General features: G+C 36.1%; 1 protein-coding gene across 1 annotated transcript; it reads right to left on the bottom strand.

Annotated features, from left to right (window-relative positions):
- Positions 1-11,741: 11,741 nt before the first annotated feature.
- Positions 11,742-65,754, bottom strand: LOC149570703 (cytochrome B5-like protein). The gene is made up of 5 exons (XM_089817946.1): positions 65,554-65,754; positions 65,423-65,469; positions 12,536-12,613; positions 12,245-12,336; positions 11,742-12,106 (listed from the first exon to the last, which is right to left on the bottom strand). The coding sequence occupies exons 1-5, from the start codon at positions 65,621-65,623 to the stop codon at positions 12,040-12,042; spliced, it is 354 nt and encodes a 117-aa protein (XP_089674072.1). The 5' UTR covers positions 65,624-65,754; the 3' UTR covers positions 11,742-12,039.
- Between the last annotated feature and the right edge of the window lie 6,335 nt (positions 65,755-72,089).

Below are 72,089 nucleotides of genomic sequence, written 5' to 3'. Positions count from 1 at the left end.
AGTTACCTAGCAATCTCTCGGGACCCCGGCCCCCTAGTGATCCCTATGCGGCCACTAGTATCTTCTCGTACTGACAAGGCATACTATGGATACAAGGTCACAACCAAGCGTTCTCTCTACCCCCATCCTAGTCTGTACTAGCACTCGAGGCATGGGCGAGAACATACAAAGACTCTTATTAGGTTCAGTTTATTCTCATTTAGTGTAGTGTTTTCATTTATTAAACAACTTACAATGGGTTACCCTAGCAACCACTTAGGGCCCTGGCCCCCACTGCAAGCCACTTTCCAATATTACATATAGATAACCTACCCTAGGCTCATAAAATCACAAATCAAATAATCATATAAAATCACCTTAGTCCTATACAAGTGACTGGAAAGCATCAAAAGATAATTCACAATAACACATCAGTTCTCCACGAGAAATTGGAAAGAATTCCAAAATAACTTATTGAAGACTCAAAAAATGGTTAAGTCAAGTAGGTCATACATTCACCTCAGTGTCACACAAGAACACTGGAAAGCAATAACAATCAATAGATCAACACACATCATAGAGCATACTAGACACATTACCATGGTTGAGTATAAAAGATCGAGATCAAAACGTCATCATGACATCACAAACACAGAACTCTCGAGCCTCTGGTAACATCCTAAGACTAGTCAAAGCTAGGTCAAACCCCAAAACCCGAAAGTATAGACAGCACAGAAAACACAAAGTAGTCTTATAGTTTGGTTTGGTTTAGAATCATATCGTTGAGTTAATGTAAGGTTTCAGTTTCCAGTTAATGTTTGTTTTTAGTAAATAATTTCCTTAGTTCACCCTTACGATTAACCCATTCTAATATTTGGAGTAAAAAGCACAATTACTCTTATCTTTAATGTTCCCAATTAAATATTATCAATGATAAAATATTTATCTCCAGAAAATTATTTTAATAATATTTGACCCTTAATAAAACCACCACCATTTTATTACTAATCAAATTTATTAAATAATTATATATATACATTTTAAAAGAAATAACTTTAAATGATATTAATTTATACGTCATTATTAACTATTATCTTATTCAAACTAAAATTAATTTAATTTAATTAAAAATTATTTATAACTAATTAAAAATAAACTATATTAAATTTATTAATTAAAATGAATTAGCTTATATATATATATATATATATATATATATATATATATATATATATATATATATATATATATATATATATATAAAATATTTATATTTATATTTATATTAAAATAAACTTAATAATAAAATTTATTAATTACAATTAATAATAATAATAATAATTTAAAAAAAACAAATATGCATTTATTTCAAGGCCCGCTAGCCTTTTAGTACGTAGTGCCCTACTGTCGCAGGGCCTACGACCATAGTGGTACAGCATACCACTATTGTCACAGTACCTGCGATGGTAGAGGTACATTGCTTTTAAGTAGTGAGTGGGTAGGGGTGGTAAAATAAAACCCCCCCCCCCTATATATATATATATATATATAATAAAAATTCCAAGAATAGTCTGATAGGAAAAATATGGCCAACCGGTCGAATTTTCTAATTTAAATTTTCAATTTTAATACAACACCTTTCCTTGTTTAATTTTCACTTTTTAAATCTATTGAAAGAAAGATTATATTGATCATTTAAACCTTTCCATGCACAAAGGATTTAACAAATGTATTGGAAACTCATAATAGGAAACATTCATCACAAGAATTATTCAGAAATCATTCAACAGACACGATGAAGATAGGAAAGAACGAGCATATTAAATTGAGTGAATAATCATAAGCATCTACCTAGACATTGATGCTATTCGCTACACCCAAGATGATTGTAGAGAAATTCCTCCTCTCAAAACCTTCTCTCTTCTGAAATTCCTTCCTCTTCCAAAATTTGTGGTCTCTTCCCAAAACTTTCGTCCTTTGAAAATGAACCCTCAATTGGTGATAAGGAGTTCTCTCCCCAAATCAAGGCACTAATTGTGCATTCACCCAAGAGGACTCCTTGCTCACCAGACTTTAACTCATTATTAACTTTTCTTAATCTTTTCCATTCACGTTTATTGAATTATTAAAATTACTTTATTTAATTTTTTACTTGACTTCTCTTTTAATTAATTTATTAAATTTAATCTCATCCACACATCATGCAATCATAAAAATTTTAATAAATTAATTTCTTTTTCCACTTCTATAATTATTTTTGAACGTTTAATTGATAAAATATTTATTAACTTAAACAATAATATTATTTAGCATTTATTTAAAAATGAACTCTAAATATATTACTATTAAATTAAATACATATTATCACATTCTAAAATTTAAACTTATAATTTTTATCTTTATATTTAATTAATTATCCAAATTAATTAAATATTAAAATACCATAATAAATTTCTATTTAATTAAATCATTTAATTTCACTTAATTAATAGAAAAACACCTAAAGACCTCTGGGACGAAATATGCAAACCCATCATAGGAAAACACATACAAGATCAAACTAAAGGGTTATAATCACAAATTAATATCATTTGACGCATTCCAAAGGTACTTGACTTAAATACTTGTCCTAATTTTCTAAGACAAATGGCTTAAAGGTTTAGCATTTGGACTTAAGAATTTATCTCCCCTCTCTTACCATTGAGATAATGCAATAGGGTACGCTCATCCTAGCAATTTAGGGAAATTGATACCCGGTACCTGCAACTTGGATAAAATCCACGCATGTACAAACACAATATTCTTAGCTAAACAGGCAATGGAAGAAATTGGTGATTCATGTAGATCTCGACTAGCAGGTGACCACAACTCCCTTCCTTAGCCACATCAGAAATGCCATACATAAAAAAAACATACATGCACACCATACACATGCAGTATGAGGTAAGTATCCATAAGAAGACACGTAATAATCCATCTAACTAATCATCATCAATAACTGAAAACACTATAATAATCATCATGCATACATGAAGTATAGAGTACCAAGTAATTCTCATCATATAACAACTGAATCTGAAACAATATCTGATAATCTCTAAACAATGCTATTAATAATCAAGCATATAACTGGCCTAAAAGAGTTTGGCAATCATAGAAAAATGTAAACTAGGGGCAGGCACTACAAAATGTTGCTTCATATCTAGTGATTTCTAAAATATGAAGCAATCAACGGAAATGGTTAGTCAATTTATAATTGTTAATGGAGTAATTATAGTACCTCCCATAACTTAATAGTTCCAGCTTTAACTTGTCTTTTGAATGAAGTAGCCCCATTCCAAATTTATGTTCTTTTTTTCCTAATTTTTAATATTTATTTCTAAGTAATGGTTATAAAAAAATTAAATGTCAAGACTATCGAGATGGTCTAGTCCCTTGCTACCTCAGGAACAACAAATTGTCACTTTAGTTAGCTTTGGACAGCTGTTCATCCATTTTTTATTATTTAGCAAGTAATTGTTTTGCTAACTAATTGGCTAGGCTAGAGACAAATATTTGTTAAATAATTGACCACTTTTGGAAACAACTAGAAACTGACTTGGTTAGGGTTGTTAAGTTGTTTTAATCTCGACCATTGATTAAGAATCAATCTTAGCCGTTGGTTTCCCAATGGGAGTAGTATAAAAGGAGGTCAGGGGAGCATTTGGAAGAACAAGAAAGAAGTTTGGAGAAACATTTGCAGTGCTAGGAAATGAGTTTGTAAGTTTGCAATGTTAGCAAATAGTCTTGCAGTGTTAGCAAGGGCACAGTGTTAGCATGGGAATAGCAGTGGAGAATATCAGTGGGAGAAATTAGAAGGTTGTTGAAGTTCTACCAGTGAGAGGCAAGAAGTTTTGTATCTCTTGATTTGTTGAAGTTTAATATAATTCCTCATCTGTAGAACTAGTTTTTCCTTGGGGATTTTTCCATGGACAATTTGTCTGAAAATATTGTGTTGATTGTGTTGCGCTTTTCTTTCCATATTTTATAAGTGAAGTTGCAGTTGTGTTATTTTTCAATATTAGCTAGGAATTTTTTTTCAACAGTTTAATAATCATTTACAATAGGAGATTAATAATCAGTGACTACAATTGTTAATTTTCACATGGTATTAGAGCATTGTTAAGGGTAGAAGAGTTTTTCCCTAGGAAAGAAATTTTGATCTCTTTAAATTTATTATTTCTTTAATCCCTTGAGATGGCTTCAGGTGGTTTGAGAGATCAGGACAGATTGGATGGTGCCTCAAATTTTGGTGTCTGGAAGGCTTGACTTTCTTTATTGTTGGAAGAGAATGGTATCAAAGATTATGTTATCACTGCTTTAGTTGTACCTACAGATGCTACACAACTTGCAACATATAAGAAGGACAATGCCAAGGCGAGGAGGATTATCCTTGATGGTGTCAAGGATCATATTGTTCCACATATCTCAGAGCTAGCTACAATAAAGAAGATGTGGAACACCATTTTGAATCTGTACCAAAATGCTACCACCAATAGGAAGTTGATTCTTAGAGAGAAGCTAAAGAATACTCGGATGAACTAGGGAGAAGACATCACAAGTTACCTCACCAGGCTCAGACTTGTCAAGGACGAGTTAGCAACTATTGGAGATAGCCCTAGTGATGACGAGCTAGTGAGAATAGCCCTAAATGGATTTACTAAACAATTTAGTGTCTTTATTCAAGTTGTCAATGGATGAGATACTTTACCAAGTTGGGATCGACTATGGACTAATTTCACTCAGGAGGATTTTAGACTAAGTCTTGTCAATGGGGCCAACAAGAGTCAGAAAAATGAGGTCGAAAAAGAGAACATTGCCCTAGTGGGTAAAGGGAAAGCAAAGAAGGGATCTAGCAAAGGATCAAATTCAGAAAGCGAAAAGAAGAAGGACCTTTCTAAGGTCAAGTGCTTTGGATGTCACGAGTTTTGCCACTATGTCAGTGATTTCCTAGAGAGGAAGAAGGGTAAGAAGCAGGTGGCAACTTTAGCAAGTGTGGAAGAACTCTCCAATAGAATGAAAGATGAGTTTGCACTCATAGCTTGTATGGTTAGCTCAACCTCATAGTGTGTTTGGTATATAGATAGTGGGGCATCATTTCATATGACAGGAGTTAGAGAGTACTTCTCTAGTTACAAGGAGGAGGACACCAGCATCTAGATTTCTATGGGAAACTTGTCCAAACTCAACCCAGTTGGGAAAGGGACTGTTCAATTTCAGAGGGAGAATTAAAAGATAATTCCACTTCATGATGTGTTGCATGTGTCAGGCTTAGGTATGAATTTGATTTATGTATCTTTTCTTCAAGATAGGGGGTATAATGTACTCTTTAGAGGGACAAATGTGTTGATTAAGCACAAGGAATGGAAATCACCCATAACTATTGGAGTTAGGAGTGGTCACCTTTATAGATTGCAGTTTGATACTCCTAAGTTACTCACGAGCAGCAGTAATACTAGAGATCTTGGAGAGTTATGGCGTAGGAGGATGGGCCATATTCATCATGGAGCACTTAGATTGCTTCGTGAGAAAGTGACATGTGTTCCAAAGGTGAGCACAGAGCATGATGATGTATGTAAGGGATGTGTGTTGGGGAAGTTTGCGAAAGAATCTTTTCCAAGGAGTGACACCAGATCTAAGGGTGTTCTTCATCTAGTACATTCAGATGTTTGTGGACCAATGTCGATGAAATCTCTCAGAGGATGTGAGTACTATGTTACTTTTATTGATGATTTCTCTAGAAAGACCTAGATATACTTCTTGAAGACTAAGGATGAGATCTTCAGTCAATTCCAAGAGTTCAAGGCTCTTGTGGAGAATTCGACAGGAAAGAAGATAAAGGTTCTTCAGTCAAACAATGGAGGCGAGTACAAAGGAAATGTCTTCTAGGAGTTCTGTACCAGAGAAAGAATCAAGAGAGAATGGATTATTCCTTACAATCCATAGCAAAATGGAGTTGCTGAGAGGAAGAATCATTCTATATCGAAGGCAGCAAAAGTTATGCTACATGAGTAGGACATGCCCCGTTACTTATGGGTAGAGGCATGTAATACAACAGTCTACATTCAGAATAGAGTTCCACACAAGGTGCTAGGGAAGATGACACAGAGGAGGCTTTCATAGGGAAGAAGCCAAATGTTGGTCACTTCAGGATATTCAAGAGTTTGGTATATTGTCATATTCCTAGAGATACACGTATAAAATTAGATCAAACTGCAGAGAGGGGGTACTTTGTTGGGTACAATGAGACCTCAAAGGCATATAGGATTTTCATTCCAAGGACTAAAAGAATTATTGTCAGATGTGATGTCAAGTTTATGGAGGACAAGGCATTTAGGAGATCCAGAGATTTGCAAGTAGATGATCAGAGTGAACAGCCAATAGAAGCTCCAAGACCAAGTCAAGGGCAGCAGAGCTCAAGTATAGTTACCAGTGGAGTGTAGACTCAAGTAGTGAAGATTCACAGAGTATGGAGCAATAGGTGCAACAAGAAATGCATCTAGAGGACTTAGAGGTTGACATTTCATTCTCTACAGTTGGTAGTAGGAACCATGAGGTTCCAGATACACAAAGGGATACTCAGGAGTTTGTGGGAGCTCCTAGGAAGAGTATGAGACAGTAGAGACAACCAACCAAGTTCAATGGCTATGTGGCATTAGTTAGTTAATTGGTAGATAGTGAGCCTTCTAGCTATCAGGAAGCTACAGAACAGCAGGTATGGTGAGATGCTATGGTTGAGGAATATTCCTCAATAATGCAGAATGATGTGTGGGAGGTAGTGCCTAGACCAACAGATAGGGTAGTAGTTGGATCACACTGGATCTATAAGATAAAGCGCGGTGCAGATGGTAGCATCAAAAAATACAAGACAAGGTTCGTGGCAAAGGGGTTCTCTCAGAAGGAGGGCATAGACTATGAGGAGACATTTTCTCTAGTTGCCAGGTATACTTCTATACGAGCTGTAATCTCACTTGCAACACAGATGGGATGCCAGATCCATCAAATGGATGTCAAAACAGCATTCCTTAATGGTGAGTTGAAGGAGGAGGTATACATAGAACAACTAGAAGGCTTTGTAGCACATAGCAAAGAGACCCACGTGTGCAAATTGAAGAAAGCATTGTACAGACTCAAGCAAGCTCCTAGAGCGTGGTATGAGCGCATTGATACATACTTGCAGAAAATGAGCTTTGTGAAGAGTGAAGCAGATGCTAACCTCTACTACTTGATGGTTGGGGGTGAGATTCTCATTCTTGTTCTTTATGTGGACGACCCGTTTCTTACAAGTTCACTAGAGCTTGACCTGTTTCTTACAAGTTCACTAGAGCTCATAGTGGAATACAAGAGGAACCTTGCAGAAGAGTTCGAGATGAAGGATTTGGGACTTATGCACTACTTTCTAGACATGGAACTGTGGCAAACAGATGGGGAGATTTTCCTTGGTCAAGGGAAATACTGCATTGAAATCTTGAAGAAATTTGGGATGAAGGATCGCAAAGCCATGTCTACACCCATGATTAGAAATTGGAGGAAGGTAGATACATCCAGGGAGAAGGATGTAGATCCCACTTTATACAAATAGTTGATTGGTTCGCTTATGTATTTGGTCAACACTAGGCCAGATATAGCATTTGCATTTAACTCTCTTAGTCAGTTCATGGCTGAACCAAAGAGAATGCATTACACAGCGGCTAAGCATGTATTGCGTTACTTGCATGGTACAGTTGAGTATGAGATCAGATATGTTCGATGTGAAGGTATCAGGTTGATAGGCTATACTGACGCAGATTGGGGAGGAAGTACAATGGACAAAAGGAGCACTTTAGGGTGTTGTTTCAGCTTGGGATCAAGAGTTGTTTCTTGGTTTAGCAGGAAGCAGAAGTCGGTGGCTTTGAGTTTAATACAAACAGAATACATAGCAGCTAGCATGGCGACATGGGAAGCTATATGGCTTCGAAAGTTGTTAGCAGCTTTGTTTTGTCAGAAGGTTGAGACTACTGTGATACATTGTGATAATCAGAGTTGCATCAAGTTGTCTGAGAATCTAGTGTTTCATGTTAGGTCTAAACATATAGATATCAGATATCACTTCATCAAAGATTGTGTACAACTAGGAGTTGTTCAGTTACAATACATACCTACAGAGGAGCAAGTAGCAGACATTCTAAGGCATTGGGGAAGGCAAAATTTATCTTCTTTCGAGATAAGTTAGGTGTCATGCAAAACAGCTTCCTTGCTAAGAGGGAGTGTTAGTTTAGTTAGCTTTGGACAATTGTTCATCCATTTGTTATTATTTAGCAAGTAATTGTTTTGCTAACTAATTAGTTAGGTTAGAGACAAATATTTGTTAAATAATTGACCACTTTTGGAAACAACTAGAAATCGACTTGGTTAGGGTTGTTAAGTTGTTTTAATCTCGATCGTTGGTTTCCCAACAGGAGTAGTATAAAGGAGGTCGAGGGGGCATTTGGAAGAACAAGAAAGAAGTTTGGAGAAACATTTGCAGTGCTAGCAAATGAGTTTGTAAGTTTGCAATGTTAGCAAACAGTCTTGCAGTGTTAGCAAGGGCACAATGTTAGCGTGGGAATAGCAGTGGGAGAAATTAGGAGGTTGTCGAAGTTTTGCCAATGAGAGGCAAGGAATTTTGTATCTCTTGATTTGTTGAAGTTTAATATAATTCCTCATCTATAAAACTGGTTTTCCCTTAGGGGTTTTTCCAAAGACAATTTGTCCGAAAATATTATGTTGATTGTGTTGCGCTTTTCTTTCCATATTTTATAAGTGAAGTTGCAATTGTGTTATTTTTTAGTATTAGCTGGAAATTTGTTTTCAACAGTTTAATAATCATTTACGATAGGAGATTAATAATCAGTGACTGCAATAGTTAATTTTCACACAAATTATTCCAAGCAGAAAGCTCAATGCCCCTAGATCTAGGGATGTTTTGTTGAAAATGTGTTTGGTTATCATCGATGTCAAATATTATGGTATGCAGGTGTTTGCTCTATTTGCTCAAACACTGTGGTCTAGAGGTATTTGTTGAAGACATGGTTAGATACATATGTTTGTCCAAAAGAAGGGATTTAGTTTGAAAGGTCGTGCGATGGACAAGTTTGCATTGTGGAGACCATATGCTGAAAATATATGTTTGGTTGTTATTGTTTTGTTGCCATCAATGTCAAACATTTCGGACAAAGGTGTCTACTCCATTTGCTCAACCCCTAGGTTCTGGAGGTATTTGTTGAAGACATGTTCAAGTATATGTTCATCCAAAAGAAGGAAGTTGGTTCGAAAGGTCATGCAATGGACAAGTATGAATTGTGGAGATCATATGGGAATGATGGTCACTAGTACTTCAATAGGTCCATAACATATATATGTATATATATGTATATATATATGTGTGTGTGTGTGTGTATATATATATATATATATATATAGTTGAAGACAACAATTGTGTTTGCAAAAGGTTTCCACTCCAAAAATTATGGTTGAAGATGTGCAAATGTGATTTTTATTGTATTTAGGTATCGTTCTTGGTTGTGGCATTTCCTTTTGATCCAGAAATAGTTCCTATTGATTTGGAAACAAACCCTATTGCTTTGGATCCAAAAATAGTATTACCAAGTGATGTGATTATGTAGTTTGAGTATTGCATTTAATGTTTATCTCTTATTTGCATGGGTTCACGTATGTGTGACCTATGTTTTGGTCTGAATGCTTTTAACATTGGACATTATTGTAAGTTGTTGTTGACATGGTCAACTTGTAATTTATTTATAATTTGCTTTTGGGCATGGCCGACCTTGTAATTCCAATGACCTATCATGTATATAAGCACAATGTGTGAGTTGGCAAAATATATAAGTGGAGTTTCAGGGGATAAAAATTCAATTTAGGAAGTTACTATTGTGTGACTGTGGCAGAGAAGACAGGAAAGGTGTTTTATTGTATTTGACAAATTGGAAGAATTTCTCTTTGTCTATTTTGGAGAGTTGAATGTACCTTGCCCCTCGGACAGTGTGCCTTAGGTACACCACTTCTTTTCTATATCTTGCTACCTTAGCTGTGAGCCTTTGTTTGCAAGTCTAGAACAGTGAACTCTTGTTTGTATTTAGTGTTGTATTGGCAATGAGTCTTTGGTTGCAAGTCCAAAGCAATGAATTCCTACTACCTTTAAAAATAGATTATGGATTCAGTGATTATCTCTCTAAACAAGTGCTCACCATAGTTTCTCTCAATTTGAATTTCTCACATAAGTCTTGATGTTAATGCATTCTTATTTCAATTTCTTATTTACTTAATATGTTGTGTGATAGATAACATTGATAGTTGATTACTTAAATAAGATTTTTAGGTTACACTCATTTAACCACCTCCCCTCTCCCCTCTCCTCTCCTTTGCTTCCGGTGTATTCAATAGTTTTCCCTGATTCTTTTTATTTATTTTTGGCAAATTAGAGACAGGTTGGCGACATCCCCACGGGGAGGGGGGTTTAAGGCTCGGAGACGCTTCCTTAGTTCAACATTAAAAATAACATCTTTTTTCACTCAAGAAAAGAATCTACATCATACCTCAAATAAATATTTGAAAGATGCACAACATTAAAGGGGAAAGTCGGATAGCAGACTCCATGTCCAACTCTTCAAACCCCACAAATTGAAGGGATTATTGGCTTAACACATATATGCTCCCTCATGTTATTCAAACTATTCTGAATTGTTTCTATGATACCCACACATTTAGGAACAAATGCACAGTTATCATTCAGCCTATCTTGGGCAACTCTGGTCACCTCCCATTTACAAACAAAATGGCAAATCCTGATAGTAGCCCTAAATTATACGAACAAAGAGTTGACTAATACATTTTTTAATAATTAAAACGATCAGAAGAAAAGCACCCTCAAACCATCTAGTAGTTAGATACTTGATATACATACAATCTAATCCAATTGCTCACCAATTATTATCACATATAATTGAACTAGCAGTTGTCATTGTAATTCAGAACTTTGCAAGGGGTGTTCATAAAAATAGTGTAGGAACATTTTAAAAGTTGGAGCGAGATTATGAGGAGCTCAATAGTGTTTAATCGATATTATCCAATCAATGTGTGCTAGCTAATTGTCTTCTAGTATAAACAGCACTCCAATGTATATTAAATGGTTATCTAAGTGTTGGTCAGATAGAAGCATCCGCATCATAACCAAAAAATACATGTGTAATATTAAAAATAGTCCATAAAGTGCAAATTTGGAATAAAACAGAAAAACGAGAATAGAGAATCTTAAATTGGAAAAATGTGGAAAAATAAAGCAAAGCAAAGTGATGGCAAATCAACCTGCTTATGGTGTGTTTTGAACATCAACTTCAAAACTACAGATTATGGAGAATGCTCGTGAGGATAAATCATTAATAAATTAAAAATATAGATTAATCACCTTTTGGACACAAAACAAGGACAGATAAGGGATGATTATATGGTTTTTAAGCCTGTACCTAGCCAACACCCCAGATGTTGTAACTCTTCCCCAAACTTATCCACTCTCGCCCCCTCAAGTTTCAACCTTATGATTCTGTGAACAAAGCCATGTTGTGACTAGTTTTGAATAATCTAGGACTAGGTATACGAAAGGTTAGAAAATTGCACATTCCCCCTTCTTTCTTGATATTTGTCATTTCTTTTTTTATTTTTCTTTCTTTCTTTGTCACGTTCTAAACTTTCTTATTTGAAAAATAATGCATCTTTCTATTGAATTTATAATAAAAAGAAAATTTATCATATCCACCAAAGTTACCAAAGTAAGTAGGACTCAGATGTTTGGTAAAGAACATTATCATCATCCCAGACATTAATAATAGTTATTCAGTCATCTCATTCGAACACTTGCATCAAGCATATAGTTCTACTACCTCCACGAGAAATAAAATTAGTCGCGTTGATCTCTTACAATGCATGATTTTCCCTCTTTTTTAAAATTGAAATGGCTAGAACGATGAGGCAATTTTTTGTTTTGTCCTACTGCTTCAAATCTCCAATGTAAAATTCATCAACCATGTCAAACACCCTTGTAGCATGTTGTGGGCTGCAGGATAGAAGCAGCAATAAGCTAATAAGTTAATAATATCAATCCAAAGTAGCATGATAGACTAACCATGTTTTAAACTATCCAGACTACAAACAAATTTCAAACATGCTGATTAATTTCTAGAGCTATAATTACCCATAGAAGCCTACGGTAGAGTCATCGCCAGCATGAGCTAGAATTGAATCTCCACCTGGATGCTCCTCTACATAGGAAGTAACATCATATACCTGCACTTTGTAGATTTCGGCTCAAGACCAACCAATGAAAAGTAAATACTCGTACAACTAAGTATCTTCTGTGGTTGGCCATCAGAATTATTGTTGTAACCTAAAGTCTCAACTGCTAGAGCATCAGAATTATCACTGTGGTAAATCTCAAACACTCCAGAACAAAGCTTAAGACAACAAAAAATGACACGGAACAAACCTTGTCCTTTATAATTATCCAACAATCAGTCCTCGTCTTGTGCCAAGCAACTTCAGATTTTTTATACACTTTCTGAGTCTGTCAAGACGAAAATGAAATACTGTAAGAAGAAAAATGTGTCTCACAATACTAGGCCCAACCACTAATTGAATTTTTGCCAATTAAGCAGCTAAAGATGAGCCGAAAAGTATTGCAAATTTAGTTGAAACAAATTCAAACTAGGAGGCGACTCTCACCTTAAATGGTTAGTCAATACAGATTTTCAAAAGATAAAAATGTCAAGGCTTCTACTGCTGTCAAATAAATCCTCTACAGAGTCATTTACTTCGATGTAAAAAAACACATATCAAATTGAATTTTATGCTGATGTACAACAGTTTATACAAGCCCATCTTTAACAGATAAAGTGTCCTGCAGAAAAGGCACCTATAAATTCTCAGCTCTAATTATGTCTTGGTATCGTGCAAGTAAAATTATTAACAAAAAACTGAAGTTGAAAGTTTTTTTCTTTTTATACTTGTACGGATCTCTTTTAGGCTAAAATTTAATTAAATGCCTGGGAAACCTTTAAACTTTACTGTGAATTTGAGATGAACAATACAATCTTGTAAAAGAAATCAATTTATAGAGTCAACTCATAGCTGTCAACAAATAGTATAGAGTCAAACATTTTATTTTGAACTTTTGGAACAGAAAAAATATAGAACAATAGAAATTTAAAATATTTCATCAAATTAAAAGAGGAAGGCCTTAAGGAACAAATATACAGCTTTTCAATATCCAAAAGTTTTCTCTGCAGTTTAGTCATATAACTGCTTTTGCATCTTATGATCACATCTGGCAACTGATAGCTCATAGATACATACACCATTTGTCTAAAAAGAAAACATTGTGCAAGTGAACACAAATACTGAATTGAAAATAAGACGAATATTGCCCAGAAAGAGTGAGACCAATGATACAATTTATTTACAAGATATATTCTATTAAAAAAATTAAACAATTGCTACAAAATTTGAGTAAATTATAATTAATTAACATTAAATATTATGATCATAGATAGTCCCTATAGAATACAAAATATCCTAAATGTATTTGAACCACTGAGACAAGACTCGACACAGACTCGGGTGACCTGACTTGGAACTCAGGACTCTGCAAAAACTCAGAAAGGCTCAGCAAAGTGAAAAACCCAGCAAATTTGAGAATTATTAAGTATTTAAAACTTGTTTCGTGCACCCTTTATTAAATAAGCCTTAAAGACGCAAAAACATCATTGAATAGAAGCTAATTTGATCACAAACATAAGTATGCGTTGATCACATAAGTATAAAGTTAAACTATAAACACAAATTGTAGCTGAAGAAACTAGCAAACTTAGATATATGAATATTGTCAAATGTATACAAAATTCATGGAATATGAAATCCATGACATCAAATGTAACAAACATATGTCAAAACAAAATCTACAAGTCTATGGCTCGAAGGAGCCTACATCCCTCCTATGAAGGCATCTAAGGTAGGTCCTAGATGATTCAACAGCCATTATCTATGCATGTGACTCCATACCACACTCACCAACATCAGCCATGCCTATGTTTGTTTGTGTTTTTTCCTCCTCATCACTAAAGATGGGATCTATAACCTTAGTGATCCACTCAAATTGTGGACTGACCTCCCCTAGCGTAATCAAGGTGGAGTCACAATCCAAAACCTGTCTCTCTAAGATGGAGGTTGTAACGAACAAAGAAAAGATCATTCAACCTCTCCACAGGTAGTCTACTAAATCTCTCAGAGTGTATGTGCTCAAACACACTCTAGTTGTGCTCACAACCAAAAGCAATTCATGGTTGGCTCAAAATGCATAAGGCTTGGTATTTTTGGACCAAACAATTGCTACCATCTATCTCAAATAAGAAAAAGAATAAAAATTTGTCTCATTTCCAATTTTAAGAGTGGAGGTAAAAAATCAAATTATGTGCTTAAAACAATCACTTTTTTTTGTTTTTAAGTGAATTTATGATGTCGCACGCTTGTCGAATTTACGCATTTGAACTCGTTCAGACTAGACCAAGTCTGCAAGTCCCAATTTCTGGCAAGTCTTGCCCACGACTCCGACAAGCCCAAGTCCAAGCCCTTGAGACTCAATAGGGTCACCCCAATCGAACCTCACTAGTGTTAGCATGAATGTTGATGGTATTCCTTTGGGGGAGTATCCTACACATTGGAGAGCCTTGACATGTTGCATTCATGACTGTGTTTGTCATTGATGTCAGCATAACAGTATTCTGTGAAGACTAGCAAAGTAGCAAATAGAGATCATAGTCATACAGACAGTGTCTTGATTATCAAGAGATGTGCGGTTAAGGACATGTTCCATACTCTCCTAATAGCGAGGTCAAGTGCATGTAATCTAAGTCGAAGATATGCGGAAGTTATATGTTATTTACAGAGATCGGTGCAGGGACAGAGTGCCTAGAAAGCAGTTTCTGATGATCTTATTATATCTTCTAACAAAGATATAATCTAGTGATGCACAGTTAGACAATAACAGAAGATAGTCTGATGATAACGTTCGTGAGGGCGAAAGTCTTGGAGTCACACATGTGAAACATGTATAGACTATGAGCCGATGGTGCTATATGGTTACGAAATAATTAATTATCTTATTGTGGTCCTATTATAATTAATTGGGAAAGCCTCAAGGTCAACTCAAAGAATTGTTTTAAGGACTTGGTATAAAGGAAAGTATTTTCCTTGTTTGTAAGTGTATGGAGTATGCAAAGTGATCAAAGAAGTGCGAATAAGAGAAGAGTATTTGGTAAATGCAAGTAAGCGACCCAAGGGATTATTGGATGCGAAGTTTGTGATCTGGTATTGAGATCAAAAGGAGCAGAGGTCTAGTTGACAGGACAAAGAAAGGAGCAATACAATACAATTCTATTATTCTACAAGGAATAATACAGAGATCATTTGGACAGTAGGTTCATTGCTCTTGCCCTTAAAGCCGTTTGAACAGTGGGTCCATCTGCGTTCCACAACTCCTAAGAAGGTTGGAATCTCTTAACAGGGATTCAAAGTCTCCTAACAGGGATTGATATGTACTGAATGTATTTCATAGACTTCTAATAGGGTCTATCCTCTAACAAGGAATATTGATATTAGTACATCATCTTGTGGGTACCATCCCCACCGGAGTTTTCCCTTTGATCAAGGGTTTCCCTTGTTAACATATCTGTTGTTATTGTGCATGGGTATCTTGTTGTGGTTTCTAATTATATTGCTCATACAATTAAGATTTTATAAAGTTGATTAATTGTGATAATAGTTGATAACTGATTCAGCCCCCCACCCCTCTCAGTTATATTGGTGCACTATATATTCTAACAATTGGTATCAGAGCTTCAGGTCCTTGAAGGGAAAGCTTAACAACTTTGGGAGATCATGGTGAGTCTTTTTAGAAAGCATAGTCCTAAGTTTGATGGGGTCAACTATGACAATTGGAAGGATAAGATGAAGGCTCATATGCTATGTATGGGTCCAAGATATTGGCTATTGACAAAAAGTAACAAAACAATTGTGGAAGAAGAAAAGCTTCAACAATGCAGTAAAGCAGAAAGAGATCTGTTTATGTGTAACATGAGAGCCAGAGAAGCCTTACTATTAGCTCTTCCAGAGAATGAATACAGTCAGGTAAAGAATCTATTAACATCTTATGAGGTTTGGAAATCTTTAGAATCTACTTTTGAAGGTGATAAACATACAAGAAGGATAAGATTGCAGAATTGGATATGCATATTTCAAGATGCTAAAATGATGGAAGATGAATTTGTAAGAAGCTATGTTGGTAGGATATCCGAAATTGTTGCAGGAATTAAATCATATGGTGGAACCAAGGAAGAAGATGAGATTGTATAGAGAATTTTGAAAACTTTGACACCACCATTCAAGCAAGTAGAACAGATGATTGAACTTTTAATACCCTGTACTAAGAAGTTCTCCAAGGAAACTTTGCTTGGAAGATTGGAATCAGTAGAAGCAGGATTGAGACAATCAGGAGAATTGACAAGAGTGGAGACAACTTTCAGTGCCTTGGGTGTTCATCCATCCCTAAATAGAAGTGCAAGCACTCAGAGATTTCGCTAGCAGTAGTAGAACCAGATCCGATGAAGATAAGGAGGTATATCCCTTCTTGTAAGGAGAGAACCAAATGGTAAGAATATTTTCAAATGTTGGACTCGTACTGAATTTGGTTATTATGCATCTAAATATCCTAAAAGAGAGAAAAAGTATAAGGGAAAGTTTAAGCCAAAGTCAAGTCATTAAGATATGCTTTTAGTCCCAAAAACAAGGCATAAAGATATGCTTTTAGTCCCAAACAGCTTGCAAAGTGATTCGGGAAATTTGTAAATTTCAGTTGAGCTATATGTGCTGACATTCTCAAAATGGTCCAAGGGACTTCCAAGTGTTGTTTTGATTTCACGCGTCTGATAAGTTCAATCATGTAATCTAGAAGATAAAATCTATGCAACTATGCATGCCTATGCGGATCTACTCCATTTACAAGACAAGATCACTTGCCATCAATATGACATGCTTTCTATTCATTAAATTGTATTTTTCATTCTCTCTCTATAGGACAATGTGGTCGCTATCAAACAAAGAGAGTTACTACATAGATTAATCGAAGTAATCAAACTTTCTGAAAACTACATGAATGTGTTGCAACGTTAAATGCTCGCTGCTCATTTGATGTTGACCATGTTCTTGTGCATAAGTGGAATTTGTATAAAGATGATCATTTTCTGGACAAGTACATGGCTGTAACAATTTTCTTTGTTGAAACAAGGGAAGACCTAGAAATTGTTTATATGCTAATGAAGATGAGGAATCTGATGAAAAAGTTCAGAGTGGAAGTGATAATGAACTAAGATTCGTAGCTATAAAGGAAGATGATCTTGACATAGAAATTAGAGAAGAGAAAGTTCTAGTTTCCCAAGTTGAAAAGAAATTTGATTGGATAATAGACAATGGATGTTCGCATCACATGACTAGTGATATGAACAAGTTTGTTAAATTTAGGAATCATGATGGAGGTATTGTTAGGGTTGGTAACAATGCAGCCTGTCACATTACAGGGATAGAATCTATTACTCTTGATGGAAAGATCAACGCTGATGATGTTTACTTTGTTGATGGTTTAAAGCATAACTTGTTAAGTGTTGGACAATGGTAGATAAAGGTTATCAATTGCAATTCACTGAAAAACCTTGCATTATCAAAGACAAAAATGGCAAGTTGATTGGAACAAGTAGAAGATCCAGAGGTAATGTATTTCAGTTGAATCTCATTGAGATGACATATTTGGTTGCTAAAGTGGATAACAGTTGGTTATGCCATAGAAGATTTTGTCATATAAACTTTGATAACATTATGAAGGTTAGTAGCACATTTGCAGTTAGAGATCTGGCAAAGATAATTAAGCCTACTCATGTTGTGTACAAAGAATGTATAATGGCTAAGCAAAAGGAGGTATCATTTCCCAGTAAGAAGTTCACTACTACAGAGAAGTTGAAGATTGTTCACACAAATTTGAGTGGCCCTACCACAACAAAAGGATTCTATGGAGAAAGGTATTTTATGATTTTTGTTAATGATTTCACCAGAATGATGTGGGTAGCATTTCTTAAAGAGAATTTTGAAGTATTTGAGAAGTTTAAGATAGTTAAGAATAGAGTTGAAAATGAATCTGGTGTTGAGATAAAATGTTTGAGATCGAATAGAGGAGGAGAATTCACCTCTAGCGAGGTTAACATGTTTTGTGAAGATAATGGAATTAAGAGACATTTATTTTCACCTAAGACTCCTGAGCATAATGGAATAGCAGAAAGAAGAAACCTATTAGTATCAGAAGCAGCAAAAGCAATGTTGTTTGAAAATTGTGTATCCAAGACATTTTGGAGAGAAGTAGTCAATACAGCAATATACACCATGAACAGAGAACAGATCAGAAAAGGTATGAACAAGACACCTTATGAATTATGGTTTGGTCATACACCTTCAGTAAAGTATTTCAGAATCTTTGGAAGCAAATGTTACATAAAAAGAGATGATGACATTGGTAAGTTTGATCCAAGAAGTGATGAAAGTATGTTTCTTGGTTATTCATTGAAAAGTAAAGCTTACATATGTTTTAATCATAGAACCAAGACAATAGTTGAAAGCGCAAATGTAAAAGTTGACCAAAAGTTTGGAATTAAGGAAAAGACAATGGATTACAATTCTGATGAAGAAATTGAAATTGTTAGAGAAAATGTTGAAGTTTTTTCTTTGAGACTAACAATGATCTGCAGAATGATGAGCAAATTGTTGAGCAAAGAGGAGAACAGAGATTTGAACCAAGAGAAGAGATAAGAGTTGAGTTAGCAACTTCTACCTCTAACAGGAACTTGACAAAGAATCACCCCCAAAAGAAAATAATTGGAAGCAAAGACAAAGGAGTGATGACAAGGAACAAAGTTAATGAGGAAATATGTTTGATTTCTCAAGTTGAACATAAGAGCACAGATGAAACATGTAAATATAATCATTGGATTCAAGCAATGAAGGAAGAATTAGATCAGATTGTGAAGAATGAGACATGGGAATTAGTTCCTAGACCTAATGACAAGAATGTTATAGGAACCAAATGGGCATTTAGAAACAAGATGAATGAGCAAGGGAAAGTTGTAAGGAACAAAGCTAGACTTGTGTGCGAAGGATATTCACGGCAAAAAGGAACAGACTATGAGGAGACATGTGCCCCTGTAGCCAAAATGGAAGTAGTAAGAATGTTCTTGGCTTATGCAACAAATAAGAAATTCAAAGTGTATCAGATGGATGTCAAATCAGCCTTCATAAATGAGAACTTGAAGAAGAGGTATACATTGAGCAGCCTGAAGGCTTCCCTTTGACAGAAGAAAAAGACATGGTATGCAGGTTGAAGAAAGCTTTGTATGGTCTAAAGCAAGCTCCTAGAACTTGGTATGCAAAGTTGGACAAGTATTTGGCAAAACTTGGATTTGTTAAAGGTACGGCAGATAATAACTTGTATTTGAAAGAAATTGAGAATGGTTTGCTAATAATTGTAATATTTGTTGATGACATAATTTTTTTAAGTAATGATGATGCAAGTGATAAATTTGCTGAAGAAATGAAGAATGAGTTTGAAATGAGTATAATAGAAGAGATGAAGTTCTTTCTATGTTTGTAGATTGTGCACAATAGTAATGGCATTTTCATTTCACAAGCTAAGTATTTGAAAGACTTGTTGAAGAGATTTGGCTTGGAAAGTTGTAAGCTTGTTGGTACACCAATGATAACTGGTCACAAGTTATCTAGCAAAGATGAAACAACTACAATTGAACAAAAGAAGTACAGATCCATGATTGGAGGTTTGCAATATCTTACTCGCTCTAGACTAGATATAGCAAATGCAGTTGGGATTGTAGCAAGATTTCAAATTGATCCTAAGGAGTATCATTATTCAACAGTAAAGAGGATATTCAAATATTTGAAAGGAACATCTAATTATGGGATATGGTATGATAGATCAAGCGATTTCACTCTATGTACTCATACTGATGTGGATTGGGCAGGCAGTATGGATGACAGAAAAAGTACTAGTGGTGGAGCATTGGTTTCTTGGAGGAAGATTGGTTTCTTAGTTAAGTAAGAAACAAGATTGTATTTCGCAAAGTACAGCTGAGGTAGAGTATGGAGCATCAACAAATAATTGCAATCAAGTCATATAGATAAAGAAAATGCTTAAGGATATTGGGATAGAATTCTATGAACCTGTTGTCATATATTGTGATAATACAAGTACAGTATGTCTAAGAATCCTATATTGCATTCTAAGACTAAGCATATATCTATTAAATATCACGTTTTGAGAGAGAAGGTTGTAGAGAAAGAGATCAGATTGGAGTATGTCAGTACTAAAAAAGCACAGATTGCAGATATCTTTACAAAGCCCTTACCTAAAGATACATTTGAGTACTTGAGAGGTATGCTTGGGGTTATGCCCCTACCTACTTCAAAGTAGATGATGCAGAGATTGCATCAGTCTAATGGTATAGAGCACTACTGTTTGACTAGACTAAATGTTGATGCTTCATGTATTGGGGAGTCTTTGTGATGAGCAGAGTCATCAAGGACTCTTGGTAATTGGTCTTGCAATAGTGTCTTTGGACACTTGAGCTAGTTGAAGACTTGGAGCAAAGAATTGACATAAGCCTTTGTCATTGATGTCAATGGGGGAAATATGTACATGAAATACAAAACATCTCTACTTTATTAGGGAGATTTAGAAAGATTCATGTAAGGAGAAGGAATATCTCTATGGGAGAGATATTCAGTATGAAGATTCTTGATGTATGGGGGAGAAGATGAGAGTTGTTTAGAGTGTGAACAACTAATGCTAATCCTGAAGATGCAAAAAAGAGCATTGTTCCAGAGGATCTCCAATTTGATTGATTTGAAAAGATGAGAACAGCAACAACAGAGTATTGTTTGGTATTCTTGGAAACTAGACGTTTTTCGTCTATGTTGCCATCAATGCCAAAGGGGGAGATTGTTAGCATGAATACTGATGGTATTCCTTTAGGAGAGTATCCTAAGCATTGGAAAGCATTGACATGTTACATTCATGACTGTGTTTGTCATTGATGTCAACATAGCAGTATTCTGTGAAGACTGACAAAGTAGCAGATAGAGATCATACTCGTATGGATAGTGTCTTGATTATTTGGAGACGCATGGATAAGGACATGTTCCACACTGTGTCCTGATAGCTAGGTCAAGTGCACGTAATTTAAGTCGAAGATATACGGAAGTTGTGTTATTTATAGAGATCAGTGCACACAGAGAGTGCCTAGAAAGCAATTTCTGATGATCTTATTATATCTTCTAATAGAGATATAATCTGGTGATGTGCAGTTAGACAGTAACAGAAAACAGTTTGATGATGACATTCGTAAGTGTGCAAGTCCTGGAGTCACACGTGTGAGAAGTTGTATAGACTGTGAGCTGATAGTGCTATATGGTTACGAAATAATTAAATATCTTATTGTGGTCCTATTATAATTAATTGGGAAAGTCCCAAGGCAGACTCAAGGAATGTTTTAAGGACTTGGTATAAGGGAAAGTATTTTCCTTGTTTGTAAGTGTATGGAGTATGCAAAGTGATCAAAGTAGTGCGAATAAGAACAAAGCATTTGGTAAATGCGAGTAAGCAGTCCAAGGGATTATTGGATGCAAAGTTTGCGATCTACTATTAAGATAAGGAGCAGAGGTCTGGCTGACAAGACAAAGAAGAGGAAGGAGCAGTACAGTACAATTCTATTATTATGCAAGGAATAATACAAAGATCATTTGGATAATGGGTTCATTGGTCTTGCCCTTGAAGTTGTTTGGACAGTGGGTCCATCTGCCTTCCACAACTCCTAACAGGAATTCAAAGTCTCCTAATAGAGACTGATATGTACTGAATGTATTTCACAAAATCCTAACAGAGTCTATCCTCTAACAAGGAATATTCATATTAATACATCATCTTGTGGGTACCATCCCCACTGGAGTTTTCCCTCTGATCAAGGGTTTCCCTAGTTAACATATCCGGTGCTACTATGCATGAGTATCTTGTTGTGGTTTCTGATTATATTGATCATACAAGTAAGATTTTATAAGGTTGATTAATAGTGATAATAGTTGATAATTGATTTTCCCCCCAGCTATATTGGTGGACTATATATTCTAAAAGGATCATGTCTTTTCACTAACAACACCTCTTTTGCAAAGGATGCATCCCCTCATACTTCAAGAACTGCCTTGTTGTAATGCTAATTGCTACCAATTTATTATTTTTGTTTAGGAATAGCTGCCCCACTAGTATTTTGTTAATATTGATCCATCATTTTAAGTTTAGTGTCCACTCGCCTTTTATTTTCCTTCAGCCAAGTTAAAGGGAGCAATTGGAGTTAGTGTTGTCATTTGCCAAGAACTGCAATTATGCAAGAGGCATGACAAGGAGCCTTCTCCAAACAACTTGTGTGTCGGCCCTTTTTTACTGCTCTATTGTGGCCTTCTAGCAAGGTTTTCCATCTTCCTCAAGTACTTCATTTTTTGTTTGTTATGTAGGATTCCTAGGGCAATGGATGCCAAATATTTATCACATGAATGTGATAACATTATTCGAGTTTCCCCATATAGAGGGGCAGTTTCAAACCATTGCCTACTCAATGCATGTTTTAAATCTGCATTCAAGACTTTTTCAATCAAGGGTTGGGCTGCAATTTATTCTCAAATCTTAAACATGGCAGGGGCATGATGTCATGTCCCCTCTTTCACGCTTGTTCTTTTGGTGCCTGGTTAATCTTTCTCCACATCCACATAGATTAACGACATTAACAGTAAGGATGCCTGTTAGTCACAAGGGAAGATTTGTCCTAAGTTGGTAATTTAATATCTTAAAAGTACTTTAACAAAGTTACTTTATGTTTTATTAAAACATTCACTTTATAAAGTGACTAGTGACTAGAAGAAGAAATTGGTGTTTTATCCCATGTCTCTTATTCCAACACTCTTCCCTCACTTTGAGGTTATAAATAAGAGGCTCAGTCTTGGGAAAGACACAACGAATGAATATAAACTACTTCAAATCCTAATGGTCACTTACTTTGTGACTGGATTCCTTCTAAGGACAAAATCCCTTTTAGAAGGTTGGTGAAGCTAGATGCAAACCTAACTATCACACATCAAAGTTGCAGTATTGGGTGCGAATTTGAGATCTTAAGTGCATAAAGAAGTTGGAGATAAATAGTAAGCGGGTTGGCTAATACACAACATACCAGCAGTGATCCAGGTTGAGCATCAAGAAGATAAGTTAGTCACAATATCCAAGGTAAAACTTAAAACATGAAATAGCCGCCTTGACTTCCAGTTCAAATACATATGTTTGTAATGTTGTATCGTGGAGTATAGTTTTGAAGAGAAACGGCAAAAAGGATTATCGGACAAGTAGAGTCATCAGTGGGAGCCACATCTGAACTCATCTTAGGACGTGGTATCTCAAAAATCGGCACACATCACAGTGGAATATCTACAAGCCGCCGTCATCCAACTAGTAGGTTAGGGTTATTATTGGTGGAAATGAGATCCTACACATCCACAGTCCCAGCAGCGGCTACAGGTAACGAAAGTCTGTGGAAGTTTGAGGCAGTCGGAACTGATAACTGTGGCAGCCGATAACTGATTCATTGTATTAAATGAGTGATGGTGGATATGGGTTTCAAATACATCACAGTCGGCTTCCAACAAAGCGCTTCATCTTGAAAATCAGGTTTGTAATCCCACAAAATTACTATGTAACTTCACCTTCAATATGTGATCTTCCTATTATATGCAGTGACAAATCATATTATGCATAAGAAAATTTAAATGTTGGAGTCTATTGTCATTAAATATTATTGTATTGTTCTCGTTGGATGACAAGTTTCATTTATTATCATAATTAGTTTACAGCGGATTTTGGTTAAAATAACTGGACAATAGTACTGTGATAGTTTGTTTGATAAAGTGGTTTATTGACAACTGTTTGTCATAATTCCTGTAAGTTTAAAACTCGTTCTTCTTTATCAAATTAGACAAAAGAACATTACAATGGTATCAGAGCCACAAGACCTGCCATCTTTTGGGGAAAAACAGAATATTTACAAACTGATCTTTACCCAAAAATGACAATCAGGGATGAGTAAAAGACAGTATAAATTCAGTCATCTAAAGCCGGAACAAGCAAATTCTTCAGAACATATCGAGGTTGAAGATAGTTATCCAATGGATGAAGAATTAATTTCTGGAACAGGTGAACAAACTAAACAAACCAAACAGGTTGATTATTTTGGACAGGCTGAACAAGTAAACCCAAGATCATGGCCTCATAACTTCATACGAGGTTTTCAGCTCCAAGCTGATTACTCGTTTTGACAAGGATATTGAAGTTTATTACAAGGATTTGGCTCAGTTACGACAGAGTGGGTCCTTGGATAACTTCATTGATGAGTTTCAGCGGATATCAGTGATGGTATCAGATATGACAGAACAGCGTAAGGTGATGTTGTTCAAAGAAGGGTTACAAGAAAGATTTAGGGGTTTGGTTAAGGTCCTTAAACCAAACACCTTGGATGATGCGATTAAGATCGCCCATGATTTGGATTCACCTTCTTTGCTACTACAGCCTTCGAAGAAACCCTATAGAGGGTCTACATCATCCCAAGAGAACAAAAACCAGCAAAAACCAAATCCTCCCAAATTGGATTTTGAGACACGTAATGAACTTAGGAGGAAGAAATTGGGTTTCACTTGTAGGGAACCTTGGACTCCTAATCACAGATGCCTTGGTAAGGGCAAGATTCACTATGTTGAGGTTCTTTCAAAGGATGAAGGAGAGCAGCAGGAAGGTAGTGATGTTGAGGACAGCGAGGAGGAAGAGGTTGAGGAGCAGCCCTTTAAAGATAAAAAGAAGAAAGCCGCTATCGAACAGCCTCCTGTTATAGCCACCCTTTCTAGTGATCCAGCATGTCATCCTTTCAGAGTGAATGGTGTTGTTAGAGGACAACGCATTGTTTTCCTTTTAGATACAAGAGCAATCAATAATTTCATCAGCACACGGATGGTATCTAAGAGAGGATTGCAAATAGTTGGCATACTCGAGTTCGAAGTGAAGGTAGCAGGTGGGGAAGTTTTGAGTTGCATAGAGAAAGTATCCAGTCTTCAAATATAGTTTGATGATTACCTTTTAGAGACTGATTTTTATGTTGTTGATTTGGATGGGTTGGACATCATTCTAGGTAGACAGTGGTTAAGGACTCTCCGCAGGTACATGTTTGATCACGAGACAATGCAGTTGGAATTCTTATAGGATGATCAGTTGATAGTCCTAAAGGCCATACCAAATAGTGGACCCAAGTTGATAACAGCTCACAGGATGGAAGTCATTTTGAGGCACAATGATAACGAGTGGGTGACACAGTGTTTCATCTCTTGTAAGGAAACACAGAATACAGGACAGCAATACCATTGTGACATCCAAACGGTGCTTGACAAGCACAGGAGGGTATTTGAAGATTTACCCCCAGGTATTCCACCAGATAGAAGGTTTGAGTATATCATTGAGCTTGAGGAGGGCGCTAAACCCGTCATTACCACTCCTTATTGTCACCCCAGGCATTACAAGGAAGAGATAGAGAAGACGATTAAGGAACTACTAGATATGGGACATATCAGGCCCAGTTCTAGCCCTTTTCTCTTCAGTGTTGTTGGTTAAGAAGGATGGCACCCTTCGGATGTGTATTGACTACTACGCCCTTAATAAGAGAACCATAAAAACAAGTATCTGATTCCTCGTATTGATGAGTTACCGAATGAGCTTCATGGAGTTGTTTATTTGTCAAAGATAGATCTTCGATCAGGATACCATCAGGTACGAGTCCGAGAGGAGGATGTGCATAACACAACTTTCAAATGCCACTACGGACACTGAGTTTTTGGTGATGGCATTTGGGCTCACTAATGCACTAGCGACTTTTCAGTCATGCATGAACCACATCTTCAAAAAGCAACTACGAAAGAGTGATGGTTTTCTTTGATGACATATTGATCTTTAGTGGGACTTGGGAGGAACATTTGCAGCATCTAGATGAGATCCTTAGCCTCATGGAAGAACACTCTTTATTCGCAAAGGAGTCTAAGTGCGCATTTAGATTAACTAAGATTGTCTATTTGGGTCACGTGATTGGTGCAGAGGGAGTTAAGGTACATTAGGAAAAGATACAAGAAATCCTTGATTGGCCACCACCAAAAGATGTATCTGAGTTATGGGCCTTCCTTGGCCTTTCTTCTAATTACAGGAATTCGCCAAAGGTTTTTCCCGAGTAGAAGCCCCCCTTACCGATCTGACACAAAAAGGGGCATTTAGATGGACAGAAGATTCAGAGGCAGTCTTTAATAGACTAAAACAGGTGATGAGCACGTGCCCAGTTTTGGCACTTCCTGATTTTTTTAGACCCTTTGTCTTGGAGTGTGATGCTTCAGGGAGCAAAATCAAGGTAGTTTTGATGTAGGACCGTCATCCCATAGCTTTTGAGAGCAAGAAACTTAGGGCAGCGAGCTATTATATTCTACATATGATAAAGAGATGCTAACCATAATGCACACCTTAGCCAAGTTTAGACAATACTTGGTGGGAAGTAAATAAATTTACAATGAAGATTGATCATAACAATTTACGTTACTTCTTGGAACAAAAGGAGCTGAACGAAAGATAGCAGAAATGGGGCAAGGTCCAAGCATATGATTTCGACATTGAATATGTCAAAGGGAAAAATAATGTAGTTGCTGATACACTTTCCCGAAGAACCCCAGTGATAGAATGTTGTATCATTTTTGAGATTTCAGCAAATTGGAGATCCCAGCTGTTAGTTGAGTATTCTAAAAATACTCACGCATGTCAGATTATGGATGGTATACTTCAGGACGATCAGTACAACATAATGAATGATATTATATATTATAAAAATAGAATCTACCTAGTACCAGAATCTAAACTTAAAAGGGATATTATGCACACTATACATGATGCATCTTCAATGGGTCATCCAAGTTTTCTCAAAACCTATAGGCAGATTCGAGAGAGATTTTCATGGAAGGGGCTAAAAGGCGATGTATTGCAGCATGTTAGAGAGTGCCAGACTTGTTAGCAAAATAAGTCAGAACAAGGCTTTCCAGCAAGTTTTCTTCAGCCTCTCCCTATTCAAGCTTAGAGGTGAGAGAGTATCTCCATGGATTTTATCAAAAGATTGTCGAGGGCCCAAGGCAAAGATTGCATTTTTGTGGTGGTAGACAGATTGACTAAGTTCGCGCACTTCTTTGCTATTGCGGAGGACTGGTCAGCCTCTCAGGTGGCCAAGTTGTTCTTTCGAGAGGTTTTTCATCTTCATGGATTACCCAGGACTATTGTGAGTGATAGGGACAAAAGGTTTCTCAACACCTTTTGGCGGGAGGTTTTCAAATTGATAAGTACAGAGTTGACTCCCAGTACTAGCTATCACCCACAGACAGATGGTCAAACCAAAATAGTAAATAAATGGGTAAAAGGGTATTTGAGAAACTACATTGCAAGTTAGCAAAGAGCTTGGGTTAAGTGGTTGTATTTGGGGGAGTATTGCTATAACTCCACATATCATATGTCTATTCGCATGACTCCTTTTCACGCTTTTTATGGCTACAAACCTCTCTCTTTCATTGATTTGGCTTTAAAGGACAGCAGAGCTCCCTTAGCCAAAGATTGGGTCTAGAATCAATAGGATATTCTCAAATCTCTTAGAGATAATATTCAACAGGCACAGAACCAGCAGAAGTTATATGCTGATCAACATCGTACAGAGCTGAGCTTCGAGATAGGTGACATGGCTTACCTTCGTCTCCAGCCATATAGATAGAGCTCCTTGAAAAAAAGTGGGTCAGAGAAGCATAAGCCCAGATTTTACGGATCTTATTACATCACCAAGAAGATTGGTGAGGTTGCTTACGAGTTGAAATTACTTAGTGACAGTCGAATCCACAATGTGTTTCACGTCTCAAGCCTCAAGAAGGCAATTGGTCAGCAAATTGTACCGTCAAAAGGCTTGCCTCCACTTGACGAGGAGGGTAGACCTGTTTTGGAGCTGGCAGAGGTAATTGAGACCAGGGAAAAGAAGTTGTGAAACAGATCTGTCAGAGAATATCTAGTCTGTTGAAAAGATTTACTGTATGAAGATGCCACTTGGGAAGGTGAGTCTATTTTTCAGCATCCAACATTGAGATTGATTGAAGGCAAGCAATCCCGAGAAGGGAGGACTGTCGTGTCCCCTCTTTTGCGCTAGTTCTTTTGGCCCCTAGTTAATCTATCTCCACATCCTAATAGATTAACATTAACAGTAAGGATGCCTGTCAGTCACAAGGGAAGATTTGTCTTAAATTCGTCATTTAATGTCTTAAAAGTACTTTAATAAAGTTACTTTATGTTTTATTAAGACATTCACTTTATAAAGTGACTTCAGTGACTAGAAGACGGAATTTGTGTTTTTATCCCACATTTCTTATTCCAGCACTCTTCCCTCACTTCGAGGTTATAAATAAGAAGCTCAGTCTTGGGAAAGACACAAAGAATGAATATAAACTAATTCTTCAAATCCTAATGGTTGCTTACTTTGTGAGTGGATTCCTTCTAAGAACGAAATCCCTTTTAGAAGGTTGGTGAAGCTAGACACAAACCTAGCTATCACACATCAAAGTTGCAGTATTGGGTACGAATTTGAGATCTTAAGTGCATAAAGAAGTGGGAGATAAAGAGTAGGCGGGTTGGCTAATACACAACATACCAATAGTGACCCAGGTTGGGCGTCAAGCAAATAAGTTAGTCACAATATCCAAGGTAAAACTTAACACATGAAATAGCCGCCTTGACTTCCAGTTCAAATACATATGTTTGTAATGTTATATCGTGGAGTATAGTTCTGAAGAGAAACGGAAAAAAGGATTATCAGACGGGTAGAGTTATCAGTGGGAGCCACGTCTAAACTCATCTTGGGACACAGTATCTCAGAAACCGGCACACATCACTGTGAAATATCTGCAAGACGCCGTCATCCAGCTAGTAGGTCAAGGTTATTATTGGTGGAAATGAGACCCTGCACGTCCACAGTCCCAGCAGCGGCTACAGGTAATGGAAGTCTGTGAGGAGTTTGAGGCAGCCGGAACTGATAACAGTGGCAGCCAATAACTGATTCATTGTATTAAATGAGTGATGGTGGATATGGATTTCAAATACATCACAATCAGCTTCCAACAAGGCACTTCATCTTGAAAATCAAGTTTGTAATTCCAAAAACTTACTCTATAACTTCACCTTCAGTATGTGATCTTCCTATTATATGCAATGGCAAGTCATATTATGCATAAGAACATTTAAATGCTAGAGTCTGCTGTCATTAAATATTATTGTTGTGTTCTTGTTGAAGGACAAGTTTCATTTATTATCATAATTAGTTCACAGCTGATTTTGGTTAAAATAACTGTACAATAGTATGGTGATAGTTTGTTTGATAAATTGGTTTATTGACAACTGTATGTCATAATTCCTGTAAGTTTAAAATTCACTGTTCTTTATCAAATTCGACAAAAGAACATTACACATGACATGTATACTAATAGTAATTACTAAGTTACACTGTTACAAGATTCGCATTAATAACAACTGCAATATAAAGCCTTAAGTAATCAGTAATCACCAATCCATATTCAATTGTGTCAGTAGAACTTTGTTTGTGTAGCACCATTTTGAGAGAAAGTGAATACAAAGGAGCATTTGAGACTTAACTTTGATTAAGTGAAATTGTTACTTGTGTGACTTATAAGCTTTGTCTATAATTCATCTAAGTTATCTTTGATTCATGTTATCTTGTGTTCTTAGTAATTGTATCTCGTGAATTGAATATACAAGAGTTAAGAAGCAATTGGAGCTAGAGCTTTGATCGAGAGCAACTGTGGAAATATATAGCTAGAGGCTTTGTCTTTAGCTTATACTTCTTTCTTAATTTGCAAAATAGTTAAGTTATTCTTACTTTTAGGAGTCTTTGTGCCCTAATTGTAAAGCTTTTCCATATAGAAATACGACCGGACTTAGAGCCAAACCGATACATTTTCAGCTAGCATTTGAGTTAGTGAAGGTTTCTCGGTATCACTGTTTCCAGCTCTTGATAGAAGTGTAGTTAGAGATTCACCCTACCCATTACTCGCTCCACGAGTAAGTGGATTCTTTCTTGAAAGATTAGAAGAAAGGATATTGGTAACACCCATTTTACAAAGTCTTTCAACTTCTTGCTTACCTTGAGTTGATCCAAGGAACAGTGAAAAGAGGGAGTCTTCCCTTTAAGGTAAGAGAGACTTTGTCTCACACACAATGGCTGGTCATCCTATTTTGCGACTAGATTTTTACCCAAAATTGTCGGTTGCAAAATATCCACCCAACAAACTTGCTGCACACTATAGAGTTTTGCTAAGAAGAATGCAATGAGCATCTCCAATGTTGGGGACTATTCATTCATGGCATACACAAATCATTGCAAGAATCTCAGCTAATGCTTTTGCGTAAACTACATATAGACTAGATGATATATCTACCGACACATGGCTGGGAAATATAAACACACACACTATCATATTCATTCTCTGCCTGTATATTTTCTTCGCATTACAATCTATTTCCTCTTTATATCTTACCCCTTGAATGGTTGCAACTCTTAATAATCCATTATATTATTATACTAATAATATTTTAAATAATTATATTGTTATATTAATTATATTGTTATATCATTATATTAATTCTATTCTTATATTAATAATATACTATATATTATATTAGTAATCATATATTATATTATTATAATAGAATATATTATATTATTTTTATTTGCTCATTTATTTTAATTTTTATTATTATGATCTATTTGTTGTGCTCAGGGCTTCAAAAAAGGGAATCTGACAATCCTCCCTCACAAAATTGCTTGTCCTCAAGCAATGACGGTTTTATATAAATCCTTCCATGTGAGTAACTCTAAGTTGCACAAGTACCTCCCCCCCACCCAAACCAAGTTAAGTTCAAACCGATTCGAAATTCGAGTCCGGTTCGAACTTGGTTCGACTAGGGTCCTTTTTTCCACACCTAGTTCGATCTGGTTCGAACTGGGTTTGAACCCGAGCAAACCACCTTAAAAAAATCGAACCCAATTCGAACTTGCAAAGATGGACGGTTGAAAAGTGTTTAGTTAGCAAATTTTTATAATATTTTTGCACCCATAAAACCTAAAAAGGTGTTATTAATTGGTTTTGTTCCCTCTCATTGTCATATGTTTCTAAATAGGTTATTTTGTCTTAAGAGAGAGCACATAAGTTTTCCAGTAAGGATTTGGTTGTGCAAGGAGTTTGAAGATTGATTTGTTGGTGTTCTTCAAATGTTTGTGCATCACTCATACACATCTGCAAACTTGCAATAGCTGGAAAAGATAAGATCTTATTCCATTTGCTATTGTTTTTGTTCTAGTTTTTTCATTTTTCCATTTCTCTTTCAATCTTCATATGTTCTTGAATCGTTCCCATTATTCCAAAATTTGTCATTTTCTTCATATAAATTATGAACATGTATCTATTTTTTTTAACATAGGGAAAGGGATGTCATCTACCTCTTCATCAATAGGCAACACCAAACAAAGAATCGAACCAAACTCTAATTCTCCTCTATGGAAGTATGTAGACATTATAAAACCCCTTCCAGGAGGTGGTGCATTCCATTGGAGATGTCGGGGATGTGGTGTAGAAAAAAATAGTTCTTATTATCATGTGGTAGGTCATTTATGTGGTTACACTGGAAGAGGAGTCAAGAAATGCCCTAGCGAAAAAGGTGTTCCTATACCAAATCACTCTATCTTAAAATATATCGAAGAGCATGAGGCAGCAAAAGAGAGGGACATAGGCAACAGAACTCAGTAGCAATAAAAGTAAAAGAGAAAAGGGAATGCAGCCCCCCTCAGATGTTATAGTACAAGACCACCCCTTCTTTAGTACCACAGTGGACACTGACACTATATCTATCCCCGTTATAAACATTAAAAAGGGGCCACTAGAAACTACTTTTCAAAATAAGGGTCAGGAAATTGCTGACATCAAGGTGGGAAGATGCCTGTATGCAAATGGGTTATCCTTTAATGTTGTCCACTCTCCATTTTGGAAGGACTTGTTAACGGGTGCCTGTGAAGCTCCAAAAGGGTATTGTGGCCCCAAGGAAGAGAAAGTGCGCACCACCTTGTTGGATGACGAGGTCCAACAGATTGAAAATCAATAGAAGCCCATAAGGGACTCATGGGTTGAGATAGGGGTGAGAATTGTTTCAAATGGCTGGAAGGATTCTAGGAACCGTCCCTTGATCAATGTCCTTGCGTTGTCCCCTAGAGGGGCAATGTTTCTAAAAGCGATAGATTGTGAGGGCAAGTAAAAGATGGGTCATTTATTGTTGATATCCTAATTGGGGCCATTGAACAAGTGGGTGCAAGAAACGTTGTCCAAGTCATAATGGACAACGCAAAGAATTGTAGAGCAGCAGGTCTATTGGTTGAATCGTGATATCAACATATCTTTGGACACATTGTGAAATCCATTCACTCAATCTTATGTAACAAAAGATTGGGAACCAAATTGAGTGGATCAAACCAATGTATGAAAAGGCTAAGGACATACAAATGTTTGTCACAAACCACCACATGACTCAATCTTTTTTTTAGGAACTACTCAAAATTGGAGCTATTGAAGGTAAATGAACTTGAACTCAAGTTAGTAATTTAATTTTTTATATTTGACAATTTTTTATTTTTCATACTTTACTTGTGCAATTGCCAGTGTGTATACTTTTCTAAAATATGTACCTAATAGTTGTTTTTTACTCTAATTTATGTCACAGGTTGCTAAGACCCGTTTTGCATCACATATAATCGTCTTAAGACGACTTGTGCAAGTGAAAGATGCACTTCAAGGTATGGTAATCAGCCACGATTGGGGTGTATAGAAGCAAAAGAACATTGAAAGGGCAAACAAAATAAAGGATAGGCTATTGGCTGAGTCATGGTGGGAACGTGTGGAATGTCTCCTTAAGATCACTGAGCCCATTATGAGCATGCTTAGGTACACTAACATAGATAGGCCTTGCCTTGGAGAGATCTATGATGGCATAGACTCAATGATTGAGAAGATCAAGCACGTTATAAATGAGAAGGAGCAAGATCCGCAAGAGACCTTTTTCAAACAAGTGCAAAAAATTATTAATGAAAGATGGAACAAAATGACCACTTCATTACATTTGCTTGCCTATGCCTTGACCCCCAAATACTATAGCTCACACCATTGTGATCTACTAGGAAGGTTGCCACCATATAGAGATATGGAAGTGTCTGACGGGTACCAGGCAGCATTTAGAAGAATATTTCTTGATGATGATATGAGAGATGTAATCATGGATGAGTTCATAGAATTTGTCAATGCTAGAGGTCTAATTGTAGAGCAGCAAGTTTGTTAGTTGAATCATGATATCAACATATCTTTTGGACACCTTGGGCAGTCCATTCACTCAATCTTATGCTACAAAAAATTGGGAACCAAATTGAGTGGATCAAAATAGTGTATGAAGAGGCTAAGGACATACAAATGTTTGTCACAAACCACCACATGACTCAATCTCTTTTCAAGAACTACTCAAAATTGGAGCTATTGAAGGTAAACGAACTTGAACTCAAGTTAGCAATTTAATTTTTTATATTTGACAATTTCTGATTTTTCATATTTTACTTTTGCAATTGCCAATGTGTATACTTTTCTAAAATATGTATCTAATAGTAGTTGTTTTTTGCTCTAATTTATGTCACAAGTTGTTGAGACCCGTTTTGCATCACATATAATTGTCTTAAGATGACTTGTGCAATTGAAAGATGCACTTCAAGGTATGGTAATCAGCCACAATCAGGGTGTATGGAAGCAAATGAACATTGAAAGGGCAAACAAAATAAAGGATAGGCTATTGGCTCAGTCATGGTGGGAATGTATGGAATATCTCCTTAAGATCACCGAGCCCATTATGAGCATGCTTAGGTACACTGACATGGATAGACATTGACTTGGAGAGATCTATGATGGCATAGACTCAATGATTGAGAAGATCAAGCAAGTTATAAATGAGAAGGAGCAAGATACGCAACAAACCTTTTTCAAACAAGTGCAAAAAAATTTTACTGAAAGATGGAACAAAATGACCACTCCATTACATTTGCTTGACTATGCCTTGACCCCCAAATACTATAGCTCACAATATTGTGATCTACTAGGAAGGTTGCCACTATATAGAGATATGGAAGTGTCTGACGGGTACCAGGCAGTATTTAGAAGAATATTTCCTGATGATGATATGAGAGATGTAATCATGGATGAGTTCTTAGAGTTTCTCAATGCTAGAGGTCTAAGTAACGATGCTCTTCGTCATCGGTTCAAGAAGGATGCTCATGGTTGGTGGTACCTCTATGACTAAAATTCCAAACATTGCAGCCCCTTGCAATCAAAGTTATATTACAAGTTTTAGTTTTTAAAAAATTAGCTCACTTTATCTTCAAAAGAATCATGACTAGAGAGTGATTTAAATTTTTTATAAGATTGAATTAATTCTTTTTTAATTGCTTACCCTATGTTGTCTTTATAGGTTGCTAGTTCTTCTGCATCAAAAGAAATTGGAGCACCTATTCTTTCATACATTCGGTGAAGTGCAATAGGTTGCAATCAAAAAAAGCAGAGAACCTGATATTTGTGCACAAAAACTTGGGATTCTTTCGCACAAGAGTCAAGAATACAACGAAGGGGAGACAAACAAGTGGGATATAGGTGCAGAGATTGCGGACTTAGATGCTTCCATCGCTCGGCTTACAATTGATGATTTTGATGACTTTGATGTCAATACCATTGTTGATTCTTGTAACATCCCGATTTCTCGGGTCTAATTTATCATTCAACATACTCAAGGAATACAGCTACTTCTTTGTTTCATAGTAAGACAGTTATATCATTCATGTTCATGTGAATAAAATTTACCGTTAAAAACAGTTATACAAAATTTCTTAACTAAAAACTTGAAATATCATCAAATGAAATTACTACAAAAATTGAAAATCACATACCTCAGAATACTGAGTTCGAATCAAACTAGGGATGCTTTTGCAACCACCCGAGTTAGTCCACAAATACACTATAACAATTTCATATGATGACTATCATCTACAAACCGCTATCTTAAATTCAAATGATAATTTTAAATAAATACCACTATATTTTAAATTAAGGCATCACATACCACTGTATCAATTAGGGCATCATTTACCTTCGGTTCATTTAGGGCTTCGCTACCACGGATTCATCTAGGGCTTCCGATACCATGGATTCAATTAGGGCTTCCGATACCACTGATTCAAATAGGACTTCCAATACCACAGATTCAATTAGGGTTCTGATACCATTGTATCATTTAGGGTTCCAGTCATCTCTCAAATCAATTTACGGCTTCAGATTCCTTTTCCTCTAATTACTTAACGGTGACAATATCTCAAGATTAGAAAATATACTTATATTCGTTATTCATATATATGAAAGTAAAATGATGATAACAATGAAATACTTCAATTTAATCTTACCTCTTCATAAATAACAATGATAATGCCTATTTCCGATAAACAATTGAATGCATGGCTTATCTCTGTCTGACGCATATCCGACATCTTGAGAGAGGTGAAACATTGTCAGGGGCTTAACCACCCAACCTTGAACCACAATATATCCCCACACGATCTCTAACGAGAAAAGCCCTCCCTATTTGAAATTGACAGGGAACATCATTCTATCCACTGGGCATCATGACATATAACACACCATACGACTTGGCAGCAGGAGATCACCATAACAGAAAAATGCATGAGCTATTAATTAATTCTTAATAGATGATAAATATTGAAATGTCATAACTAATATGGATTCTATTATTATAGATTCCTCTTTTTCACCTCATCACCCCATTCAGGGCTCCAAGCCGGTGATTCCCAAGTGTTATCAGGTTAAATTCACTGTGAAATTCCACACCCTCTTCACCCTATTCTGGCATTTTCGCCTGGTGAATTCTTTGGTGTTCTGGATACAATCTTTCATTCTTAGATATTTATACTTATATCAAGATGTAATTGATTTTATCTTAGATGATAACTTTCTTAAATAATTCAGAGAATTTTTTAACACATTCAGATATATATATATATATAAAAGAGAATCTCAGACCTTAGTGTAAATCATTGCAATAAATATCATGAATGGCAGTCCGCAGACTTGTTAAACTTATTAAGGAATAAGAAAGACGACATGCTTCACAGACATATTGTTTCTATGGCACGACAAAAACGAATACAATAGACTTTTCACAAGATGGATGGCATGCTTTATACATTAATCTTTGCCATATTGTTTCTAAGGAACCGAAAAACTTGCATGGGTTAATTCGATGGACTTATACATTAAATGGTATCATTTTATCACATGTTATAAGGTTACAATCAGAACCAATGGATAAGAGACAAATTCGATTTTCAATAACAAATACATATCAGAAGTCTTACATGACTCCTCCACAAAATGTCTGCAGGTAATCATGTGCTTGAAGAAGTTTGCTAATCCGGCTCTAGTTCATTATCTTATCTCAGGTTCAACATTATATCAATTTGCACAATTAAATGATATCAAAAGGTATAGATTTTAAGAAAAATTCTGAAAGATGCATAATATAACAGTAACAGACTTATATTTATTCATTGCAATGGCAATCGACTGATCTCCAACTAATGATAAAGATTTGAAAAAGGACATAGACGGTTCCTTATATTGAAAAGGCAGACTAAGTATAAAAATCACTTGACCCTATCTCAGATCGATGTCTCAAAAATGAACTATTTATTTGCCAAGAATAGTGAGAATCTTATACGACTATTACAGGGACGAATGCATATACCAGTCATGTAAGAATGAAAGACGTTTTCAATGAAATGCATTAATAGGTTCTTACTGCCCTGTGAATATGTAACTCGGGTTTGAAGGTATCCTCCAACCTGTAGCAAGTCACTCAGCCGTATGCACAGTATTACTTGCTGTTGCTTCTTCAATTTATTTTCCACACTAACTGAAAAGGTTTGAATATTTAATGGCTTGGAAGCTGTGAGCAGAATTGAACACCAAAACTAGGAAAAAAGGATGCCGAGAATGTTTAAAGGTTTACATAAATAATTTTGAGCCGACCTTACGGCTACCCAACAGTTACAAAGATCACTTGAATCTTTAATCAATCGGCTAAAGGAAAAGAAAGAAAGAAAATAAAAGGTTTTTTTAAAAGTTATTGAAAACTAATAAGCAACATCACTTAATTAATAAATAATCAAAGCTCGACTCTATGGCTTCCATCCGTTACAATAAACCTTACGAATTCCAATCATAAATTCGACTTAGATTCCCAAGTAATAAATTGATTAAAAACATAAAAGAGAAGAGGAAACGATTAAAAAGAGAAAAGATTATAAAATAGTTCCAAATGCCAAATATTAAATTGATTCCCAAACCAAGTGCTAATTGGCTTAAAGCGAGGAATAATACAATAGAGTTATAATCCAAACGTTATTAAATTATGAACATTATTGTAATCTTATAGGTTCATAAAAACATCATTTTATTAAATTATAATGGTGTCGAATCATTTTTATATTATATGCATGTTAATAAATATTAACTAAAATAATATGATGAAAGATATATTAAAATCCTTTAAGATACATTTTAACTCAATTATTTTAATTTAAATTATTTATTTAAATAACTCATGCAGTTCCACAAATGTATCCTGTTTCAAATCGCTGGGTCCTCTACCTGTCTGTCGAGTGATGGTGATGCCTTCTCTAATTCTTTTCTGACAATGCTTCCACCCCTTCAACATGCTTCCTGCAAGGAATTTCTCTGTAATTAAATTATTTAATCATAAATAATCACAACAGTTAACCTTTCATCTTAATTCCATGAATTCGCGATTAATGATCAACTAACATGTCATCTGCACTTGAAATCATAACGACCAACTATCTTACCATTTCGCCAGATTATATCAAATTAAACTGCTAACTAACTTCATGTGAACCTCAACGGCTATATTTCAAGCTAGGTCAAAAATTGGGATGTAACAATTCTGTTACTGATCCCATTGGCCTTAGTGCAAGTAATACTGGAGGCAGAGAAGAAGAAGAAAATGAATATGAAGAAGAAGATGAAGATTGAAGAACTTAGAACTAATAATATCAATAGATTTTCATTCCATTAGTTAAACAATGAACGTGAAACAATGATACTTGAACTGGATATTTTAAATGTTTTGAATCTTTGATGTTGAAGTTGATTGAGCTGTTACTATATGATGTTATGATCACTATGATATGTTACTGTTTATGGTGTTTCAAAGTTTTTGTTGTTTAAATGTGTTTATGCTACATTCTAATTTTAACTCGTGCTTCATAAAAATTTAAAATTTAAAATATAAATATATATATATATATATATATATATATATATATATATATATATATATATATATATATATATATATATATATATATATATATATATATATATATATATATATATATATATATATATAATTTTTACATGTTTTTGTACTAACGAACCTAAACCCCTTTCCAAAATTTTGTCAAACTTGCAAACCGATTCTCAAACTCTGAACTTGGAACCGAACATGATCAGCAACTTAGGAGTAACTTTTGCGGTGCAACTTGAGTATAGCTTGTCTTAGTATCTCTAGATTCCCTTTAGGTTATTTTCATATTCCAGATTAACTATAATATGTAGGGCCATGTATGGGCCATACACAATGAAACATGGATCATACACTTCAATGTATGAAAACACACAGCATAAACACAATAAACAAATCAATGCATGAAACATGGAGCATATATGAAGTAAACACAGAGTATACACTCAATATAAACTTTGTTAAATTCCTTAAATAAGCCCCACAATTTGCATTTTGTAATAAGCCAAGGTTAAGGAAATGGTTTACATAAATTTATTCACCATTATGCTCTTGGCCATAAACCCTACAACAAAGGGAACACAAGTTGGCATTTAAATTCCAAAATATGAGTATACTATTGTTATTCTTGAACAAATTGACTCGTAGAGATCAAGTTATGATAAGGTTGTCAGAGCTAATCCAAACAAAGCTCAAGGGCAAAACATTAGCCCCCTTGGTCCCGGTAGTAAGACTTAGACATCCACATAAGGTGGTCAACCTAGTAAGATGCTTGTCTTGCTTCCTTTTCCATGCCTCACCTCCCATAATTACTTAGCTCAACATGGTAGGAATGGTAGGGAATCATAGTGGGGTATCCAACTTGACCAATCTAAGCCCAAAAGCGGAACTCTAGTCCCCTTGGCTTTGGTGGCAGAACTTTGGCATCCACTAAGGAGCAAAACTTTGGCATCCACCAAGGTGGTCTATTTAGATGGCAATCTTATGCCCTCTCATCTTTAACTTATTCGCTTAATTCATAGTGGGGTTTAACTTGTCCAATCTAAGCTCAAGAGCAAGACTTTGACCCTCTTGGCCTTAATGGAAGAATTTTGGCATCCATCAAGGTGGCCTTCTTAGATGACATTCTTAACATTCTACCTATGTTTCTCCAAGTAAGAATGGTATGGAGATTGTAGTAGATTTCTACGTTCGTCCAAACCTAAGCCCAAAAGTCAAACTTCGGTTCTCTTGGCCTTGATGGCAAAACTTTGACATCCATCAAGGTGGTCTACTTAGATGGCAACCTTAACCCTCTTGCCCATATCCTGTAATGTGTAGTATTTTGCTTTCCTAAAGGTGGATGAAAAAAATTACAAAAGGGTGCCCTAGCCCCATCCTAGGCCCAAGAGCAAAACTTTGTTCCTCTTGGCCCCACGTTTCGTGATGTTGGCATACTAAGTGGGCCTCACCATTCCCCCTTATTATAACTTCCTCAATCACCCCTTATTATAACTTCCTCAATCAATGTGGATTACCCCTCCCAAGATAGTGTCTTTGTATGATGCAACGTATGCCCATTACATTGCAGCCCTTATCTAGTGTCTTTGTATGATGTAGCCCAGGAACAGGACTTTGACCCTCTTGGCCTTAATGGAAGATTTTTGGCATCTATCAAGCTGGCCTTCTGTTGTGAGGTTTTCACACCATCGCCCCAAAATTTTGGGGACCCATTTTTTTTTATCACCTTGGCAAATTTTTTGAGTTGTACAAAATTGTGATTCAATTTTTTTGAAAAATTTTGAGTCTTGGACACCTTTAGATCAGAAGGGGGAGGGCTAGATTTATTTTCACCCGCTTCCAACTTGATTTTCCAGAACAACCAATTTCATCCTTAGGCCGAACAAATTTCACAGAACCACACTTGGCTGGATAAAATTTTAAATTTTGTACTTAGACGATTTTTTTTGAAAATTTGGATGTAATTGTATAAATTTAGATAATTTTCAAAAAAGTGAAATTTTGTTAGACTTGAGTTTTTGGAAAATCTTGAATTTCTTTGGTGAGAAAGAATTTTCTTTTGTGAAGATGAAAACAAATTGCAAAATCGATTTTAGGATTTAGAAATAATTTTATTTTTGTCAAAAAATTTAAATTAATTGGCAAAATCAATTTGAATTAAATTGCAAAAAATTGGCTTAAATGGATTAAAATTCTCTTGAAAATTTTTTAAGCCTTTAATGAAATTTGTAATTTAATATTGAAAATGGCTTTTGGCTAGCCAAAATCCGATTTTAATGACATATTAATTGCTAAATCATCATTAAATAGAAACATTTAGCATCTCCAAAGTATTATTTACTTTCTTTTTGCAATTTTGGTCTAATTGGCAATTTTTAAAAGTAAATTTCATCTTGGCAAAATTATTTTTTGGCTAAGCATTTAATCGAGGGCCATGTCTTGTGTTCTAATTAATTTATTTTTGCTCCCAGGGTCCCAGTCGGCCAGCTAGGGAGGATGAACAAGTTGGGTATAAGAGGAAACTCTTTCCTCTCATTTCCTCATTCCTCACTCCTCCTCTTTGGTGCTTAGGTGATTTTTGGCTAGGAGCAGATTTTCTCTTCCTTGAGCGATTTTCCTAAGGCAGATTGGCATCTTCTTTGGATGATTTTTCCAGCTAGGGCAGATTGGCATTATTGTTGGCAAATTTCTTCATGGTAGAGATCTCTATGTTTGGCGATTTTCCATGATTGAGGGCAGATCTGCACTCTTCTTGCTTGGGGAATTTTGTGAGAGCCGAATTTTGTGGGAGCCAAGATTTGTGGAAGACAAAATTCTGATTTTCAAGAGGGGCTGTGATTTTCTCCTAGAGAGTGGACGATTTTGTTGGTGAAGGAAACAAGTGATAAGGTCTGATTTTTTGGGGCAAATGGTGGACAATTCCGAGAGCACAAAATTCTGATATTTTCAGCTAAGGCCTCAAGATTTGCAAGGGATTTGAAATTCTCAAGTCTAATCCTAAATTCCAAAAGAAGATCTGGCTATTGGTAAACGTTATTTCAAATCATTTAGAGTTGAAAAGGGTCCTTAAGCTTATTTCCTTCTTTCGTACTTGTCTAGATATTGTCTCCCTTGGTTCTTCTTGCATTCATTGTCCACCACTTTACCATCCCGTAATAGAGCGACGAGATAGAGGATGGTAGTGCAAGCAAAAATCCTAAGGGAACAAACACTAAGAAATACAAAGAGGATGTGATGCCCAAAACAACTTTCTTCTTGAAAATGAGGCGAATAACTGATACCAATGTTGGTATGGTAAACATGATACAGGTAAAAATCCAAAAAGAGAACCTGCTATTGGTAAAGGGTAACTTCAAATCATTTAGAGTTGAAAGGGGTCCTTAAGCTGATTTCCTTCTTTCGCTCTTGTCTAGATATTGTCTCCCTTGGTTCTTCTTGCATTCATTATCCACCACTCAACTGTCCTATCATAGGTTGACGAGATGGTAGATGTTAATGCAAGCAAGAATCCTAAGGGAACAAACACTAAGAAAGACAAAGAAGATATGATGCCCAAAACAACTTTCTTCTCGAAAATGAGGCGAATAACTGATACCAATGTCGATACAGTAAATATGTTATAGGTAAAGGACAGACTAAAGGAAGGACAATCCCCCTTGGCAAAGAAGATACACAAGAGGCAGTTGCATAGCACAGCCCAAGCGTCGACACTTCCATTTCAACCATGATGAGCGACGTTGGGGTGGCACTTGACTTTGAAGACATCATAGAAGAGGATATCAATGAGACAAGACTTGGATCAAGATTGAGTGAGTTAGGAAAGGTTGCTATCAAGAAGAAACATTTGAACACCCTTTCCTCCCTCAATGCCTTTATCAGATTTGCAAAAGAATATGACAAGGATCATGAGAAGACACTACAAGCAGCAAGCAGCATGATGAAATCAGTTGAGCTCAAGATAAAGCATACACCTTGCCCTCCCATGGAGGAAGTCAACAAAAGACCAGCTAGGTCCATTGCCTTAGCTAAAAGAATGAAAGAAAAAGGGAGAGTTATATTAGAAGATCATTTGATGTAAGCCCAAGTGGCAATTTCTCTTTCTTCTAGAATAGGACAAGTGTCTAATTTTGATTGGCCACCATTTTGGTGCCTTCTCATTGGTTGCTACTTTTCCACTTTTTTCATTGCTCCATTGACGAGGTGGCGTCTTCTCATTGGCCGATGGGGTGGCAACCCTAATTAGGGTTTCTAGGATCCAATCTAGATCGTTGATTTTGCTTTTGATCTCTACCATCGGTTGTAATTTTGGCCTCTATATAAGGCCATTTTGCTCTCATTTGTGAGGGCGTTATGTTGGAGAATTGTTGCGAAGATACTATCAAAATTGTTCTCTATTCATTGTTGTGACTTGCATGGTGGATATACATGATCATTTTGGTGTATTGCATGGTTCTTCTCATTTCTCAAATTCAAGTAGGATTTCATTTCATGTTGTTAGAGTAGAAGTAGATGGCTACTTGTATGGTGATGTTAGTGAGTGTTTGATAGGGATCTACAACTAGGCCACTAGCATCTTAGCCGCTGGTTAGGGAGCCTTGTGTGGTAAACTAATTCTCTTTTCCTTTGAATCACTGCATCTATGGAGGTGGAGCTACTGGCAAGCTTTCATTAGATTCGATCCCCGTCCATTTGCTAACATTTCCATTCATAGGAGTAGGAGTAGAATAGTGAGTAGTTGAAGTAGGAGTAGAATAGCAAGTAGTTGGGTAGTCAAATTTCACTCTAAGAAAGTTAGGAACATAGAAGTCACTAAAACCATTATCACCTGGCACTCATATAAAATCATCACCATCTCACTAAAAACCCAAGTCATCCTCGAACGAATAGCGTAAGGCCGCCTACGTGATTACCAGCAAATCACATCGATAAAATTGAGCGAGTATCCACAAGTGTAAGGAACATTGGAGTTATTCTCATATCCCATGAGCATTAACTTTTCAAGAGAGGAATTGTGTGTTTGAAACTCCGTATCAAATATTCAATTGCTAATATGTTATGTAGTGGTACAAAACTCACATCAACATTATCTGGCACTAGAAGAAGGGCCTGAAAATTCATTCTTGACAAAATTGGAGCATTGGTGAGGCACATACCCTCCATCGTCGCACCATCAACATTATCTGGCGCTAAGAGGGCTGAATGACTTTCATTCTTGGATCAACTTGGAAATTTAGAGCAGAGGTTGAGGAGGAATGAGCTTTCAAAGTTAGATTTGAGACAAGGGATCTCTTTTAAAGTGAAAATCAAAAAATCAAAAATCAAAAAATTCAAAAAAAAAAAAAAAAAAAGAAGAAAGGAAGGTTTCTCAATGGATAGACGAGTGGACGTTCTTCCCATTTGGTTTGATTTGAACAAAAGGTTTACCTCCATTAAATTTGTCTCAACTTGCGGCATCAAGGAAATGTAGGATACATGGTATTACGAATCATGAGGAGATGGATTGTTTAGTGTTTCTCTTAAGAGTGGACTTGGCATTAAGAGGAAAATTTTCTTTTTCACAAATACATGAGCCTACGGTCTTTCTCAATTCGGAGGAAGATTTTCTTGTTTTCAAAGAAGATATCAATAGGGAACCAAAAAACATGTGGAAGAAGATATTGGTGCCATGTACATAGTCTCTCATATTCAGAGTCTACTTGCCCATCTTGCCAAGACACCATTGACTTGGTCAAGTTTCAATTGGGTTGGTATGAGGAAATTCAGTAGGGGGTGGTAAGAATTTCTTTCAGCTTCTAAGTTGGACACCAAAGAATGAAAAGGGTGAGATATATCAAGATGATATGGTTGATTCTAATGTTCAAGATAACCGAGTGGATGAACCTTCACACATTATATCACGAGGTAGAGAGGTTGACATGAAAATTGAGAAAACAATTGAATTTATCCAAGAGAGAGAAAAGATGGTAGGTGAAAGTCAACATGTGAAGGCACATGAAGAACTACAGGTAAAACATCAAAAAATGGACGAAAAGGAAATCTTTGGTGACCCTTCATACATAATTCAAGGGGTGACTCTTGAGGAGGGGTTGCAAGAAGTTTCAAATATCCTTAAAGAGGAAGATAATCAAGTGGGTGAGTTGAACAAGGAATTACAAGATATCACAAGAGAGTTCAAATATGAGGAAAATATTGATAAACCAATACAAGGCACTATCTCCACTACATTCTTTGGGGGTATGCTTGAAGATCCTATAGAAGAAATACAAAAGAGTCATTGCCCAAAGCCTTTCAAGGTGACCAAGTTGTTGCAAGTGGCATGATTCACCATCAACTTCGACCTCCAAAAAATTTGCCACTTGAAATGGAAGTTGATGAACAATTCACAAAGATGTATGATGGTTCTCTTATCCGTCTTGGAGGTGCTATGTTTGGTGGAAGTCTACATAAAGAATGGCAAGATGTTCCTGAAGAGAGTGCAAAGGGAAATTACAAGCTAGATGATGAAGCTTCTATTGACGAGGATATGTAAGGATTGTTGAGGGGTGATCAAGTTGTTCCCATAGAAAAGGAAAACAAAGAACAGTTTGGGTTGATGCTATAGTTGGATATTGTGTCCGAGCAACTTGGAGAGGTGTTTGAAGAGGAGAATATCAAAAAATCCTTGATTTTTGACGATACACTTGAGGAGATTCACAAGGATTCATGGTTCACTGTTCACAGGGACAAGCCCCCAAAGACGATATTTCATGAGCTTGATTCCAAGATTGATCCTGCCTAGACTATTCATCGCCAATTGCGACCTCCTGAAGCTATGGATGATCCATTGATGTTTAAACAAGAGTTACCACCTGAAGCACCCCAGGTTGTTTCTTTCCCTGCTCTTAACGATGAAAGGTTTGAAAGTTTTTATTTTGATTATGGAAATTCTAGAGAAACAACTTGTATTTGGATTAATCATGCACCCTATGAGTTTCCTCAATTGTTGATCTTGCATGATAATTTTATAGAGTTTGAGTTTGAGGTGACCAAATTTTTTTCAGAGTACAAGGATGAGTTTGCGAGATTGAGAACTATCACCCAAACCTTGTTACTTTTGAACATCCGGAGAAACCATGTTAGATCCAGTGTATATTAGATCGGTTAGTGTTGTCCCTTTAGGGTCTTGTACATAGGGTAGGTTTGTCTTGGACCATTTGGTTCATGAAAGTAGTTTAGTTTGCTTTCATGTGTGGCTTAGATTAAGTTTCCTTTTAGTTGGGTAGATTAAAGTTTCCCTTTCAGTTGGTTATAGTAGATTTCTTTTAGTTGTTTAGTTTAGGTGTTGTGAGGAAGCTTGAGCTTAATTTGCATCAAGTCATTTGACTTGATTTTTTTTTATTTTATTTTTTTTTAGCTTCCCTCAGTTGGAAAGCGGTTTTGGTTTTGGGCCTTTGCAAGTGCAAAGGGGGGTCCATGTTATCACTCGTGGTCGAGGTGTGTAAATTTTCAATTTTTGGTGACAAAACGGAGTCCGTCTTGTTCATTTCTTGAATATATTTAACAAGGTTCAAAGATTAAAGGATGTGCTTAGTCGTTGGTGTATGGTAGGACTTGTACTAAATTTGGGTTAGACTCGATAGAGGTTCTTGAGTTATCGCTGGCATGGTTACAACATTCTACTCACACGTAATTGCTCTGAGTTCTTGGTGTCTTGAAGTGAAATTGGACTTAGTAAAAATCATAGACCTGCTTCAGCACCACTGTGGTCTTCCAAACCCCCCACAAGCTTCATTGCCTACAAACCAAACAAAAGATTGAAAAGAAAAGAAAAGAAAAAGCGAAAATATCATGAGAAAAGAGAAAAAGTAATATCAAGGTGAAAATAAAGATGAGATTTGGTTCAAGGGTGTGCAATCATCTCTACCGGTGCTATAAAAATAATCACTAAAGGTAGAACCATGATTGTGGTGCCACAGCGATAACTCCGTCGGGGCTATGGATGCCTGACTGGCAGCGGGGCTCTATCCAAGTTGCTTTTGAAGTAAGGATATTATATTACGCTAAGTTTGATGGATCTGAGAGATTATCAAGTTCTTGTCGAACGGGGAATAAATCATTTGCACACATGTGAGAAACTTATGGTCAGGATGCTTAAGTTCAACTTGAGGGTTCTTTTCTTTGTTGAGTGCTCGTCCTTAAGTAGATTTGCGGATAGGCCATCCTGAAATGTTTGTTCTAAGTTACTTATTTCTTGAAATGTTCAGGAACATTTCTTTGAGTTGATGCTAGATGTTGTGAAGTTTTCACACCATCCCCCCAAAATTAAATTGTGATTCATTTTTTTTGAAAAATTTTAAGTCTTGGACACCTTTAGGCCAGAAGGGGGAGGGCTAGATTTATTTTCACCCGCTTTCAACTTGATTTTCTAGAACAACCAATTTCATCCTTAGGCCGGACAAATTTCAAAGAACCACACTTGGCCGGATAAAATTGTCAATTTTTTACTTAGACAAATTTTTTTGAAAATTTGGATGTAATTGTATAAATTTAGATAATTTTCAAAAAAGTGAAATTTTGTTAGACTTGAGTTTTTGGAAATCCTTGAATTTCTTTGGTGAGAAAGAATTTTCCTTTGTGAAGATGAAATCAAATTGCAAAATCGATTTTAGACTTTAGAAATGATTTTATTTTTGTCAAAAAATTTAAATTACTTGGCAAAATCGATTTGAATTAAATTGCAAAAAATTAGCTTAAATGGATTAAAATTGTCTTAAAAAAATTTTAAGCCTTTAACGAAATTGGTAATTTAATATTGAAAAATGGCTAGCCAAAATCCAATTTTAATGACATATTAATTGCTAAATCATCATTAAATGGAAACATTTAGCATCTCCGAGGCATTATTTACTTTCTTTTTGCAATTTTGGTCTAATTGGTAATTTTTAAAAGTAAATTTCATCTTGGCAAAATTAATTTTTGGCTCAACATTTAATCGGGGCCCATGTCTTGTGTTCTAATTTATTTATTTTTGCTCCTAGGGTCCCAGTCAGCCAACTAGGGAGGATGAACAAGTTAGGTATAAGAGGAAACTCTTTCCTCTCATTTCCTCATTCCTCACTCCTCTTTGGTGCTTAGGCAATTTTTGGCTAGGAGCAGATTTTCTCTTCCTTGAGCGATTTTCCTAAGGCAGATTGGCATCTTCTTTGGGTGATTTTTTCAGCTAGGGCAGATTGGCATTATTGTTGGCAAATTTCTTCATGGTATAGATCTCTATGTTTGGAGATTTTCCATGATTGAGGACAGATCTGCACTCTTCTTGCTTGGCAAATTTTGTGGGAGCCGAATTTTGAGAGAGCCGAAATTTGTGGAAGACAAAATTATGATTTTCAAGAGCGGCTGCGATTTTCTCGTAGAGATTGGACGATTTTGTTGGTGAAGAAAACAAGTGATAAGGTTTGATTTTTTGGGGCAAATGGTGGACAATTCCGAGAGCACAAAATTCTGATTTTTTTAGCTAGGGCCTTCAAATTTGCAAGGGATTTGAAATTCTCAAGTGTGATCCTAAATTCCAAAAGAAGATCTGGCTATTGGTAAAGGTAATTTCAAATCATTTAGAGTTGAAAGGGGTCCTTAAGCTGATTTCCTTCTTTCGTTCTTGTCTAGATATTGTCTCCCTTGGTTCTTCTTACATTCATTATCCACCACTTTACCATCCCATAATAGGGCAACGAGATGGAGGATGGTAGTGCAAGCAAGAATCCTAAGGGAACAAACACTAAGAAATACAAAAAGGATATGATGCCCAAAACAACTTTCTTCTTGAAAATGAGGCGAATAACCGATACCAATGTTGGTACAGTAAACATGATACAGATAAAAATCCAAAAAGAGACCCGGCTATTGGTAAAGGGTAACTTCAAATCATTTAGAGTTGAAAGGGGTCCTTAAGTTGATTTCCTTCTTTCGCTCTTGTCTAGATATTGTCTCCCTTGGTTCTTCTTGCATTTATAATCCACCACTCAACCATCCTATCATAAGTTGATGAGATGGTAGATGTTAGTGCAAGCAAGAATCCTAAGGGAACAAACACTAAGAAAGACAAAGAGGATATGATGCTCAAAACAACTTTCTTCTCGAAAATGAGGCGAATAACCGATACCAATGTCGATACGGTAAATATGCTACAGGTAAAGGACAGACTAAAGGAAGGACAATCCCCCTTGGTAAAGAAGATATACAAGAGGCAGTTGCACAACACAGCCCAAGCGTCGACACTTCCATTTCAACCATGATGAGCGATGTTGGGGTGGCACTTGACTTTGAAGACATCAGAGAAGAGGACATCAATGAGACAAGACTTGGATCAAGATTGGGTGAGTTAGGAAAGGTTGCTATCAAGAAGAAACATTTGAACACCCTTTCCTCCCTCAATGCCTTTATCGGATTTGCAAAAGAATATGAGAAGGATCATGAAAAGACACTACAAGCAGCAAGCAACATGGTGAAATCAACTGAGCTCAAGATAAAACATACACCTTGCCCTCCCATGGAGGAAGTTAACGAAAGGCTAGCTAGGTTCATTGCCTTAACTAAAAGAATGAAAGAAAAAGGGAGAGTTATATTAGAAGATCATTTGATGTAAGCCCAAGTGGCAATTTCTCTTTCCTCTAGAATAGGACAAGTGTTTAATTCCGATTGGCCACCATTTTGGTGTCTTCTCATTGGTTGTTACTTTTCCACTTTTTTCATTGGTCCATTGACGAGGTGGCGTCTTCTCATTGGCTGATGGGGTGGCAACCCTAATTAGGGTTTCTAAGATCCAATCTAGATCGTTGATTTTGCTTTTGATCTCTACCATCGGTTGTAATTTTGGCCTCTATATAAGGCCATTTTGCTCTCATTTGTGAGGGAGTTATGTTGGAGAATTGTTGTGAAGATACTATCAAAATTGTTCTCTATTCATTGTTGTGACTTGCATGGTGGATATACATGATCATTTTGGTGTATTGCATGGTTCTTCTAATCTCTCAAATTAAAGTAGGATTTCATTTCATGTTGTTAGAGTAGAAGTAGATGGCTAATTGTATGGTGATGTTAGTGAATATTTGATAGGGATCTACAACTAGGCCACTAGCATCTTAGCCACTAGTTAGGGAGCCTTGTGTGGTAAACTAGTTCTCTTTTCCTTTGAATCGCTGCATCTATGGAGGTGGAGCCGTTGGTAAGCTTTCATTAGATTCAATCCTCGTCCATTTGCTATCCTTTCCATTCATAGGAGTAGGAGTAGAATAGTGAGTAGTTGAAGGAGTAGGAGTAGAATAGCGTATAGTTGGGTAGTCGAATTTCACTCTAAGAAAGTTAGGAAGGTAGAAATCATTAGAACCATTATCGCCTCCTCCTCGCGCAATCAAGATTATCCGGTGCTACATCCTCCACCATCACCGTCACCACCAACATCACCTGGCACTCATATAAAATCATCGCCATCTCACCAAAAACCCAAGTCATCCTCGAACGAATAGCGTAAGGCCGCCTACATGATTACCAACAAATCACATCGATAAAACTGAGCAAGTATCCACAAGTGTAAGGAACATTGGAGTTATTCTCATATCCCATGAGCATTAACTTTTCAAGAGAGGAATTGTGTGTTTTGATACTCTATATTAGATATTCAACTACTAATATGTTATGTAGTGGTACAAAACTCACATCAACACATTCTTAGATGACATTCTTAACCTTTTACCTATGTTTCTCCAGGTAAGAATGGTATGGAGATTGTAGTAGAGTTCTACGTTCATCCAAACCTAAGCCCAAAAGTCAAACTTTGGCCCTCTTGGCCTTGATGTCAAAACTTTGGCATCCATCAAGGTGGTCTACTTAGATGGCAACCTTAACCCTCTTACCCATATCATGTAATGTGTAGTATTTTGCTTTCCTAAAGGTGGATGAAAAAATTTACAAAAGGGTGCCATGGCCCCATCCTAGGCCCAAGAGCAGAACTTTGTTCCCCTTGGCCCCATGTTTCGTGACATTGGCATACTTAGTGGGCCTCGCCATTCCCCCTTATTGTATCTTCCTCAATCAATGTGGATTATCCCTCGCAAGATAGTGCCTTTGTATGAAAACTTATATAAGAAACTATGTCATTCTTTCTCTCACACTGAGAAATTTGAAGAGTGAATTGAGAAAAGGGAGCAAAATCTTGAGAGGTTGGAAGGAAGATTTTTGGAGAAATTTTTGAGATCGTTGAGGATTTTTTTAGGAATTCGCAACACAGGATCTTGAATTTTATCTAAAAGGAACCTTGTCAATGAGTTGCGAAAAATTACATGTACATACATACATATATACATACATACTAAGTCAGGATTCGGCAAATCCCAAGCATGAAATTTGGATTTTGCCAAATATTAATTTTTCCTAAAATATTCAATGAAAATCAAAAGTGTTCACCAGCAAAAATTGGGATTTTTTTTTATTGCTGTAAATATTTAAAAACTACTATTCTAGGAATTTGGCAACATATTTTATTGGGTTTTGGAACCATTTTTTCGGCCCTGAAACGCATAGAGTTCTAAAAACAAAGGTTTCAACGAAGGTTTGTGTAGTCTTGTAGTGGTGGAGTGTGCACATGCGAAATCTCCAATTCTTGTAGACGAGTGTGCACAGGCTGCTGCAGACGACAACAATTTTCCTTATGCCTGCAATTTTCAGGCTCCCGTGCCTCTAAAGTCCTAAAATTTCTTTCTTAAATTTATTTCATGTAATAATATAATGTAATAGTCTTCGTTAAATTTATTTTAATGTAATAGTCTTTGTTAACTTTAATTAATAATGTTATATAATAATGTATTTATTAGGTTCATTTCATTGTAATGTATAAATGAATTCTTTGTTATATTAAATTTAATTTTATTGAGTACTAATGAAATAATATTCATTAATCTTAGGTTTATTTCGTTATAATGTAATAATACATATATTATATTTATTCATTATAAATAATTTTTTGTTTTAATAAATTTGTTGATTATAAATGAAATGTTTAAAAAATATATTAGTTTTAAGTAATATAATTGATTCTTTAAATTTTAAAATGTTTGAGTAATAGATCATTAGATATATATTTAATCAATCTATTAAATTAACGTGAAATAAAAAAATTGTTTTATACTTGATAAATATTAAATACTATGTTTTATACTTTTAAATGTGTCATCATGTTTTATAGTTTTAAAATCTAAGGCATTTAATATTTTGATAATTTATAGGATATATTAAATATATTTAAAAAATAATTAAAATTATATAAGGCAAATTTAATTTGAATTTTTTTACGAATTTTTTCTCTTGTTGAACTTCATTTGAATTTTATAGTCGTCGAACTTGAATTCGAATTCGAACCTTCTGACTCAACTTGATACATGCATACATACACAGACACATACAAACATGCATACACACATACACACACACATATACAAACATACATATATACGTACATACATACATACGCACATTGTTGGTATCTCTAACCATTGTTGTCTATTAGTGTCAACCACTTAGTCATTTACATGGCAGAGTCAGGCGATCATCACTACGACCGAGCTACTCTATATAGGCCAAGGCATATACATAAGTGAACATGTACCGAACTCTCTAGGAGCCAAATAAGTGTATAGTCACCGAGTATTTTCTATACAAACCGACCTCATCAACGACTGAGCAAATTCCAAGTATACAAGTGTCAAGTTATATAGTGTGTGCTGAGCACAATACACGTCGAGCATTAGAAGGGTAACACAGGTCGAGCAATACCAATGTCAAGCATCAAGAAATAGTAAAGACTGAGCAATGCAAAGTTTACATAAAAGTCAGGAATGGAACAGAGTTTGAGGCAAAACGAATATCAAGCTGACTTGGAAAGTATATTTAAGTTTTGAAGAGGTTGTTACAAAACATTTAATCCCTGAAGAGGTTGTTACCGAATATTTACATGATGTGGATCACAGATCTCTATGTTGTGTGTTCAACGATCAGGATGAAGAGGCAAAACATGGAACCATCTAGAAAACTCTTTACGAAATTCTTAAAATAGCGATGATCTTAACCTAGATTGTAGGGCAGAAGAAAGGAAGAGAAGCGAAGGAGAAGGAAGAGAGAATGCATGCGAGCAAGAACTAAAGGATTGAGAATAGATCAGAAGTCAGTGAAGGGTTCTGTTATCATCTAAGAAAACAAGTGACCTAGTCATGGCAGTGAAGTGAGAAGGAAATACAAGTGATATCAAATCAGAGGAGAGGATCAGTTAGCAAGGAGAAGACTCGAAATCAACTTGCAAAGCAAACCGAGAGTCAAGTACTCAATCAGTTTTAACCGACTTGAACCAGGGTAAATCTCTTAACAGAGTAGTCTTAATAGATCTTTGTAAATCTCCTAACAAAGTCCTTACTTTGTTGTAAGTGTTAAATCCTCTAACAAGGTGAGACCCAGCAGTCTCTTAAGCCTTTAACAGGGTAGACTTCTCACAGAGTAGATCATATTTTATGGTCAAACATCGTAACCTTAACTGGTTAACTTTATTACTGCAGTAGTGAAGATTTGTGGGTGTCATCCCCACCCCAGTTTTACCTTCACCTTGGAGGGTTTCTGGGTAACAAGTATTGTGTTATGTGTTTTATTTTCATGCATGTGATTGATCAGTTTTATATGTTACAGCAAGTTTACATTACAAGTTTTATTTGCACAAGTTATTGATAGATGTGGATGAATTGGTGAAAAGTTTAAAGTGTTAAAGATTCTGATTCACCCCCCTCTCAGTGTCTTGTTTATCCTGTTTACGCCTTCATAAATCTACATACATACATACATACATATATATTGCAATTGGAATATGCAATACCTTTATTTCAACCATGTAAGGAGAATCTTGATCGATCGGTGTACTTTCTTGTCTTGATCCAATATATAACTTCCTCCAAAGCTACCTTGTTTATTATTAACCTTTCTATACATACAAGTTTGTTGGGGCACGTGAGTAAGCATTTGAGTTGATGATCATTCATTGTCTACTCAGCTGATTGGATATCTATTACTAATTGGGTCTCAAATTTCCTATGCTCATTGGGTTATATCCCTTCTTATTGATTATAAGTTATTACGATTCCTTGTTTCATCCTTTAACCTTCAGGATGACAGGACCAGTGTAATGTCCTCAGTTATTGATATTGTGAAAGGTAGCATTGTCCACCTCAATAACCCAATCAAAATTACTTTCAAGCAAGAAGTGAACTAGAAATATCAGAGTTGTGGACACTTCACTTGAACTCAACTTGTATCCTTGTGTAGTATAAACTGTCTTATACAGCCTTTTCAATTAGATATTTTGTCCAATTTTGAATAGTCTCTGAAATAGAATACGCCCAACCAAATAATATAAAATTGTAGGCATGTAAGATCCCCTAAGGATCTAAACCACATTTTCACCTTACCACTCTTGTAATTTTGTCAAACAGTTGTTTGTCTTTTGTCTAAATAACTCTCAGCCACAAAAGAATCCAAAATCCAAAGACTTACTACTTCCATCCTAAGAAAACTAGTCCATGTACATTTTGTCAAACAAATCGCTAAATGCCATAGCAAAGATAAATCAATTAGTGCAAAAAATAGCCTCAGATTTATTTAACAATTTGCTGAGATGTACAAATTTATTTGTAACCTGTAATGTTTAGTTTTGATCCTACGCCAAAAAATGTGTCATACGGTGGAGTCTATAATGTTCATGTGCATGTCCAAGCTGGAAATGTTGGGTCTGTACGGTGAAGGAAGCAACTGAGGTGTCCGTATGGAAAGATTAAATCAAGGAGTTCGTACAATTTAGATCTCCCAATCTGTATCGTAGACAACACAGTCCGTATGATGGACAGAAGATGGACGTACGTTAGGCACACAATCCGTACAATGATTTCCAGTACGAGGTATGGTAGTATAGAGGGTGGTCATACGAGGTACGGTAGTATAGAGGGTGGTCGTACAATCTGAGAGTCTATGGAGTTGACACTGTACAGTAATGCTTGAAGGCATATGGTGAGAGTGGACTGACGTAGGACAGCAAAGTGGAGGATCGTACAAAGCAATGTGTTGGAAAATAGAAGTGGTCGTACGATATATGGAGAAGGAAGCAATGGCATACAACTAGCAGATGGAGGCACAAGACTGATGTCAAACCCAATGCAAATGGAGTTAATAGTATTAATAAGATATTCACCAATCGCACAAATAAACGCCAATACAGAGAATGGCAATGAAGTTATGAAATGTATATTCACAAACAAAGATGGTGCTCCAAATGTAGGACTACCACATAGCACTATTGAGTGGATGGCAGAAGCAATAGAGAGGGCTATGGGTGCACAGCAGCATCTAGTAGCGCCAAAAACAAGGATGAGAAAGGCATTCTTCACTGATGTAGCAGTTTTAGCGACTCGGGCTCGCCAGGTCATGGCCTCTGCAAAGATATAGGCTTTGGACTCAGTAGTAAAGGAGTTGGAGAGAATAGTATCCTTCATAAAATTAGGATGCTTGGCTACCTTTACAATTTGTTTTGAGGAACGGGGATGGCCGAGTGTGGAGACTGCAGAGATGCAACAGGATTGGGCCATGACGAGAGATCCTGGTATGGAGAGCCAAGTGGAGGCTTTGACTCAGGAGATAGTGGAGATACACAGGGATGCATATTACACCCTTCGAAGGAGCCAGGTAGATCAGGTAGTAGCGGAGAGGGCTCAGGAGGAGTCAGTTGCCAGGTTAGCTGCCCAGCTTCAGATGGAGGTGGAAGTGGAATTGAAAGTTCGAAAGGAGCAAGTCTACAAGCTACAAGCAGAGCTGAACAAGCTTAGGGCATAGACGGCTACTACTCCAGGGACACATCCCTCTACTTAGTATCAAAATTTGATGTAATTAGTTGTTTATTTGGAGTTTTTGTTGTTTTGTCACCTAGAGATGACATTACTTTTTGGAGGGAAGATGTTGTCGATAAATTCTATATTGTAGCCGACGAGTAGAATAGTATCCAAACGGGCGCGTGACAGTTGAGTCACCCCATCGAGAAAGTATATGTACACCATCCGAAAGGGACTTTGGAACATCATAGTAATGAGCATAATCATATTGTAAGCATTGAAGTGCATACTGTGTATATGAATAAAGTATCTATTCTATGTTATATCTTACTATACCACATGCGATAAATATCCTTTTACCCTGTATGGTAAACACCAGACCTGAAGCAAAGTAATACAGTGAATCGGAAAAGGGTGAGGGTTTAATCCCACCGAAACTAAACCAGCCAAGTAGGGAAGGTCTTCCACTTCCGAAATAATGAACAATACAGAACTCCAATAGGAATTTACAGTACAAAGAAATAATCCAAATCGCATACCAACTACTACCTACATGTCATGCTTTAATACCCTCTGGATGAACTCCCGAGGGTTTACAAAGATAGCCGACAACAACACCTACGGAAATAAATAAATAAATATGGGTCTGAGATATACTAAAGCAATCGGCCAATAAACAATGCTTTGATTATTTATTTATTTTATGACAGAACATTACATAATCTTCAGCAATGGCTCCAAAGTGGACAGCTGCATACAAACATCAATCATGAAACACTAGCGTAAGTTGCCACTTGCATATTTTTAAGCCAGTCCATTCAATGTCAAGTTTGTAGAAACCATCATGTTCACCAACAGGGTCTAATAGCAGCAGATTCTATCCTCGGGCAAACTAGGTACTCTTAGACCAGCACAGTAGCCCCACAAATGCAATGTCAGAAGCTGTAAAACAATGCAATAGTGTATTGACAGTAATATTCTAGCCAACTCTACTCACAGAACAGAAACTGGCACCCAAAGTCATGATTTAGCCAAATCAATTTCTGCATCTTTCCAATAATAGACACTATTCCCAATGGTTCCTGTCATTATCAAGGTGGTTGCCCAACCAAATAATCATATCAATATATGCAGAGATTCCACAGAACCATCTACCTTAACCACCACCAAAAGAAGGCAACATGTCCTTGGAGCAGAGGCAAACCATAAATAGTTGCACTGAGAGCAATGCAAGGACCATTAATTCACGGCATTCACAAATCATTACACAAATTCTCAGCCAATATTATAGCATCAACTATAATATATAGTGGATGATATATCTATCGGCACATGGTTGGGTGAGATAAACATACACACTATAATATTCATTCTTTGCCTATATATTTCCTTTGCACCACAAGCTATTTCATCTTTATATCTTACCCATCGAATGGTTGCAACTCTTAATAATACATTATTATTATATTAATATATCATCATATTAATTATCTTGTTATATTAATAGTATATTGTATCATTATCATTGTATTAATTATATTCTTACATTTAATAATATATTATATTTTTCATTAATAATTATTTATTATATTATTATAATAGATTATATTATACTATTTGTATTTGTTCGTTTATTTTAATTTTAATTTTTATGATCTATTTGCAACTTTGCTGCGGTTAGGGTTTCAAACTAGGGGATATGACACCCTGCATCACTTATCATGGGGCAAGTCAAGAAATATCTTTACAGCAATTGAACAAACTATATTACTTTCTTCAATATATTTTTAATTTAATCCTTAACTCTGTTGGGGGATTGGTGCCTCCGTCCCCTCTAGGTGAAGGTACCATTCAGCATAGACCGATGGATTTGTGACGTGCTTAACCACCTCCAGTGGGTCCTTGCCTCTAGTTGTTGTGGCATTCATTGATAACTCAAGCATTTGATGTAATGGCAGCTATGATTCTAGAAAGTGCTATTAGAGCACTGGATTACGGGTTCAAATCCCTCGGGTCATGCCGAGGGGGGGAATCATTGGGAGTTTGATTCCTTCGTCCCCTCTAGGTGAAGGTACCATTCAGCATAGACCAATGGATTTTTGACATGTGCTTAACCACCTCCTCTAGATCCTTGTCTCTGGTGGTTGTGACATTCATTGACAGCTTGAGCTTTTGGTGTAACAGCAGCAGTGGTTCCAACAAAACCTTGATAAACTTAACCTCATTTGTACATCTATCTCATCTCATCTTTCTTGAGTTCAGCCTCCCTCTTGATTTGTGTGTTAAGTTGAAAATGCTTGGATAGTCAAATGAAGATAAGAATTTTTATACTTAGATTCAATCTTGGTTGCTCTTCTCCTTGTATCAGTTTTCTAATGTTTTTGTAGCTATAAGAGACATCAGCAGCAGCCAATGCATATGGAGATGTTTCATATTCTTGGGAACCGACTTCTTGTCTCTACCATCACCGCCCAGACTTAAATGTGCAAGCGATTTCTTTCAATGTGCTAGGATGGAGTCACTTTCAACATGAACGACATGGCAGCACGATCGTGTGCCATCGTGATGTCTGAGCTGTCAAAGTTTTCTTCTGAATGGTCTTATCTATTGGGAGCTTCATATCCTTTGTGTTGGGTATTAAGTCAGCAATGAAGAGCTCAGAAAAGGGAACAACTTATATTAGTAACCATCATCAGTTAAAGATAAAGCATTGCTAGTTCTCGAATGGCCTGTGTATTAGATGGAATGAAAAATGATAAGTGTATCTTCCATGAGGTTTTCAGTTCTGCGTGAAGTGGTGACTCTTGGATTTCAGCAGCTTCATGCTCATATAGATAAATGGATCTCTTGTTGAGTATTTAAAAATATACCGACAGATTTTTAGTTGTACAAGAGATACCTTCTGTTAATCCTGGTTTCTGTATTACGACATCTGCTCTGTGTTTTCATCATGTGTAGAACTTTGTATGATTACTCTTCAGACAGTATCATATGTGTCTAGCGTGGGTGTGAGATATCTGTTATCAGGCTCTTGTGGTATGACGTTGCTAGGAGCGTGAGAACTCAATATATGCAAATCAGTGATTTCATTGACTGCATGAGCTCATCTTACCTACAACAGTGAACTCGATGTCTGCTACAGATTTTAGTGGTATGATCCGTACATAATGATTTCCGTGTGTAAATCTTTCTTTGTTATCTGTGAGATACTTAAGGTTTTCTGTGTAATTTAGATGACAAGGAGATTTTGCTTATATTGTAAAAGGCATTCTATGTGAGATTGTTAATGTTACCAATCTTTTAGACTTCGTGATTACTCAATAAAGGAGCACTTCTCGCATGGCTGGGTTTTTCCCTCGAATAGGAGGGTTTTTCCAGGGTATCTTTGTGTTTGTTGCTTTATCTGCTATTTATTTATGCTATTCCGGTTAGAAATATTAACAGATCTCACCAGTCAGAGCATGCTAGATTCACTATGCTGCATGATACTCAAAAACTGATGGAGTTATCTTTTAAAAAATGCTAAAATTATTATTAGCTCAAATGAATATTAATAACATTCAAGTAACCTTGTTCAATCATATATATCAGATTGAGAAAGGATTAATGCATGTCAAAATTAAAAAGCAATTGCAAATCTAGCCTAGAGTTGCATCATTTAAAAAACTTTTGCATTTGAAGTAGGCCAATTAGAAGATCACCATTCAATAAGATAATCTTTATGGTCTTCTGTTGGAGCATTTGTTTAAATTTGCACTGTCTCCAGCAGAGTTTAGTAGATAAATTTGAATGTTACTGAATAAATATAAAATACAACAAAGAAAAATCCCTTTATATTAAACTGCAGATAAAATAGGGAATATGTTCTACAAATAAGCCATATCTTCTACAAGAAAAGAAATGCATGTTTGGGGCATCTCTTGTTGAAATGGTTACTTATGTAATCCTTCTTTTGGGGGCAATTTTTTTCATAATGGTACTATTTAAGGTGAGTCTCCGATGAAGATAATGCTATAAAGGATTCACTCATTTTTATAAAATGTATTAAGTAGCGCTGCACGAAAGAAGAACATTACAAGAGCTTGGAAGGATGGTTGATAAAAAATAAGAAATTGTTGCCAATAATGCATCAACCAAAAGTTAAAATATATATTAGAGTGATGAGACCTCCCAAGAAAGGTATCAATTAATAATAACTATTGAAAAAATCATCAGAAACAGGGAGTTCTTTTGAAATAAAATAAGAATACAATACTTTCACACTTGAATACAACAAAGGCACCGGTGACTGATTCTAGTCAAGGCATGATAAAAGTAATTTTTGTTTGTGTATTGTGTATCAGCATGAACTACAAAAAACACATAATAAGTTAGTAACATATATTAATTTTGGCATGTGCCTTTATTTAAGTGAACATGACCACATCTAGACATCCCTACAATGTCTGTGGATGTCCCAATAATGGAAGGCCATTCCCAGACATTTCAAAACAAATACAAAAATGAAACCCCTACAGGTTATCCACCATATTTTAATAAACTTTTGGGACAGAGAGAAGAAATTTAATCTCCATGCCCAAGGTGTCCTAGATTGCACCTCAAATGCAGGGATACATCCTCATGCTTCGTTGGTTCTACACATCATTTGTACTATAATCTCTAAGGGGGATATCGTATCATTATGTCATATAATAAGTCAGCTATTGGTCAGCAACCATCCAAGCCAAGTTGCTAGTTTCTAAGCTTAAAATCATAGTAACACGGGGACACGCCCCCACCCTTTTTCCTTGACGCACCTAAGATAGGGAGACGGCGTTCCTACGTCCCTAGTGGTGCCACCATTGGGCCACCGTCTTGCCAGGGACGGGGGAACGTCACCACATCCCCTTTGGGGACGCAGAGATGGGAACAAGTCCCTTGACCCGCCTAGGGGACGATTGGGTGTGCCCTATACAACCAAAAAAAAAATGTTTAAAAAAGTAAACATGTTTTAATATTCTATTGGGTGTATTGAATATCATGCAAAGTAACGAGACTCGGACCGGCCTGGACTCAGCAAAGGTAACTCGACTCGTGACCCGGCTTGGACTCGGCAATGACTCGACAAAGTGACAAAACCCTTGAAGTTTAGAGATTTTTTAGGATTTAAAGAAATTCCATGCACCCATTATTGAATAAAGCTTAAAGAAAATAGAAGGTGATTTGATCACATACATAACATACATCGATTACATAAATACAAAGGTAAATTTTAGATGTATTAAGAAAATTTTGAAAACAAAAATTAAAAAAAAGCTGAGTCAAATGAGTCAACCGAGTCAGCTAGGCAAGTCAACCGGGTCAAGCCAACCAAGTCAGCCGAGTCAGCCCAATTTACCCGTCGAGTCAAGGTCATGGGTCATTTTGACCCGGCTGAGGTAACTCGACTCGCCGACTCAGACGACTCGCCCAACTCGCGGTGAGTCTCCTTACTCTAATATCATATCATGTTGCCCATGTAATCATCTCTATGATGAGATGCTCATACTTTTGATATCTATGACTATTATTATTTATTATTTATTATTCAATGTTCAATTTTCCACTTTCATAGTCAATGTTCAAGACTCAAGTATTTGAATTTTAGTAAATTAGTATTTATTATTTTACATCTTTATATCTTATATTGTTATACATATTTTCATTACTAGCATTTTAAGTACCACATGGATAGTATCTAGTATATGCAACCCCCGCACCACTCCCATCTCCCCACCGTCCCCAAATTGAGACCCCTTTGTGCCCCGTCCCTAAAACTTGTCCCCACATTCCCCGTCCCTGTGTCTCCCAAGCTGGTGTAACTATGCTTACAATCTTGAATATTTGAAGAATCAAATAGTATTTCCAAAGAACAGGAGTTTGAAAAAATAGAAAGAGAATCTAAATTTATGAAGAATGGATGACGAAATCCATCAAATACTTTAATGGCCACTGTATATAACTGAAGCTCTTGAATATTCATTAAATATCTAGGTTGGCAATTTTACGAGTACTCAGATAAGTGAAGTGTGAGAGGGAAGTGAGGGGTGGAAAGGCTAAGCGGAAGAGGTTAGCACAAGTAGTTAGGGAATGGAGGACTGAAAGAGGAGATGCAATGACTTTGATTAGGATGAAAGATGCAAGTAGAAAAGGAAGAGAGACACCGCCTTAGGTGAATTCAAGGCTCGTGTTTCTCTGGATTTCGAGACTACTTTGAACAAGATTTCCAGCAGGAGTGTGATTTGATGATGTGAAAATACCAAATGTTGAATCAGAAATAAACAAGGTATAAATTATCACAGAAAAAGGGTGCTTATAAAATCCAGAAATGAAAATGGCATTTAATAATTAGAATTTTGTATGCTGATATACAATGGATATTTTACTATTACAGCGATATGCATTTTGATCTACCATACTTGCATTGGACTTGAGGCATCGAATTCCCTTGTCGATAGCTTGAAAAAACAAGTGTGCAATTTTTTCTAACCTTCTGGAGAAAAATAACCCTAAACATTATACAAAAACACAGTTTGTTCCTCTCGTCCAATAAGACTGGTGGGAAGCTAGTTTTCGGCTAGGTAATTATATCAATGACTTAAACTACAAGATTCATGGAAAGTAAAGGTGGAAGAATCCTGGTCCACTGTGTAATGCAGAAAAGCGGAGCAACTGTTGCCAACAATAACACATGTTAATGCAGCTTGGTATTAAAAAGCACAAAGATTCATTCTTGGTGATTCGACAATCCAGAGGAGGCGTGTAGAGTTAATGAGTTAAAAAGCTCAGTAATATTGTATTGTAATAAACAATACATCTGAATATACGGAAGAAACAAAGGACCAAAGCTGTGGGATGGATAATGTATGGCTTCCATATTAAAGGTAAGAAAACTCAGATATCTCAAATTTGTCGTGATGGAACTCCAAATTTTTGCAATATTTAGACTCCCAAATGTCATGAAAAAGGAATATTCTTCATATTTCACTATGTCTTGCATTGCTGAAGGAAATGAACTTACAAGAAATGCTACAACTATATGCCAAGAATCTGAAGATGTTATGAAGTATTTGCATCTCTCACAGTGAATGAATATAATATACTATTGATTGCAAATGTCCAATAGTATATTGTCTTATATCAGAATAAAAGGCAGATATATGCTCATGGAATAGCATTCGCACCAAAAGGATGAGGAAATTATGCATGAAAGCAGGGAACAGGGAGATTTTCAAATACATGTTTTGTGAAGGTCATTCTAATCTGCTCAAACAATTTAAAAGACAATGAGATTCAGATTCAGAATTTGAAAACTTGACAGAGCTTGCACAAATGGAAATTAATGTCTGCAGATTCAAAATCATCTTATATAAACTGCAGTTAGAGAGTTCTTCAAGATGGGAAAGTTATAAAGGCAAATCCTTGACAATATTGTATGGAGATGATGAATGCGTGTAAGCCTGAATTCTGAATTCTGATGTCTGGGACTGCAAAATCTAAATAAATATTCACTTATGAAAACTGAACAATATAATAGTAAAAATAAAAAGAGCAGCATTATTTCCTTCTGCATACTTACCAGAAATGGTCTTTCGAGAAAGCTGGTTTGATCTTTTTCATGAAGAGACTTGAATTATAATCCACATTAATGCAGTGGATGCACTCCTTGGATGGAATGAGGAGGCTTTACCCCTTGTTGAGTCCCAGTTGCAGCTAAATGAAAATTTAGAAGTAAACCGAATAAACAGGTAATACTGTATTGCAACTATACATCCACCACACCATATGCTGGGAGTGAAGTACTTGAATCAAGAAGAAGCCAGGTAGACATGGAGGTTTATTAAGACATAGTATAAAGGAATTTTTGCACATACGGTATGCCAGAATCCATGTTGGCTAACGGAGGAAGTTTCCATGAAGGGTTGACTATGTGAGCGCATGCTTTTTGGTTTAGAAATGCATATGGGAGGAGTCTAAAATGCATGTACAGGAAAATCAAAGAAATTCGCCAGGATACTGAAGTTGCAAGTATTGGATAATGAAGGCAAAAATACTTCCTGATGATAAAGAATTACCGTGGGAGCAAGCAGTCTGAACCAGGCCATCATGTTGACGAAGACATACACGGGAGGGACACTCAAAGCATCTGATGATGGCATTGTTTCACGCAAGAGCATATGTTGGTGGAGTAACTCTATATGGTCGGATGCTAAAGTCTTCATGCGCAGGAGAATCTGGAGAGGTTCGAATGGAAGTTCATGGGAAAGTTTGGATGCGGATGCATGACATAAAAGAAGGTTATCAGGAAGCCTGGTTTCAACAAGCGATAGCCTGGAGGGATGGAGTCTTTTGCCTTTGATCTTGTATAACTAGGAATGCATCACTGATAACTAAAACACTCAAACGATGTACATTAAGGATTTAAGTATCTACCCGATGAAGAAACATTAAGCAAGGAGTGATTAAGCTAGCGGATACTTTCAGTTTACTTAAAGTTATATTAAAAATTTTAACAATGGGTTAGTTTTCATTATGAAAGGGTGCGGTGTTTGGAAGATGTGAAATGTAAAAGCCAAAAAGGGGGAGAGAGAATAGATTGATATTTTTTTTTTGGAGATTTTTATATTGCATTTCCAAGTCTGTAGAACTTCCCATCATATTGTTGATATCTTTTTGTCTGAAAGAGGAGTTGGAGATTCAAACAAAGCAAAGGGGATTTTGATTTTTGAGTATTGTTTCCAGCAATTGTACGGATTCAGATGTGTTGAATTAAGCATCAAGATTTTGAATGCCTTCATCACGGTTTGTCCAACAATAAATCAGTAAGAAATTTTTATTTGTCTTAGAGTTGAATTATGCATAACTCGTCCTTTGTAGTTGAGTTGTTTATTTGTTTGTAATTTATTGATTTGGTAAGTATATTAAATTGTTCACTACTATTCAGATTTGATCAATGCAAATAGTGTAGAATATCGTATTATTCTCATTATTTGCATCTATTATGCTCATGTGATGGTTAAATTATAATAGACTAATCTGAATGTGTTAAGTTGTGACAATTAGTAGCATCAAATTAACTAAGTTACTAATAAATATCTTATCAACAATATTGTAAAGTTGCACATAAGGAATGTATTTTTGACTCTATCGCCCAAATAGAATTCAGCAGTAATCATAAAATTGCTCATAAGTTTGAACCCAATGCTGGCATTTCTCTAGTCTTTTTATTAAACAATCCTTTTAACATTTTTCTTTTCAGCAAAATACAATTCTAATAAACTATCCAAATTTGAAGTCATATATCACAAATCTAGAAGTTTTCCTTAACACTTGCCAATTGAAGGAATTTGTTTTGCAATCTGCTATAATACATTTTGCTTCCAAGATTTGAATTGGGTAAACAGGCCCTGGTCCAGCAGAACCTAAAACGCAGAGGTTTTTCCTGTTACGTTGGCCAAAATCAATTAGATACCCAGGCTCGTAGGTTTCTAATCAGTGATTTTGATAACCAACATGTCGTAAGGATAAATGTTAAACTCAAAAACAAAAATTATTCCCGACAACAATGTGAGATATTTAGGTTGACAACAAATCGACACAAAAACCCAACTCTTATCTCCGACACAGTGCACAAAACCAACTGAAAGAAAGTACAGTTCAAAAAATTAGTTCACCTTAAAGAATGACATACACTGAGATTGTTTACAGTGGCGCTTCCAGTGGCAGATCCATTACGCCCTGCATTCATCAAGAGAGAAAATTTCCTTTCATAATTCGTCCACATCCTGATGAGGAATAAAGGAGCAGGAAGGAGGAAGTTACCTCTGCTTGTAAAGAAGAAGACTGCAGCAAGAGCCGCCGCGAGCAACCATACCAACATGCTCATCTCCATTTTATTTTAACAGTCGTTCGCTGTCATGATTCAAACGAGTATATGGTTTGCTCTTTTTCATTTAAAAACTGCTAGCGGCTTGCCCCAAACTGATGTGCACGCCTATGTGTTCTAAAACTGTCGATGACACGTTGGGGTGGAATGGCTATGTGGAAGAAGTTTAGGAATTTTGATTTCAATTAATTTGGTGGCTGGATTACAATTGCTATAGGAATAGAGTAGCACTCGCATCTTCCTTGCAATAGGTGTACACTGAAGATATATTTACTATGTTCCACGGAGTTTCCGGGACGGGGACGTTTTAGGGGACGGGGACGTGTTTCCGGTACGGGTACGGGTCGAAGCCAAAATTTAGGGGACGGGACATCAGGGGACGGCGATTAAAAACATAGGAGATTTTTTTTAATATAGAGACAAAATTCAAATATGTATATCATAACATTGATAAACCATTCACCATAGACATTTTAGAAGATAAATACATGAAATATTATCAAATGGCAAATACTAAGTGCTTCCATTATAACAATATCACATACATATATAGCAAAAATTAAAATGCCTAAAGGCTTCAAGTATCATGCTGAAATCAGAATGAAATAAAGAGAAGTCCAACTAAAATTGTTAGTAAATAGTAAATACCGAACGCAGTCTTGCCTCACTAAACACAATCTTTGCTCATTGCTGCTACTGCTCTTATGTTTTTTTCCTTCCTCTTAGCAAGTATGTTAAATCGAAAAATGAGTAGAAGAGTTAGTGTTTTAATGGACCAAATATGGGTTGCATATTGTTATTATGTCTTTAAGATGACTAGGGGCCACACGAACAACAAAAATTAGGAAAAAATGTTTTTTTGGGGATGGTTTGCCTTTACCAGATTGACTGGAAAAAAGGGGACGGCCAGCAGTTTCGGGGACGGATAGGGGACTGCAAAACTGTCCCCGATACTGCTGGCCGTCCCCAAGTTTCCTGCCCAAAAAAATTGGCCGTTTCGGGGACGTTTCTGAATTTTTCAAAAAAGGGACGTCGCAGGGTACGGCCAAAATCCGTACCCGCGTCCCCGTTTCGTACCCGGTACGGGTACTAGGGTACAGAGGCAGGGGACGCGTCCCCGTGGAGCATAGTATATTTACGATCAATTAGAAAGAAATATATCAAAGAGGGTAAGGGTGGATAAAGAATAGTGGCATTACACTTCATGCATACTTAGAATTAATCTAAGTTTTGTGTTTTGAGGGCCACTATTAGTTATCTATGAGAATAATATTACCTATGGAAACCTCAACAAAACTTATTGTGGAATATTTTGGAGGGGAAATCATAGCCTATTGCATAAAATTACAAGGTTTTAATTCCTAAATTTGAGATGTAAAATTTATGGGAGATCTAGAATGACCAAGACTATGTAGAGGGTAGAGCTCCATGGAATGAATAGGTCCATCATGATTGATTGTTCCTATTTCCTTTTGTCCATACATAGGCTCAACATGTTGGGATTTCCACTTGTTTGTGATATTTTGGATGCATTGATCTATCAGGTGGTGGTCTTGAAAGATAAATATGTCTAAAATAGCAAACCAGATGCTTAGCGAAATGGTTCACATTGTGTTCTTCTACATGGGCTCCATTTTTTCTTTGTTTTGTCATGCCTAACTTTAGACATTTATTATCCCCTTGAAGAAATAACAATATATTCATAATAACACAAATGAAGTTGTCTCTTCAAACTACTTTAGTAGTGCAACACCTAGGGATATTTTATTTAGGTTTTTTAATACCTAGATCACTCTTATTATTAGTTGAGTTAGTTTAGAATGCGTGCACATATTGGGTTTCTTTTGGCTAATAGATATATGAGGTTTTTGGTTGTTTGACCTTTAATGGTTTAAAATTGGTAAGCAACATCAAGGACTGATGGTTGAAATCAATGAGAATGCCTAGAACTTCACTCAAGTTCTAGGTTTTGTAACACTATTTGTGTGTGGTGTCATTTGTAGCTTCCTATTACCCATTATTATTTCCATTGTTTCATGTTGTATCTCATGAGATCATCGAATAATTCACAAACACCTTCAATAATATTTGGTCAATTCTACAAATCAAACGGGTTCTAGGGATAAACCTCCATCATTGCAACTTAATCTTCCTCTTTCATCATGCACATACGAATCCTAAAGCACAATATAAGTCCTTGTTAATTCGATCCATTCTACCTCCATCTAATCTGCAATTGAGGTTTATATTATGTTTTTAATATCATTATTATCCTTCAATTCCTGCTAAAATGAAGAATGATTAATGGTTGTTATGCAATTGCATATGTCTAAGAAAAACTCGCTTTTAATCTTCCAACAACTTGCTCTTTTATTTGTCATAATCTGTAATTTTATTTAATCTTTCATCAATTTATTATAGAGTTATTTTTCATTCCATATTTCCATATGCTCTTTTTTTGGTTCTGTATTCTCTACAAAAGCTCCACTTTCAATGATTAAGCCAGATCTTGTACATTGGTCGACGCCTGCGATGTGTTACTTGATAGAGATTGGGCGACAGGAGTGGTGGCTTATTCCAATGTAATTGATTGCAATATCTACAGTGATAGAGTTTTGCACAACATTGAGGGTGTTGATTTATAGTAATGTGAATCGCATCTTTTGTTGCGCAATGTGTCCCCTATGTGACCACCTTCCCTTAAGGGTGAGAGTGTGGAGAACTGGAAACGTCTAATGATTTTAAGTGGACAGGAGTCAGTGAGGTTAGTTAAGCATGCGGTGATTGGCGGAGGACTAGAAGCCTACTCCCAAACTACATCTTCGGTCTAGCCCACCAGTGAAGGGGAGATTCTTGATCATAAAGTGTTTTCTACTGAAGAGAAGTATCCATTGAGGGTGTATTGGTCATTTGAGGCTGGTAAAAGAAAAGTCCATTTTTGGTCTTGTATAAAACATACTCATGCCAATTGTAACAAGGATCAGTATAAGAATTTGCTCACTTCATTGACTGTCAAATTAAAATTGGAGTCTTTTCTTGCATTTTCTAGTCTCCATTGTGATTCTCCCGAGTCCTTATCAATGTCTCTTTCAACTAACTTTTACCTTTCAAATAATGAATGGTGATGATCAATTGTATGGTTGTCCAACACCTCTTAGCAAGAGTAGGTCGTCGGATGTAGAATTTAGCTCCTCATATTCATATAAGGAACGCCTTTGGCATAAAAATTAGAATTTATTTTCTATTTTCTATTTGATGCACCAAATTGAAATTGGGAATAGGAATACATCTTATTTTGACCCAAAAATGAGCTTATTTCCACTTCAAAAAATATTTGTTATTGGAATAGGTTATTCCTATTCTCAATCTAACTTTCTTAGATTGCATTTTATTTTTAAATATGTAGTTATGATGTCTCTCACATGTGCATCCTTATCAAAATACTTGATGTTCTGATTCAGAGTAGCTTGGGATGCATAGGCATATTTCTATCATCTTGTCACTATGTATGGGTAAATTCTGAGATTTATAGCATAGCAAAGAGAAGGATTACACTTGATTTAAACTCACCTTATCTAAGAGAGACTGCATATTTGGAAGACAAATTACGGACTGGATAAAGAATTGAGATTGAATGCATCTCACTTTGCCTTCCATAGCTCTTCACGCACTTCAAAAAATGAATACACATCTTCCCTATTGTCCCTAAAGGCAATCTTAGTATTGTCAATTAGTGCAAAACACTTAGTTAGTTGCAAGGTAGAGTTGGTTGGTCAACACTACAACCGAGCCACTATTAAGGCCGAGTTATAAAGATCATGAGTATACAAGTTCAATATGTGCCAAGGGAGATATAGTTGTCAAGCACATTAGTAGTCACCAAACATTTCGGCTATTGTTGAGTGCTACACTTGAGCTAAAAAGTTTAGAGGATTAAGTCAGTGTAAGTTGAGCATTGTTCATGTCGAGGGACAGGATGAAGAACCAAGTATAGTTGAGCATCAGGAAGATATATGTGCCAAGTTATATTGTTTGAGTATATTAATTTGGAATGATAAAAAATCCTATGAAAACTATTTTGTCAAGCGTGAATTGTGTTTTTATGTTTGAGGAGTTAACCAAGGAGGTAATTACACCTTTAATGATTACACATCATTAGTCCCTATATAGTGTGATGGAGCAATCAGAATATTGGAACGTTCAAGTGGCAAAAAGGATAAATTGTTGTTGCAAATTGAAGGTATGTGTGTATGAGAAGCTGAAGGAGAATAAGCAAGTTGTGAAGTAGGTAACTGAGCAGTGTAAGTGGAGATATTGTAGATTGGTCACAGTGAGGTGATTATAGTTTGGATAAAGAAGATTCATTATCAACATCTTAGTGCAAACCAAAGGATCAACATAATGTTACATTCTAACAAGTGTATCAAGTGAATCTCTTAACAAAGTGGTCCTAACAGGCCTATTGTAAATCTCTTAACATAGTACTCACTTAATTGTGAAATTTAAATCCTTTAGTCAAGGTAGACTTAATAGTCTTGTAAGATTTTAACATAGCAGACCCCTTAGTGGGTAGATCATCAAAAGTGATCAAATATAGCCCTAACATGAACTTTATTGCTACAGTAGTGAAGATTTTGTGGGTGTCATCCCCACCACAATTTTACCTTCACCTTGGAGGATTTTTGTGTTACCAAATCATGTGTTATGTGTTGATTGTTTGTTTATGTATTTTATTCGTGTTATTAGATGTTAGATCTTATATTGCATGTTATTATGATGCATGATTAAGGTTAAGGTTGAGATGTGTGGTGAATTAAGTTTAAACATGGTTTAAGTTTGAAGTGGTAGAAGTTTTGAAGATCCTGATTCACCCACCCACCCCACCCCCAGCATCTCACTTTCCCATTAGATTTTCAAAATTTGGTATCAAAGTTGAGTTCTCTAAGCAAGAAGTTTAACCATTTGAGAGCCAAAGATCTTGGAGATGGAATCCTAAAAACTAGGAAAGGTGATTGAGAATCAAAAGCTTGATTTGTAGATAGCTTTGGAACAAGTTAAGGCTGTAAAGGAGGAATTAAAGAAACATTGAAAAGAATGAAGGAGATGGCAATCCAACAAAATGACCCACAATGCCAGGAAGAAACCATTGAGGACTTATGTAATGAAGGTATATCTAGTGAGACTAATGCAGTAATAGCATATCTATTAGAGAAGAAGAACATTCTGAATGAAAAGTAACAGCACTAAAGAGAGAACATGAAATACACTCAGTTGGCTATGTGAAATCAATGAACAAAAGAAAAAGGTTGATGAAGATAAGGTAATGGTTGATGAAGATAAGAGTCAACTGACTACAAGACTTGATGAAAGGATCAATGAAGTACAAATGCCGATACATAATCAGTTTGACATGGGTAATCAACTATTAAGTTCTAATCATGAAATTGCTAGGAAGGTGGAAATCATAGAATAATCAACTAAAAAGTGAATTGAGAGCTAAAAAGGAAATCATTGAAAGAATGAATAGATATGGAGAGGCCATGAGGCAACTTAATAAATAGTTAAGAGCACAAAGAAGACCCCATGATACTACTAGATTAGGCTATATCGAGTTCATATCATCTACCAAATAAGGACAATCATCAAAGCATGGAGAACAAAGCAATGTGAAACCAAACAACACAAAGCCTACATGTTATCACTATGGAAAACTAGGTCATACAATAAATGTTTGCAAGAGAAAAATTGGTAAGTCCAATCCTAAGCCTAAATTTGAGAGTAAATGCAATAATTGGAATAAGTATTCCACATCAAGCATATAAGTGTAGATCAAAGATCAATAAGACACCAACTACATCTAGATTTAGGGGTTATTGTTATACATGTTAGAAGTATGGTCACAAGGCATGAGATTGTAGATCCAATACAAAACATAGTCAGACACATAAAGGTCAAGAGAATACAAATAGGAAAGGTAATGCAATAAATTGGGATTACAATACTTGGGTTACTTGTCAGTTATGTGAAAAGTATGGACACATTGCAACAAATTGTGCAAGAACACATCTCAAAAGAAGATCTAGAAATTTAAAGAACTTTGCTCCAGTATGCTTTCACTATCAGAAGATCAGTCACCTGAGCAGAGAATGTAAGAACCAAACATCAGCACCCAATGATGAAGAAAACAAAGGAAAAGAAAAGGTTAATTTTGAAGATGTGAGAAGCTAGATGAATCAAACCTGGAAGAACAAATTTTATGGTCATTGCTCATAAATTCTATCAGTCTAGTCGACTAGATAGTGTTCTTTGTGTTGCAGTTGACATTGCGTGGAAAATCATGAAGAAAGATCATAGTTATGACCTTGCCAACCTACAATTAACACAATTGGCTAAGAATTTGGAAAGCATCATAAAAGAAAAGTATGCCATGTGTAAGTTTGTTTCACTACTTTTATGTATATTATTTAATGTT

This window comes from Cupressus sempervirens, chromosome 3 (genome assembly GCF_028749045.1).
Source record: "Cupressus sempervirens isolate cs-2001-9-10 chromosome 3, ASM2874904v1, whole genome shotgun sequence".
In the NCBI taxonomy this organism is placed as follows: Eukaryota; Viridiplantae; Streptophyta; class Pinopsida; order Cupressales; family Cupressaceae; genus Cupressus; species Cupressus sempervirens.
This window is presented reverse-complemented; position numbering and strand designations above follow the sequence as displayed.

Excerpts from the sequence above, each read along its gene's own strand:
- LOC149570703 (XM_089817946.1), bottom strand. The coding sequence starts at position 65,623 with ATGGAGATGAGCATGTTGGTATGGTTGCTCGCGGCGGCTCTTGCTGCA. Across the intron at positions 65,470-65,553 it reads CTTCTTCTTTACAAGCAGAG|GGCGTAATGGATCTGCCACT; the intron begins GTAACTTCCTCC and ends TGATGAATGCAG. Across the intron at positions 12,614-65,422 it reads CCACTGTAAACAATCTCAGT|ACTCAGAAAGTGTATAAAAA; the intron begins GTATGTCATTCT and ends TCGTCTTGACAG.